Genomic DNA, 72,089 nt, shown 5'->3' with positions numbered 1-72,089 from the left:
GGTGGTGGGTCAGGTTGAGACAGGGGTCTATAGTGTGGTGGTGGGTCAGGTTGAGACAGGGGTCTATAGTGTTGGTGGTGGGTCAGGTTGAGACAGGGGTCTATAGTGTTGGTGGTGGGTCAGGTTGAGACAGGGGTCTATAGTGTGGTGGTGGGTCAGGTTGAGACAGGGTCTATAGTGTGGTGGTGGGTCAGGTTGAGACAGGGGTCTATAGTGTGGTGGTGGGTCAGGTTGAGACAGGGGTCTATAGTGTTGGTGGTGGGTCAGGTTGAGACAGGGGTCTATAGTGTGGTGGTGGGTCAGGTTGAGACAGGGGTCTATAGTGTGGTGGTGGGTCAGGTTGAGACAGGGGTCTATAGTGTGGTGGTGGGTCAGGTTGAGACAGGGGTCTATAGTGTTGGTGGTGGGTCAGGTTGAGACAGGGGTCTATAGTGTGGTGGTGGGTCAGGTTGAGACAGGGGTCTATAGTGTTGGTGGTGGGTCAGGTTGAGACAGGGGTCTATAGTGTGGTGGTGGGTCAGGTTGAGACAGGGGTCTAAGTGTGGTGGTGGGTCAGGTTGAGACAGGGGTCTATAGTGTGGTGGTGGGTCAGGTTGAGACAGGGGTCTATAGTGTTGGTGGTGGGTCAGGTTGAGACAGGGGTCTATAGTGTTGGTGGTGGGTCAGGTTGAGACAGGGTCTATAGTGTGGTGGTGGGTCAGGTTGAGACAGGGGTCTATAGTGTTGGTGGTGGGTCAGGTTGAGACAGGGTCTATAGTGTGGTGGTGGGTCAGGTTGAGACAGGGGTCTATAGTGTGGTGGTGGGTCAGGTTGAGACAGGGGTCTATAGTGTTGGTGGTGGGTCAGGTTGAGACAGGGGTCTATAGTGTGGTGGTGGGTCAGGTTGAGACAGGGGTCTATAGTGTGGTGGTGGGTCAGGTTGAGACAGGGGTCTATAGTGTGGTGGTGGGTCAGGTTGAGACAGGGGTCTATAGTGTTGGTGGTGGGTCAGGTTGAGACAGGGTCTATAGTGTGGTGGTGGGTCAGGTTGAGACAGGGGTCTATAGTGTGGTGGTGGGTCAGGTTGAGACAGGGGTCTATAGTGTTGGTGGTGGGTCAGGTTGAGACAGGGGTCTATAGTGTGGTGGTGGGTCAGGTTGAGACAGGGGTCTATAGTGTTGGTGGTGGGTCAGGTTGAGACAGGGGTCTATAGTGTGGTGGTGGGTCAGGTTGAGACAGGGGTCTATAGTGTTGGTGGTGGGTCAGGTTGAGACAGGGGTCTATAGTGTGGTGGTGGGTCAGGTTGAGACAGGGGTCTATAGTGTTGGTGGTGGGTCAGGTTGAGACAGGGGTCTATAGTGTGGTGGTGGGTCAGGTTGAGACAGGGGTCTATAGTGTGGTGGTGGGTCAGGTTGAGACAGGGGTCTATAGTGTTGGTGGTGGGTCAGGTTGAGACAGGGGTCTATAGTGTTGGTGGTGGGTCAGGTTGAGACAGGGGTCTATAGTGTGGTGGTGGGTCAGGTTGAGACAGGGTCTATAGTGTGGTGGTGGGTCAGGTTGAGACAGGGGTCTATAGTGTTGGTGGTGGGTCAGGTTGAGACAGGGGTCTATAGTGTTGGTGGTGGGTCAGGTTGAGACAGGGGTCTATAGTGTTGGTGGTGGGTCAGGTTGAGACAGGGGTCTATAGTGTTGGTGGTGGGTCAGGTTGAGACAGGGGTCTATAGTGTTGGTGGTGGGTCAGGTTGAGACAGGGGTCTATAGTGTGGTGGTGGGTCAGGTTGAGACAGGGGTCTATAGTGTTGGTGGTGGGTCAGGTTGAGACAGGGGTCTATAGTGTTGGTGGTGGGTCAGGTTGAGACAGGGGTCTATAGTGTGGTGGTGGGTCAGGTTGAGACAGGGGTCTATAGTGTTGGTGGTGGGTCAGGTTGAGACAGGGGTCTATAGTGTGGTGGTGGGTCAGGTTGAGACAGGGGTCTATAGTGTTGGTGGTGGGTCAGGTTGAGACAGGGTCTATAGTGTTGGTGGTGGGTCAGGTTGAGACAGGGGTCTATAGTGTTGGTGGTGGGTCAGGTTGAGACAGGGTCTATAGTGTGGTGGTGGGTCAGGTTGAGACAGGGGTCTATAGTGTTGGTGGTGGGTCAGGTTGAGACAGGGGTCTATAGTGTGGTGGTGGGTCAGGTTGAGACAGGGTCTATAGTGTGGTGGTGGGTCAGGTTGAGACAGGGGTCTATAGTGTGGTGGTGGGTCAGGTTGAGACAGGGGTCTATAGTGTTGGTGGTGGGTCAGGTTGAGACAGGGGTCTATAGTGTGGTGGTGGGTCAGGTTGAGACAGGGGTCTATAGTGTGGTGGTGGGTCAGGTTGAGACAGGGGTCTATAGTGTTGGTGGTGGGTCAGGTTGAGACAGGGGTCTATAGTGTGGTGGTGGGTCAGGTTGAGACAGGGGTCTATAGTGTGGTGGTGGGTCAGGTTGAGACAGGGGTCTATAGTGTGGTGGTGGGTCAGGTTGAGACAGGGGTCTATAGTGTTGGTGGTGGGTCAGGTTGAGACAGGGGTCTATAGTGTGGTGGTGGGTCAGGTTGAGACAGGGGTCTATAGTGTTGGTGGTGGGTCAGGTTGAGACAGGGGTCTATAGTGTTGGTGGTGGGTCAGGTTGAGACAGGGGTCTATAGTGTTGGTGGTGGGTCAGGTTGAGACAGGGGTCTATAGTGTGGTGGTGGGTCAGGTTGAGACAGGGGTCTATAGTGTTGGTGGTGGGTCAGGTTGAGACAGGGGTCTATAGTGTGGTGGTGGGTCAGGTTGAGACAGGGGTCTATAGTGTGGTGGTGGGTCAGGTTGAGACAGGGGTCTATAGTGTTGGTGGTGGGTCAGGTTGAGACAGGGGTCTATAGTGTTGGTGGTGGGTCAGGTTGAGACAGGGGTCTATAGTGTGGTGGTGGGTCAGGTTGAGACAGGGGTCTATAGTGTGGTGGTGGGTCAGGTTGAGACAGGGGTCTATAGTGTGGTGGTGGGTCAGGTTGAGACAGGGGTCTATAGTGTGGTGGTGGGTCAGGTTGAGACAGGGGTCTATAGTGTGGTGGTGGGTCAGGTTGAGACAGGGGTCTATAGTGTTGGTGGTGGGTCAGGTTGAGACAGGGGTCTATAGTGTTGGTGGTGGGTCAGGTTGAGACAGGGGTCTATAGTGTTGGTGGTGGGTCAGGTTGAGACAGGGGTCTATAGTGTGGTGGTGGGTCAGGTTGAGACAGGGGTCTATAGTGTGGTGGTGGGTCAGGTTGAGACAGGGGTCTATAGTGTGGTGGTGGGTCAGGTTGAGACAGGGGTCTATAGTGTTGGTGGTGGGTCAGGTTGAGACAGGGGTCTATAGTGTTGGTGGTGGGTCAGGTTGAGACAGGGGTCTATAGTGTGGTGGTGGGTCAGGTTGAGACAGGGGTCTATAGTGTTGGTGGTGGGTCAGGTTGAGACAGGGGTCTATAGTGTTGGTGGTGGGTCAGGTTGAGACAGGGGTCTATAGTGTTGGTGGTGGGTCAGGTTGAGACAGGGGTCTATAGTGTGGTGGTGGGTCAGGTTGAGACAGGGGTCTATAGTGTTGGTGGTGGGTCAGGTTGAGACAGGGGTCTATAGTGTGGTGGTGGGTCAGGTTGAGACAGGGGTCTATAGTGTGGTGGTGGGTCAGGTTGAGACAGGGGTCTATAGTGTTGGTGGTGGGTCAGGTTGAGACAGGGGTCTATAGTGTTGGTGGTGGGTCAGGTTGAGACAGGGGTCTATAGTGTGGTGGTGGGTCAGGTTGAGACAGGGGTCTATAGTGTGGTGGTGGGTCAGGTTGAGACAGGGGTCTATAGTGTGGTGGTGGGTCAGGGTTGAGACAGGGGTCTATAGTGTTGGTGGTGGGTCAGGTTGAGACAGGGGTCTATAGTGTTGGTGGTGGGTCAGGTTGAGACAGGGGTCTATAGTGTGGTGGTGGGTCAGGTTGAGACAGGGGTCTATAGTGTGGTGGTGGGTCAGGTTGAGACAGGGGTCTATAGTGTTGGTGGTGGGTCAGGTTGAGACAGGGGTCTATAGTGTTGGTGGTGGGTCAGGTTGAGACAGGGGTCTATAGTGTGGTGGTGGGTCAGGTTGAGACAGGGGTCTATAGTGTTGGTGGTGGGTCAGGTTGAGACAGGGGTCTATAGTGTTGGTGGTGGGTCAGGTTGAGACAGGGGTCTATAGTGTTGGTGGTGGGTCAGGTTGAGACAGGGGTCTATAGTGTTGGTGGTGGGTCAGGTTGAGACAGGGGTCTATAGTGTGGTGGTGGGTCAGGTTGAGACAGGGGTCTATAGTGGTGGTGGGTCAGGTTGAGACAGGGGTCTATAGTGTGGTGGTGGGTCAGGTTGAGACAGGGGTCTATAGTGTTGGTGGTGGGTCAGGTTGAGACAGGGGTCTATAGTGTTGGTGGTGGGTCAGGTTGAGACAGGGGTCTATAGTGTGGTGGTGGGTCAGGTTGAGACAGGGGTCTATAGTGTGGTGGTGGGTCAGGTTGAGACAGGGGTCTATAGTGTTGGTGGTGGGTCAGGTTGAGACAGGGGTCTATAGTGTTGGTGGTGGGTCAGGTTGAGACAGGGGTCTATAGTGTGGTGGTGGGTCAGGTTGAGACAGGGGTCTATAGTGTGGTGGTGGGTCAGGTTGAGACAGGGGTCTATAGTGTTGGTGGTGGGTCAGGTTGAGACAGGGGTCTATAGTGTTGGTGGTGGGTCAGGTTGAGACAGGGGTCTATAGTGTGGTGGTGGGTCAGGTTGAGACAGGGGTCTATAGTGTTGGTGGTGGGTCAGGTTGAGACAGGGGTCTATAGTGTGGTGGTGGGTCAGGTTGAGACAGGGGTCTATAGTGTGGTGGTGGGTCAGGTTGAGACAGGGGTCTATAGTGTTGGTGGTGGGTCAGGTTGAGACAGGGGTCTATAGTGTGGTGGTGGGTCAGGTTGAGACAGGGGTCTATAGTGTGGTGGTGGGTCAGGTTGAGACAGGGGTCTATAGTGTTGGTGGTGGGTCAGGTTGAGACAGGGGTCTATAGTGTTGGTGGTGGGTCAGGTTGAGACAGGGGTCTATAGTGTTGGTGGTGGGTCAGGTTGAGACAGGGGTCTATAGTGTTGGTGGTGGGTCAGGTTGAGACAGGGGTCTATAGTGTGGTGGTGGGTCAGGTTGAGACAGGGGTCTATAGTGTTGGTGGTGGGTCAGGTTGAGACAGGGGTCTATAGTGTTGGTGGTGGGTCAGGTTGAGACAGGGGTCTATAGTGTTGGTGGTGGGTCAGGTTGAGACAGGGGTCTATAGTGTTGGTGGTGGGTCAGGTTGAGACAGGGGTCTATAGTGTGGTGGTGGGTCAGGTTGAGACAGGGGTCTATAGTGTGGTGGTGGGTCAGGTTGAGACAGGGGTCTATAGTGTTGGTGGTGGGTCAGGTTGAGACAGGGGTCTATAGTGTGGTGGTGGGTCAGGTTGAGACAGGGGTCTATAGTGTTGGTGGTGGGTCAGGTTGAGACAGGGGTCTATAGTGTTGGTGGTGGGTCAGGTTGAGACAGGGGTCTATAGTGTGGTGGTGGGTCAGGTTGAGACAGGGGTCTATAGTGTTGGTGGTGGGTCAGGTTGAGACAGGGGTCTATAGTGTTGGTGGTGGGTCAGGTTGAGACAGGGGTCTATAGTGTTGGTGGTGGGTCAGGTTGAGACAGGGGTCTATAGTGTGGTGGTGGGTCAGGTTGAGACAGGGGTCTATAGTGTTGGTGGTGGGTCAGGTTGAGACAGGGGTCTATAGTGTTGGTGGTGGGTCAGGTTGAGACAGGGGTCTATAGTGTGGTGGTGGGTCAGGTTGAGACAGGGGTCTATAGTGTTGGTGGTGGGTCAGGTTGAGACAGGGGTCTATAGTGTGGTGGTGGGTCAGGTTGAGACAGGGGTCTATAGTGTGGTGGTGGGTCAGGTTGAGACAGGGGTCTATAGTGTGGTGGTGGGTCAGGTTGAGACAGGGGTCTATAGTGTTGGTGGTGGGTCAGGTTGAGACAGGGGTCTATAGTGTTGGTGGTGGGTCAGGTTGAGACAGGGGTCTATAGTGTTGGTGGTGGGTCAGGTTGAGACAGGGGTCTATAGTGTTGGTGGTGGGTCAGGTTGAGACAGGGGTCTATAGTGTTGGTGGTGGGTCAGGTTGAGACAGGGGTCTATAGTGTGGTGGTGGGTCAGGTTGAGACAGGGGTCTATAGTGTTGGTGGTGGGTCAGGTTGAGACAGGGGTCTATAGTGTTGGTGGTGGGTCAGGTTGAGACAGGGGTCTATAGTGTTGGTGGTGGGTCAGGTTGAGACAGGGGTCTATAGTGTTGGTGGTGGGTCAGGTTGAGACAGGGGTCTATAGTGTTGGTGGTGGGTCAGGTTGAGACAGGGGTCTATAGTGTTGGTGGTGGGTCAGGTTGAGACAGGGGTCTATAGTGTTGGTGGTGGGTCAGGTTGAGACAGGGGTCTATAGTGTTGGTGGTGGGTCAGGTTGAGACAGGGGTCTATAGTGTGGTGGTGGGTCAGGTTGAGACAGGGGTCTATAGTGTTGGTGGTGGGTCAGGTTGAGACAGGGGTCTATAGTGTTGGTGGTGGGTCAGGTTGAGACAGGGGTCTATAGTGTGGTGGTGGGTCAGGTTGAGACAGGGGTCTATAGTGTGTGGTGGGTCAGGTTGAGACAGGGGTCTATAGTGTTGGTGGTGGGTCAGGTTGAGACAGGGGTCTATAGTGTTGGTGGTGGGTCAGGTTGAGACAGGGGTCTATAGTGTGGTGGTGGGTCAGGTTGAGACAGGGGTCTATAGTGTTGGTGGTGGGTCAGGTTGAGACAGGGGTCTATAGTGTTGGTGGTGGGTCAGGTTGAGACAGGGGTCTATAGTGTGGTGGTGGGTCAGGTTGAGACAGGGGTCTATAGTGTGGTGGTGGGTCAGGTTGAGACAGGGGTCTATAGTGTTGGTGGTGGGTCAGGTTGAGACAGGGGTCTATAGTGTTGGTGGTGGGTCAGGTTGAGACAGGGGTCTATAGTGTTGGTGGTGGGTCAGGTTGAGACAGGGGTCTATAGTGTTGGTGGTGGGTCAGGTTGAGACAGGGGTCTATAGTGTTGGTGGTGGGTCAGGTTGAGACAGGGGTCTATAGTGTTGGTGGTGGGTCAGGTTGAGACAGGGGTCTATAGTGTTGGTGGTGGGTCAGGTTGAGACAGGGGTCTATAGTGTTGGTGGTGGGTCAGGTTGAGACAGGGGTCTATAGTGTTGGTGGTGGGTCAGGTTGAGACAGGGGTCTATAGTGTGGTGGTGGGTCAGGTTGAGACAGGGGTCTATAGTGTGGTGGTGGGTCAGGTTGAGACAGGGGTCTATAGTGTGGTGGTGGGTCAGGTTGAGACAGGGGTCTATAGTGTGGTGGTGGGTCAGGTTGAGACAGGGGTCTATAGTGTGGTGGTGGGTCAGGTTGAGACAGGGGTCTATAGTGTTGGTGGTGGGTCAGGTTGAGACAGGGGTCTATAGTGTGGTGGTGGGTCAGGTTGAGACAGGGGTCTATAGTGTGGTGGTGGGTCAGGTTGAGACAGGGGTCTATAGTGTTGGTGGTGGGTCAGGTTGAGACAGGGGTCTATAGTGTGGTGGTGGGTCAGGTTGAGACAGGGGTCTATAGTGTGGTGGTGGGTCAGGTTGAGACAGGGGTCTATAGTGTTGGTGGTGGGTCAGGTTGAGACAGGGGTCTATAGTGTGGTGGTGGGTCAGGTTGAGACAGGGGTCTATAGTGTTGGTGGTGGGTCAGGTTGAGACAGGGGTCTATAGTGTTGGTGGTGGGTCAGGTTGAGACAGGGGTCTATAGTGTTGGTGGTGGGTCAGGTTGAGACAGGGGTCTATAGTGTTGGTGGTGGGTCAGGTTGAGACAGGGGTCTATAGTGTGGTGGTGGGTCAGGTTGAGACAGGGGTCTATAGTGTTGGTGGTGGGTCAGGTTGAGACAGGGGTCTATAGTGTTGGTGGTGGGTCAGGTTGAGACAGGGGTCTATAGTGTTGGTGGTGGGTCAGGTTGAGACAGGGGTCTATAGTGTGGTGGTGGGTCAGGTTGAGACAGGGGTCTATAGTGTGGTGGTGGGTCAGGTTGAGACAGGGGTCTATAGTGTGGTGGTGGGTCAGGTTGAGACAGGGGTCTATAGTGTTGGTGGTGGGTCAGGTTGAGACAGGGGTCTATAGTGTTGGTGGTGGGTCAGGCTTGAGACAGGGGTCTATAGTGTGGTGGTGGGTCAGGTTGAGACAGGGGTCTATACTGTGGTGGTGGGTCAGGTTGAGACAGGGGTCTATAGTGTTGGTGGTGGGTCAGGTTGAGACAGGGGTCTATAGTGTTGGTGGTGGGTCAGGTTGAGACAGGGGTCTATAGTGTTGGTGGTGGGTCAGGTTGAGACAGGGGTCTATAGTGTTGGTGGTGGGTCAGGTTGAGACAGGGGTCTATAGTGTGGTGGTGGGTCAGGTTGAGACAGGGGTCTATAGTGTTGGTGGTGGGTCAGGTTGAGACAGGGGTCTATAGTGTGGTGGTGGGTCAGGTTGAGACAGGGGTCTATAGTGTGGTGGTGGGTCAGGTTGAGACCGGGGTCTATAGTGTGGTGGTGGGTCAGGTTGAGACAGGGGTCTATAGTGTTGGTGGTGGGTCAGGTTGAGACAGGGGTCTATAGTGTTGGTGGTGGGTCAGGTTGAGACAGGGGTCTATAGTGTGGTGGTGGGTCAGTGAGACAGGGGTCTATAGTGTTGGTGGTGGGTCAGGTTGAGACAGGGGTCTATAGTGTGGTGGTGGGTCAGGTTGAGACAGGGGTCTATAGTGTTGGTGGTAGGTCAGGTTGAGACAGGGGTCTATAGTGTTGCTGGTGGGTCAGGTTGAGACAGGGGTCTATAGTGTTGGTGGTGGGTCAGGTTGAGACAGGGGTCTATACTGTGGTGGTGGGTCAGGTTGAGACAGGGGTCTATAGTGTGGTGGTGGGTCAGGTTGAGACAGGGGTCTATAGTGTGGTGGTGGGTCAGGTTGAGACAGGGGTCTATAGTGTTGGTGGTGGGTCAGGTTGAGACAGGGGTCTATAGTGTTGGTGGTGGGTCAGGTTGAGACAGGGGTCTATAGTGTGGTGGTGGGTCAGGTTGAGACAGGGGTCTATAGTGTGGTGGTGGGTCAGGTTAAGACAGGGGTCTATAGTGTGGTGGTGGGTCAGGTTGAGACAGGGGTCTATAGTGTTGGTGGTAGGTCAGGTTGAGACAGGGGTCTATAGTGTTGGTGGTGGGTCAGGTTGAGACAGGGGTCTATAGTGTTGGTGGTGGGTCAGGTTGAGACAGGGGTCTATACTGTGGTGGTGGGTCAGGTTGAGACAGGGGTCTATAGTGTGGTGGTGGGCCAGGTTGAGACAGGGGTCTATAGTGTTGGTGGTGGGTAAGGTTGAGACAGGGGTCTATAGTGTTGGTGGTGGGTCAGGTTGAGACAGGGGTCTATAGAGTTGGTGGAGGGTCAGGTTGAGACAGGGGTCTATAGTGTGGTGGTGGGTCAGGTTGAGACAGGGGTCTATAGTGTTGGTGGTGGGTCAGGTTAAGACAGGGGTCTATAGTGTGGTGGTGGGTCAGGTTGAGACAGGGGTCTATAGTGTTGGTGGTGGGTCAGGTTGAGACAGGGGTCTATATTGTGGTGGTGGGTCAGACAGGGGTCTATAGTGTTGGTGGTGGGTCAGGTTGAGACAGGGGTCTATACTGTTGGTGGTGGGTCAGGTTGAGACAGGGGTCTATATTGTGGTGGTGGGTCAGACAGGGGTCTATAGTGTGGTTGTGGGTCAGGTTAAGACAGGGGTCTATAGTGTGGTTGTGGGTCAGGTTAAGACATGGGTCTATAGTGTTGGTGGTGGGTCAGGTTGAGACAGGGGTCTATAGTGTTGCTGGTGGGTCAGTTTGAGACAGGGGTCTATAGTGTGGTGGTGGGTCGGGTTTAGACAGGGGTCTATAGTGTGGTGGTGGGTCAGGTTGAGACAGGGGTCTATAGTGTTGTGATGGGTCAGGTTGAGACAGGGGTCTATAGTGTGGTGGTGGGTCAGGTTGAGACAAGGGTCTATAGTGTGGTGGTGGGTCAGGTTGAGACAGGGGTCTATAGTGTTGGTGGTGGGTCAGGTTCAGACAGGGGTCTATAGTGTGTTGGTGGGTCAGGTTGAGACAGGGTTCTATAGTGTGGTGGTGGGTCAGGTTGAGACCGGGGTCTATAGTGTGGTAGTGGGTCAGGTTGAGACAGGGGTCTATAGTGTTGGTGGTGGGTCAGGTTGAGACAGGGGTCTATAGTGTTGCTGGTGGGTCAGGTTGAGACAGGGGTCTATAGTGTGGTGGTGGGTCAGGTTGAGACAGGGGTGTATAGTGTGGTGGTGGGTCAGGTTGAGAGAGGGGTCTATAGTGTGGTGGTGGGTCAGGTTGAGACAGGGGTCTATAGTGTTGGTGGTGGGTCAGGTTGAGACAGGGGTCTATAGTGTGGTGGTGGGTCAGGTTGAGACAGGGGTCTATAGTGTGGTGGTGATTCAGGTTGAGACAGGGGTCTATAGTGTGGTGGTGGGTCAGGTTGAGACAGGGGTCTATAGTGTTGGTGGTGGGTCAGGTTGAGACAGGGGTCTATAGTGTGGTTGTGGTTCAGGTTGAGACAGGGGTCTATAGTGTTGGTGGTGGGTCAGGTTGAAACAGGGGTCTATAGTGTGGTGGTGGGTCAGGTTGAGACAGAGGTTTATAGTGTGGTGGTGGGTCAGGTTAAAACATGGGTCTATAGTGTTGCTGGTGGGTCAGGTTGAGACAGGGGTCTATAGTGTTGGTGGTGGGTCAGGTTGAGACAGGGGTCTATAGTGTGGTGGTGGGTCAGGTTGAGACAGGGGTCTATAGTGTGGTGGTGGGTCAGGTTGAGACAGGGGTCTATAGTGTGGTGGTGGGTCAGGTTGAGACAGGGGTCTATAGTGTGGTGGTGGGTCAGGTTGAGACTGGGGTCTATAGTGTGGTGGTGGGTCAGGTTAAGACAGGGTCTATAGTGTGGTGGTGGGTCAGGTTGATACAGGGCTCTATAGTGTTGGTGGTGGGTCAGGTTGAGACAGGGGTCTATAGTGTTGGTGGTGGGTCCGGTTGAGACAGGGGTCTATAGTGTTGGTGGTGGGTCAGATTGAGACAGGGGTCTATACTGTTGGTGGTGGGTCAGGTTGAGACAGGGGTCTATAGTGTGTTGGTGGGTCAGGTTGAGACAGGGGTCTATAGTGTTGGTGGTGGGTCCGGTTGAGACAGGGGTCTATAGTGTGTTGGGTCAGGTTGAGACAGGGGTCTATAGTGTTGGTGGTGGGTCAGGTTGAGACAGGGGTCTATAGTGTTGTTGGTGGGTCAGGTTGAGACAGGGGTCTATAGTGTGGTGGTGGGTCAGGTTGAGACCGGGGTCTATAGTGTGGTGGTGGGTCAGGTTGAGACAGGGGTCTATAGTGTTGGTGGTGGGTCAGGTTGAGACAGGGGTCTATAGTGTTGCTGGTGGGTCAGGTTGAGACAGGGGTCTATAGTGTGGTGGTGGGTCAGGTTGAGACAGGGTTCTATAGTGTTGGTGGTGGGTCAGGTTGAGACAGGGGTCTATAGTGTGGTGGTGGGTCAGGTTGAGACAGGGGTCTATAGTGTTGGTGGTGGGTCAGGTTGAGACAGGGGTCTATAGTGTTGCTGGTGGGTCAGGTTGATACAGGGGTCTATAGTGTGGTGGTGGGTCAGGTTGAGAGAGGGGTCTATAGTGTGGTGGTGGGTCAGGTTGAGACAGGGGTCTATAGTGTGGTGGTGGGTCAGGTTGAGACAGGGGTCTATAGTGTTGGTGGTGGGTCAGGTTGAGACAGGGGTCTATAGTGTTGGTGGTGGGTCAGGTTGATACAGGGGTCTATAGTGTGGTGGTGGGTCAGGTTGAGACAGGGGTCTATAGTGTTGGTGGTGGGTCAGGTTGAGACAGGGGTCTATAGTGTGGTGGTGGGTCAGGTTGAGACAGGGGTCTATAGTGTTGGTGGTGGGTCAGGTTGAGACAGGGGTCTATAGTGTTGGTGGTGGGTCAGGTTGAGACAGGGGTCTATAGTGTGGTGGTGGGTCAGGTTGAGACAGGGGTCTATAGTGTGGTGGTGGGTCAGGTTGAGACAGGGGTCTATAGTGTTGGTGGTGGGTCAGGTTGTGACAGGGGTCTATAGTGTTGGTGGTGGGTCAGGTTGAGACAGGGGTCTATAGTGTGGTGGTGGTTCAGGTTTAGACAGGGGTCTATAGAGTTGGTGGAGGGTCAGGTTGAGACAGGGGTCTATAGTGTGGTGGTGGGTCAGGTTGAGACAGGGGTCTATAGTGTTGGTGGTGGGTCAGGTTGAGACAGGGGTCTATAGTGTGGTGGTGGGTCAGGTTGAGACAGGGGTCTATAGTGTGGTGGTGGGTCAGGTTGAGACAGGGGTCTATAGTGTGGTGGTGGGTCAGGTTGAGACAGGGGTCTATAGTGTTGGTGGTGGGTCAGGTTGAGACAGGGGTCTATAGTGTTGGTGGTGGGTCAGGTTGAGACAGGGGTCTATAGTGTGGTGGTGGGTCAGGTTGAGACAGGGGTATATAGTGTTGGTGGTGGTTCAGGTTGAAACAGGGGTCTATAGTGTGGTGGTGGGTCAGGTTGAGACAGGGGTCTATAGTGTTGGTGGTGGGTCAGGTTGAGACAGGGGTCTATAGTGTGGTGGTGGGTCAGGTTGAGACAGGGGTCTATAGTGTGGTGGTGGGTCAGGTTAAGACATGGGTCTATAGTGTTGCTGGTGGGTGAGGTTGAGACAGGGGTCTATAGTGTTGGTGGTGGGTCAGGTTGAGACAGGGGTCTATAGTGTGGTTGTGGGTCAGGTTGAGACAGGGGTCTATAGTGTGGTGGTGGGTCAGGTTGAGACAGGGGTCTATAGTGTGGTGGTGGGTCAGGTTGAGACAGGGGTCTATAGTGTGGTGGTGGGTCAGGTTGAGATAGGGGTATATAGTGTTGGTGGTGGGTCAGGTTGAGACAGGCGTCTATAGTGTTGGTGGTGGGTCAGGTTGAGACAGGGGTATATAGTGTTGGTGGTGGGTCAGGTTGAGACAGGGGTCTATATTGTGGTGGTGGGTCAGACAGGGTTCTATAGTGTTGGTGGTGGGTCAGGTTGAGACAGGGGTCTATAGTGTTGGTGGTGGGTCAGGTTGAGACAGGGGTCTATAGTGTGGTGGTGGGTCAGGTTGAGACAGGGGTCTATAGTGTGGTGGTGGGTCAGGTTAAGACAGGGGTCTATAGTGTGGTGGTGGGTCAGGTTGATACAGGGCTCTATAGTGTTGGTGGTGGGTCAGGTTGAGACAGGGGTCTATAGTGTTGGTGGTGGGTCAGGTTGAGACAGGGGTCTATAGTGTGGTGGTGGGTCAGGTTGAGACAGGGGTCTATAGTGTTGGTGGTGGGTCAGGTTGAGACAGGGGTCTATAGTGTTGGTGGTGGGTCAGGTTGAGACAGGGGTATATAGAGTTGGTGGTGGGTCAGGTTGAGACAGGGGTCTATAGTGTTGGTGGTGGGTCAGGTTGAGACAGGGGTCTATAGTGTTGGTGGTGGGTCAGGTTGAGACAGGGGTCTATAGTGTTGGTGGTGGGTCAGGTTGAGACAGGGGTCTATAGTGTTGGTGGTGGGTCAGGTTGAGACAGGGGTCTATAGTGTGGTGGTGGGTCAGGTTGAGACAGGGGTCTATAGTGTTGGTGGTGGGTCAGGTTGAGACAGGGGTCTATAGTGTTGGTGGTGGGTCAGGTTGAGACAGGGGTCTATAGTGTCGTGGTGGGTCAGGTTGAGACAGGGGTCTATAGTGTTGGTGGTGGGTCAGGTTGAGACAGGGTTCTATAGTGTTGGTGGTGGGTCAGGTTGAGACAGGGGTCTATAGTGTGGTGGTGGGTCAGGTTGAGACATAGGTCTATAGTGTGGTGGTGGGTCAGACAGGGGTCTATAGTGTGGTGGTGGGTCAGGTTGAGACAGGGGTCTATAGTGTGGTGGTGGGTCAGGTTGAGACAGGGGTCTATAATGTTGGTGGTGGGTCAGGTTGAGACAGGGGTCTATAGTGTTGGTGGTGGGTCAGGTTGAGACAGGGGTCTATAGTGTGGTTGTGAGTCAGGTTGAGACAGGGGTCTATAGTGTGGTGGTGGGTCAGGTTGAGACAGGGGTCTATAGTGTTGGTGGTGGGTCAGGTTGAGACAGGGGTCTATAGTGTTGGTGGTGGGTCAGGTTGAGACAGGGGTCTATAGTGTGGTGGTGGGTCAGGTTGAGACAGGGGTCTATAGTGTGGTGGTGGGTCAGGTTGAGACAGGGGTCTATAGTGTGGTGGTGGTTCAGGTTGAGACAGGGGTCTATAGTGTGGTGGTGGGTCAGGTTGAGACAGGGGTCTATAGTGTGGTGGTGGGTCAGGTTGAGACAGGTGTCTATAGTGTTGGTGGTGGGTCAGGTTGAGACAGGGGTCTATAGTGTTGGTGGTGGGTCAGGTTGAGACAGGGGTCTATAGTGTGGTGGCGGGTCGATAAAGTTTGATTTGATTTGATTTAAAGTATTTTTACTTGAGTAATTTATACCACAACTATTTGGGATACAAACTTGGTCTGTTATCTACTTTTGTTTCAGATGAAAGTGGACAGAGGACCACATGGAGGGAGTGCAGAGTATCCTAAAGAGTTGAATAATAAAATAATCTTGATGGATTACAGACCTTCTCCACTTCTCAGACATTTTCAGAATGATAAATCGCAAAGGCCATGTTTTTCCCTCCCTCTCTCCATCCATCCCTCCCTCTCTCTCTCTCTCTCTCTCTCTCTCTCTCTCTCTCTCTCTCTCCCCCTCTCTCTCTATTTCCTCCTCCCTCCGTCATGGTTAGGAGCCTTGGCTTTCTATTGTGAGAGATTACAGGAGCATAGCAGAACCGTGGCCCGTCAAGGGACTTTTATTCATATTTATAATGCATATATAACAAAACAATCTCAGCAGCTGCTACTCCCCCTTCTCCTGTTTAGTGTGTGTGTGTGTGTGTGTGTGTGTGTGTGTGTGTGTGTGTGTGTGTGTGTGTGTGTGTGTGTGTGTGTGTGTGTGTGTGTGTGTGTGTGTGTGTGTGTGTGTGTGTGTGTGTGGAATCTTCTACCCCAGCTCCATCCTCAGCCCCAGCTCCATCCTCAGCCCCAGCTCCATCCCCTGCCCCAGCTCCATCCTCTGTCCCAGCTCCATCCCCTGCCCCAGCTCCATCCTCTACCCCAGCTCCATCCTCTGCCCCAGCTCCATCCCCTACCCCAGCTCCATCCTCAGCTCCATCCTCAGCCCCAGCTCCATCCCCTGTCCCAGCTCCATCCCCTGCCCCAGCTCCATCCCCTGCCCCAGCTCCATCCCCTTCCCCAGCTCCATCCTCTACACCAGCTCCATCCTTAGCCCCAGCTCCATCCTCTGCACCAGCTCCATCCTCAGCCCCAGCTCCATCCTCAGCCCCAGCTCCATCCTCAGCCCCAGCTCCATCCTCCACCCCAGCTCCATCCTCAGCCCCAGCTCCATCCTCTACCCCAGCTCCATCCTCAGCCCCAGCTCCATCCTCAGCCCCAGCTCCATCCTCACCCCCAGCTCCATCCTCTGTCCCAGCTCCATCCTCTGTCCCAGCTCCATCCTCTGTCCCAGCTCCATCCTCATCCCCAGCTCCATCCCCTGCCCCAGCTCCATCCCCTGCCCCAGCTCCATCCTCAGCCCCAGCTCGATCCTCAGCCCCAGCTCCATCCTCAGCCCCAGCTCCATCCCCTGCCCCAGCTCCATCCTCAGCTCCATCCTCTTCCCCAGCTCCATCCTCTGCCCCAGCTCCATCCTCTGCCCCAGCTCCATCCTCAGCTCCATCCTCAGCCCCAGCTCCATCCTCAGCCCCAGCTCCATCCTCTGTCCCAGCTCCATCCTCTGTCCCAGCTCCATCCTCTTCCCCAGCTCCATCCCCTGCCCCAGCTCATCCCCTGCCCCAGCTCCATCCTCAACCCCAGCTCCATCCTCATCCCCAGCTCCATCCTCTGCCCCAGCTCCATCCTCAGCCCCAGCTCCATCCCCTGCCCCAGCTCCATCCTCTGCCACAGCTCCATCCTCAGCCACAGCTCCATCCTCAGCCACAGCTCCATCCTCAGCCCCAGCTCCATCCTCAGCCCCAGCTCCATCCTCAGCCCCAGCTCCATCCTCTACCCCAGCTCCATCCTCATCCCCAGCTCCATCCTCTACCCCAGCTCCATCCCCTGCCCCAGCTCCATCCTCAGCCCCAGCTCCATCCTCAGCCCCAGCTCCATCCTCAGCCCCAGCGCCATCCTCAGCACCCACCAACACAGCTGCAGTGGAGAAGCCCACCTGTATCCACCTACATCCTTACCAGAACGTTCTGTTCCTACTCCAAGGTTAAACAGGACAGGGACCAGGAGGGGGGGGTTACACAGGGAACCTGTCTGGAGGCGGTGAGTCAAGGCCGCCTGTGAGCCCCTTCTTTCACGTACACATACACATACACACACACATACACATACACACACACACACACACACACACACACACACACACAAACACACACACACAGCACTGGAGAGAACAAAACAGAGGGAGACTAATCCTTCAACCATAATAGATAACGAAGTCCTCATAAACAGAAGAATGAGAGACCAAGAAAGAGAAAGACAGTGAGAGAGGGGAGAAAGAGCGAAAGAGAGAAAAAGAGAGAGAGAGAGAGAGAGAGAGAGAGAGAGAGAGAGAGAGAGAGAGGGAAAGAGAGAGAGGGAAAGAGAGAGAGAGAGAGAGAGAGAGAGAGAATGAGAGAGAGAATGATAGATAGGGAGAGAGAGAGAGAGAATGAGAGAGAGAGGGAGAGAGAGAATGAGAGGGAGAGAGAGAGAGAGAGAGAGAGAGAGAGAGAGAGAGAATGAGAGAGAGAGGGAGAGAGAGAATGAGAGAGAGAGGGAGAGAGAGAAAGAGAGAATGAGAGAGAGAGGGAGAGGGAGAGAGAGAAAGAGATCAAAACACCAGCGTTGCACCACAGAGGCCCTGATCGTGATAACACATACAGGACAGACCCAGTCATCTTATCTCATTAATACTCAATTACAAGCAGCTACGCCGATGGGGACTACTGAGAGGGAGGGAGAGAGAAAGAGAGAGGTGGGCTCTTTAGCTCATAGACATTAATAAACAGAGAGGTAATGCTCTAATGTTTTGTCAGCGCTGGTACCAGTGGAGAGTCCTTGTAAGGACTCTGTGTCTCTTTACTTCCACATTGTATTGTTTACTGATGTTCTTTCTCATCATATCAAAGACAGCGTTTGTCTTTACTCACAGTTCAGTGGGTTGTATCCAACACAATCTCCAAAGAACATTTAGACATTTGCCTTAACTTCAGGCAACAGGATTATGGAGTGTCTTGCCGTTTCAATTATGGCGTTAGTTGGAATGAATATCTAGTTGTAATTCTATATGTTCTGTTCTATGTTTTCTATTCTCCCTTATCTTCTCTCCCATGTTGATGTGAACTACTGCTGGTAACTAGTGGTTAAATTCACCACAGTCATTCCTCAGACACACGCTGTGTTCGTCTAATTCCCCATCCACAACAACAAAAGACGTCAGGGGCCTTTAGGGGCCTGCAGGGATACAGGCCAGACAAGAGACTGATGACAAACACTGGTATAATTAAGGCCATTGTTTCCCCTGTGGCTGGGCCTGCTTCATCCCTCTCTCCTCCCGTCTGTTTTCATCCCTCTCTCTTGTGCGCACAGTTTTCTCTCATTCTCTGGATATGATACTGTGGATCATGACGAGAGAGAGAGAGAGAGAGAGAGAGAGAGAGAGAGAGAGAGAGAGAGAGAGAGAGAGAGAGAGGAATAAATGAAAAGAGAGAGAGAGGAATAAATGAAAAGAGAGAGAGAGGAATAAATGAAGAGAGAGAGAGGAAGAGAGACAGAGAGGAATAAATTAAAAGAGAGAGAGGAAGAGAGACAGAGAGGAATAAAAGAGAAAGAGAGGAAGAGGGAGATAGAAAGCAAAAGAGTGAGAGATAGAAAGAAAGAGAGAGGAATATATATGTATATATATATATATAGAGAGAGAGAGAGGAAAATAGAGATAGAGAGAGAGAGGAAAAGAGCGATAGAGAGAAAGAGAGAGGAAAAGTGTGATAGAGAGAGAAAGAGAGAGAGTCCGAGAGAGAGAGAATCAGAGAGAGAGAAAGCGCCTTCTTTCTTTCTCTCGCTCTGTCTCTCTCTCTTTTCCTCTCTCTCTATCTCTTTTTCCTCTCTCTCTCTCTCTCTCTCTCCCTCTCTCTCTCTCTCTCTCTCTTTCTCTCTCTATGAGCTCATCTGAAGTGCATCAATGTATTAAGACTATTTATTGTTCCCCTTTCTTCCCCTCTTCACCGCTCAACTAATTGTCTGTTTAATTGTTTTTCACACAATAATGGAGCCTGTCCCTTGGCCGCAGAGCTCAGCTAAGACCTCTCTCTCGCTCTTGCTGCTTCTCTCTTAACCGCTGTCAATCCCCCGTCAAGTATTTAGACAGATTAAGGATTAGTCCGAATAAATAAAAAACATTTTATCATTTTAATTCTCTGAAAACATGGTTTATTGAAAAGGTGAATTTTTCAAATTATGAGCTAATTATAATAATCAGATTAGAAATGTATGCCTAATTTTTTTCTTATCAGCTGCAAAAATACATTTCTACTCCTGCTAATTGTAGTGGATTGCAGAAAAAAATCCTGCAATATTCCTGTATTGTGTGTGTGTGTGTGTGTGTGTGTGTGTGTGTGTGTGTGTGTGTGTGTGTGTGTGTGTGTGTGTGTGTGTGTGTGTGTGTGTGTGTGTGTGTGTGTTTCTGACAGGTATAGTGTTAGAGGTGGTTGTTAGTTGGTGATCTAGCTGTGAATACATGGATATGTCCTCAGGCTAGCTGTACGATCCCATCCCGGCTCCACACAGACAGAGAGCCTGAACACGGGGGAGCTTGTTCACAATGATCTGAGGGATAGAGAGACAAAATAGAAAGAGTGGGATGGAGGGAGAGAGAATAAAAACAGAGAAAGTCCTCTTGTCCTCCCTCATACATGAGAAGCCCTGTGAGCAAGGTGTAAGAACCCTCCTCAAATAAACTCTCCATCAAAATATATCTCTTCCTCCTCCTCCTTCTACTCTTCTTCCTCTGCAGGCAGATAGGCTTATCCATCCTCTACAGTCCTACCACTCACTTCTCCAAAAAACAAGTCTGCTTCCCAAATGGCACCATATTCACTGTATAGTGCATTACTGTTGACCAGGGCCCATAGGTAGTGCGTGTAGGAGATAAAACAACAGGAATTCAATAGTGTATGCTTGCCACTCTGACCGACACAAGAGCACACAGATGCTCTCCTGACATAAACACTACACCACCAATCAGTTAATCCTAAACAACATTCTGTAAAAATGCATCAATGACATCATCCCCACAGTGACCATACAATTTGTAAGTCGCTCTGGATAAGAGTGTCTGCTAAATGACGTAAATGTAAACGTATATAGCCTAAACATTTACTCTGTACCAGAATCCCCTATATATAGCCTAATGTCACGTCCTGACCAGTAAGGGGTCATTTTGTTATTATAGTATGGTCAAGACGTGGCAGGGGTGTGTTTGATTTATGTGTCTTGGGTTTTGGGTAGTGTTCTATGTTGTCTATTTCTATGTTTGAATGTCTATTTAGTCTATTTCTATGTTCAGGTTTGGTTTAGCCTTCAATTGGAAGCAGCTGTTCTTTGTTGCTTCTAATTGGAGGCCATATTTAACTAGGTTTTTTTGTCACTGTGTTTGTGGGTAGTTGTTCTGTGTATAGCTGTGTAGCCTTACAGGACTGTTTTTGTCGTTGGTTGTTATTTTTGTTAAGTGTTCACGTTTATTAAAATAAAAGAAGAAGATGAGCACTGCACCCGCTGCGCCTTGGTCCACTTTTTAAGACGCACCTGACACCTAAACATTGACTCTGTACCAGAATCCCCTATATATAGCCTAAACATTGACTCTGTACCAGAATCCCCTATATATAGCCTAAACATTGACTCTGTACCAGAATCCCCTATATATAGCCTAAACATTGACTCTGTACCAGAATCCCCTTATATAGCCAAAATTACTCTGTACCAGAATCCCCTATATATAGCCTAAACATTGACTCTGTACCAGAATCCCCTATATATAGCCTAAACATTGACTCTGTACCAGAATCCCCTATATATAGCCTAAACATTGACTCTGTACCAGAATCCCCTATATATAGCCTAAACATTGACTCTGTACCAGAATCCCCTATATATAGCCTAAACTTGACTCTGTACCAGAATCCCCTATATATAGCCTAAACATTGACTCTGTACCAGAATCCCCTATATATAGCCTAAACATTGACTCTGTACCAGAATCCCCTATATATAGCCTAAACATTGACTCTGTACCAGAATCCCCTGTATATAGCCTCGCTGCTGTTATTTTATTGTTGCTCCTTAATTATTTGTTATATTTCTTTATTTTTTTCTGTAAAACTGCACTGTTGGTTAAGGGCTTGTAAGTAAGCATTTCACCGTAAGGTGAAACACCTGGTGTATTCGTTGCGCATGTGCAAATAACATTTGATTTGATTTGAACATATTACATTGTTTCATATCTCCAGCTCCTCCACCAGCAATCACCAGAACAGAAACAACACACTGTAACATATTACATTGATGTTCCATATCTCCAGATCCTTCACTACCAATCACCAGACCAGAAGCAACACACTGTAACATATTACATTGTTTCATATCTCCAGCTCCTCCACCACCAATCACCAGACCAGAAACAACACACTGTAACATATTACATTGTTTCATATCTCCAGCTCCTTCACTACCAAACAATATGTCCACTATGTCTATTCAAACACATTCTATAGCCTTACAAGGAAGACCATTCTGTTTTTGTGTTTGCTACAACTACTGTGTTGCAATCTAGCTTAGTAATTTTCCTTTGCTGTTACCACTGTCTTGAGAGACACATTTCAAGATGAATAAGAAGTATTGGGAAAGGGTCTAGAGTACAAAGAGTTGTCACAAAGAAGTGCCTCAATTTGTACCATTTTGAAATTATCTGAGCGCGAATAGCCTTGGCCCCCGGCTATCTATGTCTAAGGATAGCACAGAGCAGCCTCCACAGCACAGCCTCTTTCGATCTCTGTTTCCGCAGTCTCCGCTCTCCGCACAGCACAGTGTAGAAAAAGGCAGGTATAACCCTGGTAAATGAATAGTTTTATCTATAACACATCCTCTCAGAGTAGGATATGTAACCACGGAATAATTGCAATAGTTTAGCAATGGCTGGAGTTCTGTTTTTGAAGCTCAAGGAGTTCCTGTCGTGTGTCGTGTAACCAGCTTGTGTCAGAATTTAGAATTCCCAGTCGGAATAGTAATTGGTTACTGTCACGTTCTTGAAAATGAGCGGACCAAGGCGCAGCGTGAGTATAGTTCCACATATTTTTAATCTCCGTGAAACAAACAAAACAATAAAGAACAAACGAAACGTGAAGTCATGACATGACTTGAACACAGGCAACTAAACACAAACAATATCCCACAAACACAGGTGGGAAAAATGACTACTTAAATATGATCCCCAATTAAAGGCAATGATTACCAACTGCCTCAAATTGGGAACCATAACGAAACACCAACATATAAATGTTAAACTAGAACACCCCCTAGTCACGCCCTGACCTACTACACCATAGAGAAACAAGGGCTCTCTATGGTCAGGGCGTGACAGTTCCTTTGGTTCTGTGGGGGTCTCCAGAGCCGAAATCTGGCAATTTCCCATTTTATTCCATGTTTCAATGAGTAACCTGGAATCTGGCACACAAATGGCCTTGGAGAACCCCTAAACTGCTTTGAACGGTGTTAATGAAACATGTACAGTAATGTGGAACAATATGGAAATGCTCTTTCTCTCTCTCACATACACTCACTCGCACACACTCACACTCATACAGTGAGGGAAAAAGTATTTGATCCCCTGCTGATTTTGTAGGTTTGTCCACTGACAAAGAAATGATCAGTCTGTAATTTTAATGGTAGGTTTATTTGAACAGTGAGAAACAGAATAACAACAAAAAAATCCAGAAAAACGCATGTCAAAAATGTTTTGCATTTTAATGAGGGAAATAAGTATTTGACCCCCTCTCAATCAGAAAGATTTCTGGTTCCCAGGTGTCTTTTATACAGGTAATGAGCTGAGATTAGGAGCACACTCTTAAAGGGAGTGCTCCTAATCTCAGTTTGTTACCTGTATAAAAGACACCTGTCCACAGAAGCAATCAATCAATCAGATTCCAAACTCTCCACCATGGCCAAGGCCAACGAGCTCTCCAAGGATGTCAGGGACAAGATTGTAGACCTTCACAAGGCTGGAATGGGCTACAAGACCATCGCCAAGCAGCTTGGTGAGAAGGTGACAACAGTTGGTGCGATTATTCGCAAATGGAAGAAACACAAAAGAACTGTCAATCTCCCTCGGCCTGGGGCTCCATGCAAGATCTCACCTCGTGGAGTTGCAATGATCATGAGAACGGTGAGGAATCAGCCCAGAACTACACGGGAGGATCTTGTCAATGATCTCAATGCAGCTGGGACCATAGTCACCAAGAAAACAATTGGTAACACAGGACTGAAATCCTGCAGTGCCCGCAAGGTCCCCCTGCTCAAGAAAGAACATATACATGCCCGTCTGAAGTTGGCCAATGAACATCTGAATGATTCAGAGGACAACTGGGTGAAAGTGTTGTGGTCAGATGAGACCAAAATGGAGCTCTTTGGCATCAACTCAACTCGCCGTGTTTGGAGGAGGAGGAATGCTGCCTATGACCCCAAGAACACCATCCCCACTGTCAAACATGGAGGTGGAAACATTATGCTTTGGGGGTGTTTTTCTGCTAAGGGGACAGGGAAACTTCACCGCATCAAAGGGACGATGGACGAGGCCATGTACCGTCAAATCTTGGGTGAGAACCTCCTTCCCTCAGCCAGGGCATTGAAAATGTGTCGTGGATGGGTATTCCAGCATGACAATGACCCAAAACACACGGCCAAGGCAACAAAGGAGTGGCTCAAGAAGAAGCACATTAAGGTCCTGGAGTGGCCTAGCCAGTCTCCAGACCTTTATCCCATAGAAAATCTGTGGACGGAGCTGAAGGTTCGAGTTGCCAAACGTCAGCCTCGAAACCTTAATGACTTGGAGAAGATCTGCAAAGAGGAGTGGGACAAAATCCCTCCTGAGATGTGTGCAAACCTGGTGGCCAACTACAAGAAACGTCTGACCTCTGTGATTGCCAACAAGGGTTTTGCCACCAAGTATTAAGTCATGTTTTGCAGAGGGGTCAAATACTTAATTCCCTCATTAAAATGCAAATAAATGTATAACATTTTTGACATGTGTTTTTCTGGATTTTTTTGTTGTTATTCTGTCTCTCACTGTTCAAATAAACCTACCATTGAAATTATAGACTAATAATTTCTTTGTCAGTGGGCAAACGTACAAAATCAGCAGGGGATCAAATACTTTTCTCACTCACTGTACATACACCATCCACTCCACCCCCCCAACCCCCCTCCACACACACCTTCCACCACACCTCTCCCCCCCACACACACCCATGCATTCATTCTTTTCAACCCTCTGACAAGAAAACAAATTATGATTTATGTTCAATCTGAATACCCCATTAGTGTATAGAAGCCTTCCGTCTCTGCTAGGAAGCATTATGCTGTAGACTAGAAACCTCACCATGTTGTTTCCTGGTCCAGCTCTACACTAGTTCTCTTCTCAGGGGGACCAGCACCAGTTGTTACTGTTCAACTGCTCTATTCCTGCCAGCCTGCCTGCCAGCCTGTCTGCCCTGCTACAAACCCACACAGAGGCATATGGTGGCTTGATGTTGTTAGCTCGTAAAACGATTTCAACAACTACCACATTTGGATGGAGCTAACAGAGTAACCAAATCAAATCAAATAAGTATGGTCAATTGAATACAGCTGATACCAGTTGTGATGCTTGTTGTGTTTGCCAGCTGTGCTGTGGTTACAACATCTGGATAAAGCAACACTGAAGTAAACTGAAGGCTGTGTGTGTGTGTGCACGCGTGTGTGTGTGTGTGCACGTACATGTGTGCGTTAGAGTAATTGTGAATAGTAAACAGTGAATAAAGCGGCCATAATGACTGTGGGATGATTAGACAAGGAAGAGAAAGGTCACTGGGGGTTGATCCATCTGTCTCATTAGCTGATTTATTTCTGGCTACCTTTACCCTTCATTACTCTCTCTCTCTCTCTCTCTCTCCCCCTCTCTCTCTATCTCTCTCTCTCTCTCTCTCTCCAGGTTTTTTCTCATTCTCTCTATTTCTCCCCTCTGCCCTCAAGGTTCTTGTGCGTTAAAGAATCATTGCAATGGACTTTGCTTGGCCTGTTTGGACGTGAGAGAGTGAGAGAGAGTGAGAGAGAGAGAGAGAGAGAGAGAGAGTGAGAGAGAGAGAGAGAGAGAGAGAGAGAGGAGGGCAGAATTGTAATTCACCTCAGTGCCAAGAGAGGTCATGCGTGTACTGTTGTTTCATTTAACTTTATAAGACAGTCAATTAATATCTAATTATTACCAGTTATTGCAGCATAATGAACATGTAGGAGGAGAGGAGAGAATTTGACCTCCAAGTTAAGTGATCCTTCAGCATGGTGTCTCTTCAACAAGCCAGAGTAGGGTGTGTCAGTATAGAGCAACCTGTACAATGCTATATTGAGAGAGGTGGAGAGAGTGATTTATGCTTCATGTAGAAACTCTCTGAGTATCTTTTCTGCATCCTAAATTTGACAAAGCCCAAAAGTAGTAGACTATAAAGGTACCATTTGGGAAGCAACCCTTGCAGTCCTGGAGTAAGGATAGGTATATGGAGGGAATGACTTGTCCACGGAGTAAGGATAGGGATATGGAGGGATAGACTTGTCCATGGAGTAAAGATAGGGATATGGAGGGAATGACTTGTCCACGGAGTAAGGATAGGGATATGGAGGGATAGACTTGTCCATGGAGTAAGGATAGGGATATGGAGGGAATGACTTGTCCATGGAGTAAGGATAGGGATATGGAGGTCCACGGAGTAAGGATGGGGATACGGAGGGAATGACTTGTCCACGGAGTAAGGATAGGGATATGGAGGTAATGACTTGTCCACGGAGTAAGGATAGGGATACGGAGGGAATGACTTGTCAATGGAGTAAGGATAGGGATATGGAGGTAATGACTTGTCCACAGAGTAAGGATAGGGATATGGAGGGAATGACTTGTCAATGGAGTAAGGATAGGGATATGGAGGGAATGACTTGTCCATGGAGTAAGGATAGGGATATGGAGGGAATGACTTGTCCATGGAGTAACGATAGGGATATGGAGGGAATGACTTGTCAATGGAGTAAGGATAGGGATATGGGGGGAATGACTTGTCAATGGAGTAAGGATATTATGTAAGGATGTTATGGTCTGAAAGGTAATGAGTGAAACTTAATGGATGTTCTCCATTCACATCAAGACAGGAAATGAACTGTAATGCTCTGAGCTGTCTGTGTGACAGACCTCCATCTCAGAGATTAACACTGAGAAGGGGGACAGGGAGAGGGAGAGGGAGAGAGACATGTAGAGGGATGGATGGGGGGAGTAGAGCATTGTAGAGAGAGGGGGTGGAGAGAGAGAGTGGAGAGAGAGATATGAGAGAGATATGAGTGAGCAAAATGAAGAGGGAGAGACAGGGCAGGAGAAGGAGAGAGAGAAGAAATAGAGAGACAGAGGGTTAAAATGATGCACAGAACAGTGCCAAGTGAGGAAACTGAGTATAACAGAGGAGAGGAAATGAGAGGACTATTTAAAGAGGCAAATATATTGGGAGACATGGACTTGCATTACCTGAGTGACTGATGTGAATAGGATGCACTCTTCTGTCTTCTCTCAGGACATTAGGTAGAACTGAGCTGTCTGGGGAGAGAGATGAGATCTGAAGTAGGTGCTAAGAAGAATGAAGAAGAGAGAGAGAGAGAACATTAGGTGGAGAACATTACGGTTGTGAAAGATGAAGAGTGTACTAGTCAGCAATGTTGCTCAAGATGCACTTCGAAATCCAACGTCCAGGTACCTAGGACGTTGGGAGATGCCTTCAAAACCGGCCACTAGGGGCAACAGTGAGTGCTATTGCCATCATGTAGGCTTCTGCTTTGCTAGAGCGTTGTGGATGGTGGATGGTTTGGGATAGTTAAAAAAAAAAGAATCCTATACTAAAATGAAAAGGAATAATCTACCCAAAACCACTAATTACTATGGTTTACACTGTTAAATATCTCTAATATGTGAGAACAACATTTTTCGTGAACAAATGTTTCATTTCGTCGTTATAATGAGATTGGGAGCAACATGTGCAAGTCGTTGTGGAAATCTGTTGCAGCTAAAGTGGACTACAAAACCCACAATGCAGTGCTCTCAGTCTGGTAGTTACACACAATAATACCAAAGTCAATATCAGCATGTGACGTCGCTAACTCGCTGTAAAATTGCAGAAACAAACTGTGCTATCAATTTATCAATTAACTGAAATATGGAATTGTTTTGAAATGGTCATACTATGGATCATTTAGCTATTTGATTTGAATTTTAAGACCCTTTAGGTATGAAAAATAAATCCCCCAAAAATATTTGATAAAATATTGAATTTGGCCTTTACTACTATAGCCCATAAAAACGCATTGAATAACACATTTATAAATGGCTAAAAAGACAGTCTAAAGGTAAATCATAAGGAATAAGGTTTTGAAGTGTCTGTCCATATCTATGAGATACAAGAAAGCTCAGAATATATGTATATTTTTACACATATTTTACCACTTATTTGGGGTAGGCACAAAACTACCTCCATTCTCCCGGAATCGGTTACCTCCATTCTCCCGGTATCGGTTACCTTCATTCTCCCGGTATCGGTTACCTCCATTCTCCCGGTATCGGTTACCTCCATTCTCCCGGTATCGGTTACCTCCATTCTCCCGGTATCGGTTACCTTCACTCTCCCGGTATCAGCTACCTCCATTCTCCCGGTATCGGTTACCTCCATTCTCCCGGTATCGGTTACCTCCCTTCTCCCGGTATCGGTTACCTCCATTCTCCCGGTATCGGCTACCTCCATTCTCCCGGTATCGGCTACCTTCATTCTCCCGGTATCGGTTACCTCCATTCTCCCGGTATCGGTTACCTCCATTCTCCCGGTATCGGCTACCTTCATTCTCCCGGTATCGGTTACCTCCATTCTCCCGGTATCGGTTACCTCCATTCTCCCGGTATCGGCTATCTCCATTCTCCCGGTATCGGTTACCTTCATTCTCCCGGTATCGGCTACCTTCATTCTCCCGGTATCGGTTACCGCCATTCTCCCGGTATCGGCTACCTCCATTCTCCCGGTATCGGTTACCTCCATTCTCCCGGTATCGGCTACCTCCATTCTCCCGGTATCGGTTACCTTCATTCTCCCGGTATCGGCTACCTTCATTCTCCCGGTATCGGTTACCGCCATTCTCCCGGTATCGGCTACCTTCATTCTCCCGGTATCGGTTACCTTCATTCTCCCGGTATCGGTTACCTCCATTCTCCCGGTATCGGTTACCTCCATTCTCCCGGTATCGGTTACCTCCATTCTCCCGGTATCGGTTACCTCCATTCTCCCGGTATCGGTTACCTCCATTCTCCCGGTATCGGTTACCTCCATTCTCCCGGTATCGGTTACCTCCATTCTCCCGGTATCGGTTACCTCCATTCTCCCGGTATCGTTTACCTCCATTCTCCCGGTATCGGCTACCTTCATTCTCCCGGTATCGGTTACCTCCATTCTCCCGGTATCGGCTACCTTCATTCTCCCGGTATCGGTTACCTCCATTCTCCCGGTATCGGTTACCTCCATTCTCCCGGTATCGGTTACCTCCATTCTCCCGGTATCGGTTACCTTCATACGAGTCCTGTGATTTGTGGGGGTCGTAGACCAAACAGAGAACACAATCAGGTACGTGTGGGGTGACATTAGTGGGTACGAGAGAATCTCCCCTTTCCACTGTGGGGTGACATTAGTGGGTACGTGAGAATCTCCCCTTTCCACTGTGGGGTGACATTAGTGGGTACGTGAGAATCTCCCCTTTCCACTGTGGGGTGACATTAGTGGGTACGTGAGAATCTCCCCTTTCCACTGTGGGGTCACATTAGTGGGTACGTGAGAATCTCCCCTTTCCACTGTGGGGTCACATTAGTGGGTACGTGAGAATCTCCCCTTTCCACTGTGGGGTGACATTAGTGGGTACGTGAGAATCTCCCCTTTCCACTGTGGGGTCACATTAGTGGGTACGTGAGAATCTCCCCTTTCCACTGTGGGGTCACATTAGTTCCACGCTACAGACGTTTTCGTGAGATGACCGATTATCAGGATGTGTCCTGGTTTGACATGAGACAAACCTTCCACAGCAGATGCAGAAGGCGGCCATCGGCGGATTGAGCTGGTTTGAGATGCAGAAGGCGGCCATCGGCGGATTGAGATGGTTTGAGGTGCAGAAGGCGGCCATCGGCGGATTGAGGTGGATTGAGGTGCAGAAGGCGGCCATCGGCGGATTGAGGTGGTTTGAGATGCAGAAGGCGGCCATCGGCGGATTGAGGTGGTTTGAGGTGCAGAAGGCAGCCATCGGCGGATTGAGGTGGTTTGAGGTGCAGAAGGCGGCCATCGGCGGATTGAGGTGGTTTGAGGTGCAGAAGGCGGCCATCGGAGGATTGAGGTGGTTTGAGGTGCAGAAGGCAGCCATCGGCGGATTGAGATGGTTTGAGGTGCAGAAGGCGGCCATCGGCAGATGCGGTGGATTGAGATGCAGCTCATGCAAAACAGATATCTCTATCTTCAACTGACGGATTTTGAAGGGGATTTCCTTATTATGTTACTTAGATTGACGCACCGGGGCGTCAATGGACTCTAGGGGGTTTTAATCATTCGGAATTAATGCCTAAACTTAAAATCAGCCGTGAGATGCCGGCGACAGCAGTGGAGTAACCCGGGGTGCAGCTGCAGCAGGAGGAGCAACACAGGGTGCAGCTGCAGCAGCAGGAGTAACACAGGGTGCAGCTGCAGCAGGAGGAGCAATGCGGGGTGCAGCTGCAGCAGGAGGAGCAACACGGGGTGCAGCAGCAGCAGTAGGAGCAATGTGGGGTGCAGCAGCAGCAGGAGGAGCAACCCAGGCTGCAGCTGCAGCAGGAGGAGCAACGCGGGGTGCAGCAGCAGCAGGAGGAGCAACCCAGGCTGTTTAAAACAACTCGGAATTTGACATTTGGAGCAACATCTAAATTTGATGTTTGGAAAAAATAAGTAGTCAATCTGGGAGATCTTGTTCATTATTTTAACAAGTCAGTTAAGTCAGTTAGTTATGAACAAATTCTTATTTACGATGACATTCTACCCCGGCGATACTTGGCTAATTGTGAGCCACCCTATAGGATTCCCCCAATCACAGCTGGTTGTGATTCAGTCTGGATTCAAACCAGGGACTGTAGTAATGCCTCTTGCACTGAGATGCAGTGTCTTAGACCACTGTGCCACTCGGGAGTCCATATTGTGGAGAGCAGAGGAGAGGCATTAGAATGTAAAGACACACACAAACACACAGATTGAGACATTAGGGTAGTGTATGAGTGTATCCAGTTGTTAGAACAGGAGGCCACTGGCTGTTTGTTCTGAGACTAAGTGCAGACTAATGAGATCATACTAAAATGACCTGTCCCTGCTCCATCCCAACAGTCAGAGAAAGACAGAACAAGAGAGAACGACAGAGACAGGCAGAGAAGGAGCGAGAGAGCAAGAGAGAGAGAGAGAGAGAGAGAGGGAGAGAGAGAGAGAGAGCGAGATAGAAGGGGGAAAGAGATAATGAAAGAGAAAAAGATAGGGTGGAGAGAATGAGAGAGGGTGCGAGAGAGAGTGAAGTTGTGAGCTCAGCCGAGAAAGAAAGAAAGAAAGAGAGAGAGAGAGAGAGAGTAAGCGAGTGAGAGAGAGAAAGAGACAGAGACAGAGCAGAGTCATTACGCATCACTCCCACATCCAGATAACTCAGAAGGAGGAGAGAAAAATGGAAAAAGGAAGAAGGGAGGAGAATGCTACTATACCACTACATCTATACACACCATTATATGCTCACCCCAGATCCCTCAACACAAGTAGAGAGAGGGAAGAGGAGGAGGGCTCCATTACACAGCAGTTGGATGAGAGGGGATCAGGGGATGAGAGGGGTAGGAGAGGGGATGAGAGGGGTAGGAGGGGAATGAGAGGGGTAGGAGAGGGAATGAGAGGGTATAAGAGGGGGTAGGAGAGGAGATGAGAGAGGAAGGGGGATGAGAGGGGTAGGAGAGGGATTGGTGGAAGGTGACATGTTAAAGAGAAGTTGAGTATATCAAGAGGAGGAGAGGAAAATAAACATGATAGGGAAGAGGAGGGAAGAGGAGGGGAGAGAGGGAGAGAGAGGGAGAGAGGGAGGAGGGGAGAGGAAAGAGGGGAGAGAGGGAGGAGGGGAGAGAGGGAGGAGGGGAGAGAGGGGAGAGAGGGAGGAGGGGAGAGGGGAGAGAGGGAGGAGGGGAGAGAGGAAGAAGGGGAAGAAGGGGAGAGAGGAAGAAGAGTGGAGAGGGAGGAGGGAAGAGAGTGAGGAGAGTGGGAGGAGGAGAGAGGGAAGAAGGAAGAGGAGGGAAGAGAGAAGAGGAGGGGAGAGTGGGAGGAGGAGGGGAGGGGAGACAGGGAGGAGGGGAGATTGTGAGGAAAAGAGAGAGGGAGGAGGGGAGAGAGGGAGGAGGAGGGGAGAGGGGAGAGGAGGGGAGAGGGGAGAGGAGGAGAGATTGGGAGGAAAAGAGAGAGGAGGGGAGAGGGGAGAGGGGAGAGGGGAGAGTGGGAGGAGGAGGGGAGACAGGGAGAGGGGAGAGGAGGGGAGATTGGGAGGAAAAGAGAGAGAAGAGGAGGGGAGAGTGGGAGGAGGAGGGGAGAGGGGAGCGGGAAGAGAGGGAGGAGGGAAGAGGGGAGAGGGGAGAGGGAAGAGGAGGGGAGAGTGGAAGGAGGAGGGGAGAGTGGGAGGAGAAGGGGAGAGGGAAGAGGAGGGGAGAGTGGGAGGAGGAGGGGAGAGAGGGAGGAGCATCTCTTTAATAAGATATTTATGCTACTTTACATCCTGAGGCCTTTGAATATCTCTGTATCTTTCCTTCCAATAAATGATACAGTATAGCAAAGAAATGCACAAAAACTATTTTTGTTCTCCGAATGATTCTGGAATATTCAGTGTTGCAGTCCTCTATTCTCCAACCTAGATCTGTCCAATGTTGTAATCATTGTCAGAACGTTCCTTCAGAAAACATTCCAGGAAGAGTCAGTAAATGTTACCAAAGCTCCAGGGGAACCGTCTTTTGAACGTTGAATTATGACAAGAGGAGAATGTTCTCCACTGACATTGTCAGAACGTTTTTGGATCGTCATGCTTGACGAGGATAAAAACATTCTGACAATATTTAGAAAACATCCTGGTAACATTTTCTATAAAGCTACCCTGTTATGCTCACAGTCAGTGTCATAATTCATTATAAAGGGTGTTATAAAGCATTATAACGAGTAGCGACCAGTGGAGGGAAGGGGGAGGGAAGGGAAGGGAGGGGGTCAGACGGCTGCAAAACTAGCCCATTGCACTGTCTGGGTGGGCATATTACAGGGCATGAGGTGGACTGGAAACACACAATGGTACTCCATGAAGAGAACTAGAATTTCAAAAAACACTTTATAGGGTCAAGACCCTACACTTTAGTGCATCACATCAACATTCAGACCTCAGATCTCACGCTCATGTGTACCAGCCTGTAGCTCCAGATTGTATGAAAAACATGGTCAAAAGGATTTAAAAGACATCTCCAGATCCCCCTCATCAATAACAGAGCCTAACGCCCCCTGAAGGCCCCATGTACTGACGAAAAGCCTAAGGTTCCCAACCAGCAAAATAAGGCAGTTTCTAACATTTTCAAAACATTACAATACATTCACAGATTTCACAACACATCGTGTGCCCTCAGGCCCCTAATCCACTACTTCCATATATCTACAGTACAAAATCAAATAAAATCTTATTAATCACATGCGCCGAATACAACAGGTGTAGACCTTAAGTGAAATGCTTACTTTCGAGCACGCAACCAACAATGCAGTATATATTTTTTTTTAATAAATACGAATAAGAAATAAAGTAACAAGTAATTAAAGAGCAGTAGTAAAATGACAATAGTGAGGCTATATATACAGGGGGTACTGGTACAGAGTCAATGTGTGGGGGTACCGTTTAGTTGAGGTAATATGTACATGTAGATAGAGTTATTAAAGTGACTATGCACAGATGATAACAACAGAGAGTAGCTGTGGTGTAAAAGAGGGAGGGGTGGGGCAATGTAAATAGGGTGGGTAGCCATTTGATTGGATGTTCAGGAGTCTTATGGCTTGGGGATAGAAGCTGTTTAGAAGCCTCTTGGACCTAGACTTGGCGGTCCGGTACCGCTTGCAGTGCGGTAGCAGAAAGAACAGTCAATGACAAGGGTGGCTGGAGTCTTTGACAATTTTTAGGGCCTTCCTCTGACACTGCCTGGTATAGAGGACCTGGATGGCAGGAAGCTTGGCCCCAGTGATGTACTGGGCCGTATGCACTACCCTCTGAGTGCCTTGCGGTCGGAGGCCAAGGAATTGCCATACCAGGCAGTGATGCAACCAGTCAGGATGCTCTCGATGGTGCAGCTGTAGAACCTTTTGAGGATCTGAGGACCCATGCCAAATCTTTTCAGTCTCCTGGGGGGAATAGGTTTTGTCGTGCCCTCTTCACGACTGTCTTGGTGTGCTTGGACCATGTTAGTTTGTTGGTGATGTGGACACCAAGGAAATAGAAGCTCTCAACTTGCTTCACTACACTTGCCAGTTGGACAGTGCATGCTCGCCGTACAAGTCCTGGTAATCCGTTTCATGCCTGCGGCCTTGAGAATGTTGACCTGTTTAACCTGTTATGGCTAGGGGGCAGTATTTTCACGGCTGGATAAAAAACGTACCCGATTTAATCTGGTTACTACTCCTGCCCAGTAACTAGAATATGCATATAATTATTGGCTTTGGATAGAAAACACCCTAAAGTTTCTAAAACTGTTTGAATGGTGTCTGTGAGTATAACAGAACTCATATGGCAGGCAAAAACCTGAGAACATTTCATGCAGGAAGTGGCCTGTCTGACAAGGTGTCGTTCTTCTTGTCTCTGTTTATTGAAGAGTGAGGATCTTAGCTGTCCCGTGACACTTCCTACGGCTGCCATAGGTTCTCAGAAGGCGGCAAAAAGCAGAATCGTGGCTTTGCAGGCTCTGGCTGAAACAAAGTAGCGCGTTTGGGTAGTGGCTGGTTACAGTACTGTGAGACTCAGGCTCGTGCCTGCGTCGACCGAAAGGTTTGTTTTCATTCCTCTGTTTAGCTAAATGGACATTCCCGGTTGGAATATTATCGCTTTTTTACGAGAAAAATGGCATAAAAATGGATTTTAAACAGCGGTTGACATGCTTCGAAGTACGGTAATGGAATATTTAGATTTTTTTTGTCACGAATTGCGCCATGCGCGCGACCCTTCTTTACCATTCGGATAGTGTCTGGGACGCCTGAACAAAACGCCGCTATTCGGATATAACGATGGATTATTTTGGACCAAACCAACATTTGTTATTGAAGTAGCAGTCCTGGGAGTGCATTCTGACGAAGACAACAAAAGGTAATCAAACTTTTATAATAGTAAATCTGATATTGGTGAGTGCTAAACTTGCCGGGTGTCTAAATAGCTAGCCCATGATGCCTGGGCTATGTACTTAGAATATTGCAAAATGTGCTTTCACCAAAAAGCTATTTTAAAATCGGACATATCGAGTGAATAGAGGAGTTATGTATCTATAATTCTTAAAATAATTGTTATGCTTTTTGTGAACGTTTATCGTGAGTAATTTAGTAAATTGTTAGCAAATTCCCCGGAAGTTTGCGGGTTCTGAACGTCACATGCTAATGTAAAAAGCTGTTTTTTGATATAAATATGAACTTGATTGAACAAAACATGCATGTATTGTATAACATAATGTCCTAGGTGTGTCATCTGATGAAGATCATCAAAGGTTAGTGCTGCATTTAGCTGTCTTCTGGGTTTTTGTGACATTATATGCTAGCTTGAAAAATGGGTGTCTGATTATTTCTGGCTTGGTACTCTGCTGACATAATCTAATGTTTTGCTTTCGCTGTAAAGCCTTTTTGAAATCGGACAGTGTGGTTAGTTAACCTGTTAGGGCTAGGGGGCAGTATTGAAACGGCTGGATAAAAAACATACCCGATTTAATCTGGTTACCACTCCTACCCAGTAACTAGAATATGCATATACTTATTACATATGGATAGAAAACACCCTAAATTTTCTAAAACTGTTTGAATGGTGTCTGTGAGTATAACAGAACTCAAATGGCAGGTCAAAACCTGAGAGATTCCTTTACAGGAAGTGGCCTGTCTGACCATTTCTTGAACTTGTTTTCCATCTCTATCATTTACTAAGGATCTCTGCTCTAACGTGACACTTCCCACGTCGTCCATAGGCGCTCAGAGCCCGGGAAAAAACAGAATGTCGTCATTCCAGCCCCAGGCTGAAACACATTATCGCCTTTCTCAAGTGGCCGATCAAGGGACACTGGCTTATGCGCGTGACCCCGACCGCCCCCGCCTTTGGGATTTTTTTCCTCTGTTTGCCGAAAAGGAGATTCCCTGTCGGAATATTATCGCTTTTCTACGAGAAAAATGTCGTAAAAATTGATTTTAAACAGCGGTTGACATGCTTCGAAAGTACGGTAATGGAATACTTAGAATTTTATTGTCACGAATTGCGCCATTCGCGCGACACTTCTTTACTATTTCGGATAGTGTCTGGAACGCACGAACAAAACGCCGCTATTCGGATATAACGATGGATTATTTTGGACCAAACCAACATTTGTTATTGAAGTAGCAGTCCTGGGTGTGTATTCTGACGAAGACAACAAAAGGTAATCAAACTTTTATAATAGTAAATATGATTATGGTGAGTGCTAAACTTGCCGGGTGTCTAAATAGCGAGCCCGTGATGCCTGGGCTATGTACTTAGAATATTGCAAAATGTGCTTTCACCAAAAGCTATTTTAAAATCGGACATATCGAGTGCATAGAGGAGGTCTGTATCTATAATTCTTAAAATAATTGTTATGCTTTTTGTGAACGTTTATCGTGAGTAATTTAGTAAAATGTTAGCGAATTCCCCGGAAGTTTGCGGGGGTATGCTAGTTCTGAACGTCACATGCTAATGTAAAAAGCTGGTTTTTGATATAAATATGAACTTGATTGAACAAAACATGCATGTATTGTATAACATAATGTCCTAGGGTTGTCATCTGATGAAGATCATCAAAGGTGAGTGCTGCATTTAGCTGTCTTCTGGGTTTTGGTGACATTATATGCTGGCTTGAAAAATGGGTGTCTGATTATTTCTGGCTTGGTACTCTGCTGACATAATCTAATGTTTTGCTTTCGTTGTAAAGCCTTTTTGAAATCGGACAGTGTGGTTAGATTAACGAGAGTCTTGTCTTTAAATGGCTGTAAAATAGTCATATGTTTGAGAAATTGAAGTAATAGGATTTTTAAGGTTTTGAAAATCGCGCCACAGGATAGCAGTGGCTGTTACGTAGGTGGGACGAATTCGTCCCGCCTAGCCTAGAGAGGATAAAGGAGAGTCTTATCTTTAAAATGCTGTGAAATAGTCATATGTTTGAAAAATTGAAGTTTTTGTATTTTTGAGGAATTTGTAATTCGCGCCACGCCTATCATTGGATATTGGAGCAGGTGTTCCGCTAGCGGAACGTCTAGATGTAAGAGGTTAAAGGTCTTACTCACATCGGCTGCGGAGGGCGTGATCACACAGTCTTCCAGAACAGCTGGTGCTCTCATGTATGTTTCAGTATTATTTGCCTCGAAGCGAGCATAGAAGTAGTTTAGCTCATCTGGTAGGCTCGTGTCACTGGGCAGCTCTCGGCTGTGCTTCCTTTTGAAGTCTGTAATGGTTTGCAAGTCCTTCCACATCCAACGAGCATCAGAGCCAGTGTAGTACGATTCGATCTTAGTCCTCTATAGATGCTTTGCCTGTTTGATGGTTCGTCGGAGGGCATAGCAGGGTTTCTTATAAGCTTCCGGGTTAGGGTACTGCTCCTTGAAAGCAGCAGCTCTAGCCTTTAGCTCAGTGCGGCTGTTGCCTGTAATCCATGGCTTCTGGTTGGGGTATGTACGTATGGCACTGTGGGGACGATGTCATCGATACACTTATTGATGAAGCCAATGACTGATGTGGTGTACTCCTCAATGCCATTGGAGGAATCCCGGAACATATTACAGTCTGTGCTAGAAAAACAGTCCTGTAGCTTAGCATCTGCTTCATCTGACCACTTTTTTATTGATCGAGTCACTGGTGCTTCCTGCTTTTATTTTTGCTTGTAAGCAGGAATCAGGAGGATCGAATTATGGTCAGATTTTCCAAATGGCGTGAGAGCTTTGTTTGCATCTCTGTGTGTGGAGTAAAGGTGGTCCAGAGTTGTTTTTTCCCTCTGGTTAGACATTTAACATGCTGATGTAAATTTGGTAAGATAGATTTAAGTTTCCCTGCATTAAAGTTGCCTGCTACGTTTTTTGTATTTTTATTTTACCTTTATTTAACTCAGCAAGTTAGATAAGAATTTTTTATTTTATTTTCAATGATGGCCTAGTAACAATGGGTTAACTGCCTTGTTCAGGGTCAGAACAACAGATGTTTACCTTGTCAGCTCAGGGATTCAATCTTGCAACCTTTCGGTTAGTAGTCCAACGCTCTAACCACTAGGCTACCGGCCACCCTGTACTTGGAGCGCCACCTCTGGGTGAGAATTTTCCTGTTTGCTTATGTCGGAATACAGCTCATTCAGTGCGGTCTTAGTGCCAGCATCAGTCTGTGGTGGTATGTAACGAAAAATGCAGATGAAAACTCTCTTAAGTAGATTGTGTGGTCTACGGGGTATCATGATATACTCTATCTCAGGCGAGCAAAACCTTGAGACTTCCTTAGATATCGTGCACCAGCTGTTGTTGACAAAAATACATAGTCCGCCGCCCCTTGTCTTACCAGACGCAGCTGTTCTATCCTGCTGATACATCGTATAACCAGCCAGCTGTATGTTGATAATGTTGTCGTTCAACCACGACTCCCTGAAGCATAAGATATTACAGTTTTGAATGTCACGTTGGTAGTTTAATCTTCCGCGTAGGTCATCGATTTTATTTCCAAAGATTGCATGTTTGCTAGCAGAATGGAAGGAAGTGAGGGTTTATTCGTTCGCCCATGAATTTTCAGAAGGCAGCCCGCCCTCAGGCCCCTTTTTTCTCCGCCTTCTCTTCACGCAAATGACGGGGATCTGGGCCTGTTCCCGGGAACGCAGTATATCATTCACGTCGGGTTCGTCGGACTTGTTAAAGGAAAAAAAGGATTCTGCCAGTCTGTGGTGAGTAATCGCATTTCTGTTATTTTCGGGTCATAAGAGACAGTAGCTGCAACATTATGTACAAAATAAGTAAAAAAATAACTTACAAACAACGCAAAGAAATGAACAAAAAACACAATTGGTTAGGAATACATAAAACTTCAGCCTTGTTCTCCTGAGCCGTCTTTCTAGTCCGTCACCCCTTGTCTTACCAGACGCCGCTCTTCTTTCCACAATTAATGTGTATGTGTGTCAGTAGTGCGTAGTTCATGTGTACGTGTGTGTATAGTATGTATGTTATCGTGTGTGTGTGTGTGTATGCATGTGTCTGTGCCTATTTTTGTGTTGCTTCACAGTCCCCGCTGTTCTATAAGGTGTATTTGTATCTGTTTTTTAAACCAAATTTTATTGCTTGCATAAGTTACTTGATTTGGAATAGAGTTCCATGTAGTCATGGCTCTATGTAGTACTGTGCTCCTCCCACAGTCTGTCTGGACTGAAGAGACCTCTGGTGGCCTGTCTTGTGGTGTACGAATGGGTGTCTGAGCTGTGTGCTAGTCATGTAAACAGACAGCTAGGTGCATTCAGCATGTCAATACCTCTCACAAATACAAATAGTGATGAAGTCAATCTCTCCTCTACTTTGAGCCAGGAGAGATTGACATGCATGTTATTTATGTTTGCTCTCTGTGTACCTCCAATGTCCACATAATTTATTACAGGATTCAGTTGAGCTTTAGGGTTTAGTGAATGATCTGTCCCAAATACAGTGCTTTCAGTTTTAAAAATATTTAGGACTAACTTAATCCTTGAAACTATCTGCAGCTCTTTGTTAAATGTTGCAGTCATTCCACTCGCTGTAGTAGCTGACGTGTATAGTGTTGAGTCATCCGCATACATAGACACACTGGCTTTGCTCTAGACAGCTAGACAGCTGCCCTGGGGTATTCCTGATTCTACCTGGATTATGTTGTAGAGGCTTCCATTAAAGAACACCCTCTGTGTTCTGTTAGACAGGTAACTCTTCATCCACAGTAGCAGGGGGTGTAAAGCCATAACACATATGTTTTTCCAGCAGCAGACTATGATCGATAATGTCAAAAGCTGCACTGAAGTCTAACAAAACAGCCACCACAATCTTTTTATCGTCAAATTTTCTCAGCCAATCATCAGTCATTTGTGTAAGTGCTGTGCTTGTTGAATGTCTTTCCCTATAAGTGCGCTGAAAGTCTGTTGTTAATTTGCTTACTGTAAAATATCATTGCAGCTGGTCAAACACACATTTTTTCCAAAACTTTACTAGGGATTGGTAACAGACTGATTGGTTGGCTATTTGAGTCAGTAAAGGGGGCTTTACTGTTCTTAGGTAGAGGAATGACTTTTGTTTCCCTTCATGCCTGAGGGCACACGTTTTCTAGTAGGCTTAAATTGAAAATCATTTTTTCACCTCTTCCAGACTCACTTTACAGAATTCGAAATGAGGATTATTGTATTTCATAATTTGGTCAGATATACTTGGATGTGTACAGTAGTGTCAGCATTTGTTGCTGGCATGTCATGCCTAAATGTGCTAAACTTGCCAATGAAACAATCATTAAAGTAGTTGGCAATAACAGTCAGTTTTGTAATGAATGAGCCATCTGATTCAATGAATGATGGAGCTGAGTTTGCCCTTTTCTCCCAAACGTCATTGAAGGTGCTCCAAAGCTTTTTACTGTCATTCTTTATGTCATTTAACTTTGTTTCATAGTGTGGTTTCTTCTTCTTTTTATTCGGGTTAGACACATGATTACTCCATTTGCAGTACGTTTGCCAATCGGTTGTGCAGCCAAACCTATTTGCCATTCCTTTTTCCTCATTCCTCCCAACCATACAATTTTTCAATTCCTCATCAATCCACGGGGATTTAACAGTTTTTACAGTAATTTTCTTAATGGGTGCGTGCTTATTAGTAACTGGGATAAGCAATTTCATAAATGTGTCAAGTGCAATGTCTGATATCTCCTCATTACACACCACGGACCAACAAATATTCTTGAGAGCTCTCCAGTCTCTGGGTGAAAAACAGCAGGAGTTTTTGTGAGTGGTCCTGCTGAGAACAATGACACTGGATCGCGCGTGCACGAGATGACTCCATGTTTTTCTTTCAGTGTTTGAATGAATACAATGTCGCCCGGTTGGAATATTATCGCTATTTTACGAGAAAAATTGCATAAAAATAGATTTTAAACAGTGTTTGACATGCTTCGAAGTACGGTAATGGAATATTTTGAAAATCTTTGTCACGAAATGAGCCCGCACGTCACCCTTCGGATAGTGACTTGAACGCACGAACAAAACGGAGCTATTTGGATGTAACTATGGATTATTTCGAACAAAAACAACATTTGTTGTTGAAGTAGAAGTCCTGGGAGTGCATTCTGACGAAGAACAGCAAAGGTAATCCAATTTTTCTAATAGTAAATCTGACTTTGGTGAGGGCCAAACTTGGTGGGTGTCAAATTAGCTAGCCATGATGGCCGGGCTATGTACTCAGAATATTGCAAAATGTGCTTTCACTGAAAAGCTAATTTAAAATCTGACACCGCGATTGCTAAAGGAGTTCTGTATCTATAATTCTTAAAATAATTGTTATGTTTTTTTGTCAACGTTTATCGTGAGTAATTTAGTAAATTCACCGGAAGTTTGCGGTGGGTATGCTAGTTCTGAACATCACATGCTAATGTAAAAAGCTGTTTTTTGATATAAATATGAACTTGATTGAACAAAACAGGCATGTATTGTATAACATAATGTCCTAGGAGTGTCATCTGATGAAGATCATCAAAGGTTAGTGCTGCATTTAGCTGTGGTTTGGGTTTTTGTGACATATATGCTTGCTTTGAAAATGGCTCTGTGAATATTTTTTGCTGGGTACTCTCCTGACATAATCTAATGTTTTGCTTTCGCTGTAAAGCCTTTTTGAAATCGGACAATGTGGTTAGATAAAGGAGAGTCTTGTCTTTAAAATGGTGTAAAATAGTCATATGTTTGAGAAATTGAAATGTTTTTTTTTTTTAGGTATTTGTATTTCGCGCCACGCTATACCATTGGATATTGGTGAGGCGTTCCACTAGCGGAACGTCTGTCCCTAAGTTAAGCATGTCCCAGTTTAGGTCACCTAGCAGCACGAGCTCTGAAGATAGATGGGGGCAATCAGTTTACATATGGTGTCCAGAGCACAGCTGGGGGCAGAGGGTGGTCTATAGCAGGCGGCAACAGTGAGAGACTTGTTTTTAGAGAGATGGATTTTTAAAAGTAGAAGTTCAAATTTTTTGGGTAAAGACCTGGATAGTAGGACAGAACTCTGCAGGTTATCTCTGCAGTAGATTGCAACACCGCCCCCTTTGGACGTTCTATCTTGTCTGAAAATGTTGTAGTTAGGGATGAAGATTTCAGAGTTTTTGGTAGACTTCCTAAGCCAGGATTCAGACACGGCTAGGACATCCGGGTTGGCAGAGTGTGCTAAAGCAGTGAATAAAACAAACTTAGGGAGAAGGCTTCTAATGTTAACATGCATGAAACCAAGGCTATTACGGTTACAGAAGTCATCAAAAGAGAGCGCCTGGGGAATAGGAGTGGAGCTAGGCAGTGCAGGGCCTGGATTCACCTCTACATCACCAGAAGAACAGAGGAGGAGTAGGATAAGGGTACTGCTAAAAGCTATGAGAATTGGTCGTCTATGATGTCCAGAATAGAGAGTAAAAGGAGCAGGTTTCTGGGGGCGATAAAATAGCTTCAAGGTATAATGTACAGACAAAGGTATGGTAGGATGTGAATACAGTGGAGGTAAACCTAGGCATTTAGTGATGATGAGAGATATTGTCTCTAGAAACATCATTGAAACCAGAAGATGGCATAGCATGTGTGGGTAGTGGAACTGAAAGGTTGGATAAGGTATAATGAGCAGGGCTAGAGGCTCTACAGTGAAATAAGCCAATAAACACTAACCAGAACAGCAATGGACAAGGCATATTGACATTAAGGAGAGGCATGTTTAGCCGAGTGATCATAAGGGTCCCGTGAGATTCAGACAGCTAGCCTGGCCATAGTTAGCAGCTAGCTGGCGGAAGATGGAGGGAGGTCTGTTTTTAGCCACCAACTGCGTTTCCATCGGTAGATTAGTGGGGTTCCGTGTGGTAAGGGGGACCAGTCCAATTGCCAAAATAGTTATAGTTATAGTGGCCCAAGAAAATTGTCCGGTAGACCTATTCAGATAGCAGCCGATAAGACAGCTAACGATTAGCGGGCCACTGATGGGCGTTCAGGTTACGTCGCAACGGAGGGGCCAGTTGGATAACTCCCTCGGGCAGATAACGTCGGTGGTCCAGTCGTGAAGGCCCGATGGGGCTCCGCATCGGCAGTAAAATGGGTTCGGATAGGTGATTGTAGCCTAGGAGTGGCTGATGGATCTCTTCAGCTGGCTAGCTCCGGAATAATTGATGTTAGCTCCGGGACCGACGTTTGCCAATAGTCACTCAGGTAGCAGCTAGCTAGCTGCAAGATCCAGGTGTAAATTTCCAGAGCCTGCGGTAGAAATCCGGGGATATGGAGAGAAAATAGGTCCGGTATGCTCTGGTCTGAGTCGCGCTGTACAAAACTGGCGATAGCTTTTCGAGCTAAGGGATAGCTGATGACCGCCAACCGTGGCTAGCTGAACTCCAACATTAGCCAGTGAACTGGCCAACCTCTGGGTAACCGCTGGCTAGCTTCTGTTGTGGATTTCAGATTTGAGGTAAATAATACTTTTTTTTTTTAATTGGTGAGGTGGGTTGCAGGAGAGTGTTTTGAGGTTGAGTTTTTAGAAAAAAGTATATAAAAAGATATGCGAAGAAAAGATGTAAATATATATATACATGGGACACGACAAGACGAAAGGACAAAGACGTCTGACTGCTACGCCATCTTGGATCAGATGATGCATAATAGTGATACATAATAGTAATACATAATAGTGATACATAATAGTGATACATAATAGTGATACATAATAGTGATGCATAATAGTGATGCATAATAGTGATGCATAATAGTGATACATAATAGTGATACATAATAGTCATACAGAATAGTGATGCATAATAGTGATGCATAATAGTGATGCATAATAGTGATACTCAGTCCGCGGTGGTGGGTTTGGGTGTGGGAGCTGAACTACGCAACAAGCCAGACCCCCACTGCGGAAGACAACACACAGCCATTCATATGTTGTTCTTTTTCTTTTCATCTGTATTGTATAGTAAAGTATGCTTTGTCATGCCAATGAAGAAACATTAAATGTAGTTGATAAAGTAAGAGAGAGGGGAGAGTTGGGTAGAGAAAAAGAGAGAGAGGAGAGTTGGGTAGAGAAAAAAAGAGAGAGGGGAGAGTTGGGTAGAGAAAAGGAGAGAGAAAGAGAGTTGGGTAGAGAAAAGGAGAGAGAGGAGAGTTGGGAAGAGAAAAGGAGAGAGAGAGAGTGGGGTAGAGAAAAGGAGAGAGAGGAGAGTTGGGTAGAGAAAATGAGAGAGAGGAGAGTTGGGTAGAGAAAAGGAGAGAGAGAGAGTTGGGTAGAGAAAATGAGAGAGGAGAGTTGGGTAGAGAAAAGGAGAGAGAGAAGAGTTTGGTAGAGAAAAGGAGAGAGAGAGAGTTGGGTAGAGAAAAAGAGAGAGAGGGAAGAGTTGGGTAGAGAAAAGGAGAGAGAGAGAGTTGAGTAGAGAAAATGAGAGAGAGGGAGTTGGGTAGAGAAAAAGGAGAGAGAGAGAGTTGGGTAGAGACAAGGAGAGAGAGGAGAGTTGGGTACATTTACATTTACGTCAATTAGCAGACGCTCTTATCAAGAGCGACTTACAAATTGTAAGTAGAGAAAAAGGTGAGAGAGAGAGTTGGGTAGAGAAAAGGAGAGAGAGGAGAGTTGAGTAGAGAAAGGGAGAGAGAGGGGAGAGTTGGGTAGAGAAAATGAGAGAGAGGGGAGAGTTGGGTAGAGAAAATGAGAGAGAGGGGAGAGTTGGGTAGAGAAAAGGAGAGAGAGGGGAGAATTGGGTAGAGAAAAGGAGAGAGAGGGGAGAGTTGGGTAGAGAAAAAGAGAGAGAGGAGAGAGTTTGGTAGAGAAAAGGAGAGAGAGGGGAGAGTTGGGTAGAGAAAAGGAGAGAGAGAGAGTTGGGTAGAGAAAAGGAGAGAGAGGGGAGAGTTGGGTAGAGAAAGGGAGAGAGAGGAGAGTTGGGTAGAGAAAAGGAGAGAGAGGGGAGAGTTGGGTAGAGAAAAGGAGAGAGAGAGAGAGAGTTGGGTAGAGAAAATGAGAGAGAGGGGAGAGTTGGGTAGAGAAAAGGAGACAACGACGATATGGGCTTAGTGTTTTCTTAGTTCATCTAGAAGAAATTTGCATCCTGACAGAATGTTGCACCTGTTTCACGCATTCCACCTGTATCGGCAACATTCTAGACTCCTAGCTGTTGCTGTAAGTGATTAGTATAATAAGACCGTCCTACTGCAGGTAATGTAGAGATGTGATCACAGACAATATGGAGACTTTCTCTCTGTCCAGAATATCTCCTGACCTGTGACCTCATTTTACTGTAGCCATGGCAACACGCTGTGTTATCAGGTAACTAAAGTTAATTGGAGGATTATCATGCAGTGGCAGTGCTTACAGTACAGACTTGAACTGTTATGTTATGTTAGATATTTAGCTAGCTTTTACCAGGTATTATAAAAGAGAAATGTAGTAATTTAGGTGATAATCCAATTAGTGTATATGTTGAACAATATATTCCTAATAATGTAAACATCTGTCGGATTATACAGATGTATTTTATGTATTTGCATTGTTCTCAGAAAACAATGACTGTTTGCCTTGTGCTTATTTACTGGCTAGGGCTGCAGAGTGAGAGAGTGGTATTATATCCTGGCTGGGGCTGCAGAGTGAGAGAGTAGTATTATATCCTGGCTAGGGCTGCAGAGTGAGAGAGTGGTATTATATCCTGGCTAGGGCTGTAGAGTGAGAGAGTGGTATTATATCCTGGCTAGGGCTGCAGAGTGAGAGAGTGGTATTATATCCTGGCTAGGGCTGCAGAGTGAGAGAGTGGTATTATATCCTGGCTAGGGCTGTAGAGTGAGAGAGTGGTATTTTTTCCTGGCTAGGGCTGCAGAGTGAGAGAGTGGTATTTTTTCCTGGCTAGGGCTGCAGAGTGAGAGAGTGGTATTTTTTCCTGGCTAGGGCTGCAGAGTGAGAGAGTGGTATTTTTCCCTGGCAAGGGTTGCAGAGTGAGAGAGTGGTAGCTAGGTGAGAAGTTGAAAGCGGTATCACACTGTTCTGCTGAGAGAAGTGCTTTTCAGAGCTGAGTGTGTGAGACCCTTGATTGTTTCATGCTGACCCCCCTCCCCCCGAGTGTTTCAGCAGACATGTGTGGGAGAACTAGATAGCAGTGTTGAGGGAGGGGTCCGTGTTTGATCCAGGGAGGGGGTACATTAAAACCACAGGAGGCTGCTGAGGGGAGGACAGCTCATAATAATGTCTGGGATGGAATCAAACACATTGAACCATGTGTTGAATGTGTTCCATTCCATTCATTCCCTTCCAGCCATTACTACTCCCCAATTAAGGTGCCACCGGCCGCCTGTGGTTAAAAAAACATTCCTTCTCTGACTCAGCCAAGCCAACAAGAAACTTCAGGAGAGTAATGCCACTGTTTTCAACTTCTCAATAGACTGCTGTGAACATCCTGTGTGACCTTCTGTTTGAAACCATGTCTTACACACCCCGAAATAAAAACCCATTCTGTTTTTTTTCTGCCTTTCGTTCCCTAACTTTCTGGTACTTTTCAAAGCACTTAGTGAAATTACATATTTTTAAAGGTTGAAATAGATTGGTTGGCGCTAGGCAAAGGCGTCACAGCGACAGTGTTCTGATCCTGCTTCTATACCGGAAACATGCGAAAAGGAGAGAGAACCCTGATTATTGGACTTAACACAATAAAAGAGAGAGATATCTGCCAATAAAGCCCTTAAATTGAAAATGTAATTGAGAGAGAGAGAGTTAACCCTGATAACTGGGCTTAACAACACAATGAGAGAGATAGATAACCCAGATTACTGGATTTAACAACACAATGAGAGAGATAGATAACCCTGATTACTGGACTTAACAACACAATGAGAGAGAGATAACCCAGATTACTGGATTTAACAACACAATGAGGGAGAGAGAGATACCCTGATTACTGGACTTAACAACACAATGAGAGAGAGAGATAACCCAGATTACTGGATTTAACAACACAATGAGGGAGAGAGATAACCCTGATTACTGGACTTAACAACACAATGAGAGAGAGAGATAACCCTGATTACTGGACTTAACAACACAATGAGAGAGAGAGATAACCCTGATTACTGGACTTAACAACACAATGAGAGAGGGAGATAACCCAGATTACTGGATTTAACAACACAATGAGGGAGAGAGAGATATAACCCTGATTACTGGAATTAACAACACAATGAGAGAGAGAGATAACCCTGATTACTGGACTTAACACAATGAGAGAGAGAGATAACCCTGATTACTGGACTTAACAACACAATGAGAGAGAAAGAGAGAGAGAGAGAGAGAGAGAGAGAGACAGAGACAGAGAGAGAGCGAGAAAGAGAGAGAGATAACCCTGATTACTGGACTGAACAACATAATGAAAGAGAGCGAGAGAGATAACCCTGATTACTGGACTTAACAACACGATGAGAGAGAGAGTGTCACAGGATCCAACGAAAGTGGCGCCCCTCCTCGGTCGGGCGGCGCTCGGCGGTCGTCGTCGCCGGCCTATTAGCTGCCACCGATCGTTGTTTCTGTGTCTTTTAGTTTTGTCTGTCTGTTCCGCACCAGGTTTGGGTCTGTCATTAGTGGGGGCTTATTTAATGTGTGTTTTCAGTTGGGATTTTGTGCGGGATTGTTTATTGTCCACTCAGGACGGTGGGAGGTATTTTGTGTACGTTGTGTTTTCCAACAGTTTTGTCAAAGGATTTACCGGGCTGCGCTCCTTGCCTTTTGTGCCGTGGAATATATTTTTTTTTGTGTTTTATGGGAAAGTGTTTCTCCCAGGCAAACTTTGTGTAGCGCCCTGTGCTTTTCGGCCTTTGTGTGTGTCAGTTCATTAAAAGACACTCACCTCCAGCACCTCTGTCTCCTGCATCTGATTCCGCCTCTACACCAATCCAAATCAGTCGTGACAGAATCCCGCACCGAACACTTATGGAGTCAGCAGGAGCAGAAGCGCCATCCATGGCTGAGCAGGTCTCCCAACATGCCGGCCTCCTCCACCGCCTAGGCTCGGCCATGGATCAGGTGTTGGCCCGGTTGGAGAGATGGGAGAGAGGTGCCTCCCCAGCCGGACCAGCTCCGGTCCCTCACCCTGCGCCACTACCCACATCCACTGAAGCGGGTGCCAGTGGGATCCGGATTTCACCTCCCAGGGAGTTCGATGGGACGGCCGCTGGGTGCAAGGGGTTCCTCCTCCAACTAGAACTGTACCTGGCGACCGTCCGCCCCCCTCCCTCCGACGAAGAGAGGGTGAGCGTCCTCGTCTCGTGTCTCACGGGTCGAGCCCTGGAATGGGCCAATGCGGTCTGGGATGGTCCAGACTCGGCCCGGGGTGACTACCCTGAGTTCACCCGCCGCTTCCGGGCGGTTTTCGATCAACCCCCGGAGGGCAGGGCGGCGGGTGAGCTACTATTCCATTTGAGACAGGAGACGAGGACCGCTCAGGATTTCGCTTTGGAATTCTGGACTCTCGCCGATGGATCGGGGTGGAACGAGCGGGCCCTGATAGACCACTATAGGTGCAGCCTTCGCGAGGACGTCCGCCGGGAGCTGGCATGTAGGGACAACACCTCCACTCTGGACCAACTGGTGGATTTGTCCATTAGATTGGACAACCTGCTGGCTGCCCGGGGACGTTCCAGTCGGGGCCTGTTCGTTCTGCCTCCCAGTCCTCCCGCTCCACAGCCCATGGAGATAGGGGGGGCTGCATCGAGGAGGACCGGAGGGGGGGGTCTCTCCTGCACCCGATGTGGGCGCAGAGGACACACTGTGGACCGGTGCTGGAGAGGTCCCTCCGGGAGTTTGGAGGGCAGGCAGAGCACTGCTTCGACCCCCCAGGTGAGTCCGCACCAGCCACACCCAGAGCCCCCTGTCGACCACTTGTACACCTCCGTTTGTTTTCCTAATTTTTCCCCTCACTTCCAGTATAAGGCGCTAGTCGATTCAGGTGCAGCTGGGAGTTTTATGGACCATGGGTTAGCTAAGAGGTTAGGGATTCCCCGGGTTCAGCTGGACCACCCCTTCCCCGTGCACGCCCTAGATAGTGGACCGCTAGGGTCAGGCCAAGTAGGGGAGGTCACCGTGCCACTGGTTATGCAGACGTGGGGGGGTCATGTGGAGCGTATCAGCCTGTTCATCATTGACTCCCCAGCGTTTCCAGTGGTACTGGGAATCCCCTGGCTAGCCACACACAACCCCCAGATTTCGTGGGGGCAGAGGGCTCTAACGGAGTGGTCGAGGGAGTGCTCAGGTAGGTGCATAGGAGTTTCCATCGGTGCGACTACGGTGGAGAGTCCAGACCAAGTCTCCACCGTACACATTCCCTCAGAGTATGCTGATTTGGCTATCACTTTCAGTAAGATGACGGCGACTCTATTACCCCCCCATCGATGAGGGGATTGTGCAATAAACCTCCAGGCTGACGCGGTTCTTCCTAGGAGTCACGTGTATCCTCTGTCTCAGGAGGAGACAGTGGCTATGGATACATACGTCACTGAGTCCTTGAGACAGGGATACATTCGGCTCTCTAAATCCCCCGTCTCCTCGAGCTTCTTTTTTGTGAAGAAGAAGGAGGGAGGTCTGCGCCCGTGCATTGACTATAGAGGTCTAAATGCTATCACAGTGGGTTTCAGTTACCCGCTACCTCTCATTGCTACGGCAGTGGAGTCATTTCACGGGGCGCGCTTCTTCACGAAATTGGATCTCAGGAGTGCGTATAACCTGGTGCGTATCCGAGATGGAGACGAGTGGAAAACCGCATTTAGTACCACATCGGGACATTATGAGTACCTCGTCATGCCGTATGGGTTAAAGAATGCTCCCGCTGTCTTCCAATCCTTTGTGGACGAGGTCCTTAGGGACATGCTCGGGCAGGGTGTGGTGATGTACATCGATGACATCCTGATCTGCTCCGCCACACGCGCCGAGCATGTGTCCCTGGTGCGTAAAGTGCTTGGGCGGCTGCTGGAGCATAACCTATACGTCAAGGCTGAGAAATGTGAGTTCTTCAAAAGAGCCGTCTCATTTCTAGGATATCGCATTTCCACCTCGGGGGTGGAGGTGGAGTGTGACCACGTGACGGCTATGTGTAATTGGCCAACCCCAGCCACTGTGAAGGAGGTGCAGCGGTTCTTGGGGTTCGCTAATTATTATCGGAGGTTTATCCGGGGTTTTGGCCAGGTGGCAGCTCCCTTTTCCTCATTGAGGAAGGGGGGGCCGGTGCGGCTACGATGGTCAGCAGAGGCGGACAGAGCCTTCCATCTTCTGAAGGTTCTGTTTACCAATGCACCTGTCCTGGCGCATCCGGACCCCTCTTTGCCATTCATAGTGGAGGTGGACGCGTCCGAGGCTGGGGTAGGAGCTGTGCTATCGCAGCGCTCGGGCGTTCCTCCTAAGCTCCGCCCATGTGCGTTCTAATTCTAAGAAGCTGAGCCCGGCGGAGCGCAACTATGATGTGGGGGACCGGGAGCTGTTAGCCGTGGTCAGGGCTATGACGGTGTGGAGACATTGGCTTGAGGGGGCACGTCACCCTTTTCTCATCTGGACCGACCACCGTAACCTGGAGTACATTCGGGCAGCGAGGAGGCTTAATCCCCGTCAGGCGAGGTGGGCCATGTTTTTTACGAGGTTTAACTTCACTCTCTCGTACATTCCAGGTTCCCGGAACCGGAAGGCTGACGCACTGTCGCGTCTCTACGACACCGAGGAGCGGACCATTGATCCTACTCCCATACTCCCCGCCTCCTGTCTGGTGGCACCGGTGGTATGGGAGGTGGATGCGGACATCGAGCAGGAGGGTCGGTCAGAACCCACTCCACCGCAGTGTCCCGTGGGCCTGAAATACGTTCCGCTTGGTGTTCGCGATTGCCTGATCCGATGGTCCCATACTCTACCCTCCTCGGGTCATCCTGGGGTGGAACGGACAGTGCGGGGCCTGAAGGGAAGGTACTGGTGGCCCACCTTGGCTGAGGATGTTCGGCGTTATGTCTCTTCCTGTTCAGTGTGCGCTCAGTGTAAGGCTCCTAGGCACCTACCTCGAGGGAAATTACAGCCCCTCCCCGTTCCACAGCGGCCCTGGACTCACCTCTCGGTGGATTTCCTTACGGATCTCCCGCCGTCTCAGGGGAACACGGCGATCCTGGTCGTTGTGGACAGGTTCTCTAAGTCCTGCCGTCTGCTCCCTTTGCCCGGTCTTCCTACGGCCCTGCAGACCGCGGAGGCCCTGTTCACCCACGTCTTCCGGCACTATGGGGTGCCCGAGGACATCGTATCTGATCGGGGTCCCCAGTTTACGTCCAGGGTGTGGAAATCGTTTATGGAGAGGCTGGGGGTCTCGGTCAGCCTGACCTCAGGGTTCCACCCCGAGAGTAATGGGCAGGTAGAGCGCATTAACCAGGATGTGGGCAGGTTCCTGTGGTCGTATTGCCAGGACCGGCCAGGGGAGTGGGCGCAGTTCGTGCCATGGGCCGAGATGGCCCAGAACTCTCAGCGCCACTCCTCCACTAACCTGTCACCCTTCCAGGTGGTGCTGGGGTATCAGCCGGTCCTGGTGCCCTGGCAACAGAGCCAGACAGAGGCTCCTGTGGTGGAGGCATGGGTCAAGCGCTCTCAGGAGACCTGGAACGCGGTCCAGGAATGTTTAAGGAGGGCTAGCGAACGACACAAGGAGAGCGCTGACCGCCACCGCAGTGACGCCCCCGTGTTTAACCCGGGGGATAGAGTCTGGCTCTCGACCCGGAACCTGCCTCTCCGCCTGCCCTGCCGAAAGCTGGGTCCGCGGTTTGTGGGGCCGTTTAAAGTCCTGAGGAGGATAAACGAGGTGTGTTACAGGTTACAACTTCCTTCGTATTACCGCATTAACCTGTTAGGGCTAGGGGGCAGTATTAACACGGCTGGATAAAAAACGTACCCGATTTAATCTGGTTACTACTCCTGCCCAGTAACTAGAATATGCATATAATTATTGGCTTTGGATAGAAAACACTCCAAAGTTTCTAAAACTGTTTGAATGGTGTCTGTGAGTATAACAGAACTCAAATGGCAGTTCAAGACCTGAGAGATTCCTTTACAGGAAGTGGCCTGTCTGACCATTTATTGTCTTTCTTTGACATCTCATTCAATTACAAAGGATCTCTGCGGTAACGTGACACTTCCCACGGCTCCAATAGGCTCTCAGAGCCCGGGAAAAACCTGAATGTCGTCATTTCAGCCCCAGGCTGAAACACATTATCGCCTTTCTCAAGTGGCCGATCAAGGGACTGTGGGCTTAGGCGCGTGCACTTGCCGCCCCCGTCTTTGTGTTTTTTCCTCTGTTTGCTGAAAAGGAGATTCCCGGTCGGAATATTATCGCTTTTTTACGAGATAAATTGCATAAAAATTGATTTTAAACAGCGGTTGACATGCTTCGAAGTACGGTAATGGAATATTTAGCATTTTTTTGTCACGAATTGCGCCATGCGCACGACCCTGATTTACCATTTCGGATAGTGTCTGGGACGCACGAACAAAACGCCGCTATTCGGATATAACGATGGATTATTTTGGACCAAACCAACATTTGTTATTGAAGTAGCAGTCCTGGGAGTGCATTCTGATGAAGACAACAAAAGGTAATCAAACTTTTATAATAGTAAATCTGATTTTGATGAGTGCTAAACTTGCCGGGTGTCTAAATAGCTAGCCCGTGATGGCTGGGCTATGTACTTAGAATATTGCAAAATGTGCTTTCACCAAAAAGCTATTTTAAAATCGGACATATCGAGTGCATAGAGGAGTTCTGTATCTATAATTCTTAAAATAATTGTTATGCTTTTTGTGAACGTTTATCGTGAGTAATTTAGTAAATTGTTAGTAAATTCCCCGGAAGTTTGCGGGGGGTATGCTAGTTCTGAACGTCACATGCTAATGTAAAAAGCTGGTTTTTGATATAAATATGAACTTGATTGAACAAAACATGCATGTATTGTATAACATAATGTCCTAGGGTTGTCATCTGATGAAGATCATCAAAGGTTAGTGCTGCATTTAGCTGTCTTCTGGGTTTTTGTGACATTATATGCTAGCTTGAAAAATGGGTGTCTGATTATTTCTGGCTTGGTACTCTGCTGACATAATCTAATGTTTTGCTTTCGTTGTAAAGCCTTTTTGAAATCGGACAGTGTGGTTAGATTAACGAGAGTCTTGTCTTTAAATAGCTGTAAAATAGTCATATGTTTGAGAAATTGAAGTAATAGGATTTTTAAGGTATTTGAAAATCGCGCCACTGGATTACACTGGCTGTTACGTAGGTGGGACGATTACGTCCCGCCTAGCCCATAGAGGTTAACCCCTCGTTTCATGTGTCTCTCCTCAGGCCGGTGGTAGCTGGTCCGCTGCAGGACAGTGGGGTGCTGGAGGCCCCCCCGCTCCCCTGGACATCGGGGGGATCCCGGCGTACACAGTCCGAGTCATCCTGGACTCCCGACGTCGGGTAGGGGGCCTGCAGTACCTCGTGGACTGGGAGGGGTACGGTCCGGAGGAGAGGTGCTGGGTTCCGGCGGCGGACGTTCTGGACCCCTCTATGCTGCTGGATTTCCACCGTCGCCGACCGGATCGGCCGTCCCCGAGGCCGCGCGTCAGGGGAGGGGTACTGTCACAGCATCCAACGAAAGTTTTGTCAAAGGATTTACCGGGCTGCGCTCCTTGCCTTTTGTGCCGTGGAATATATATTTTTTTGTGTTTTATGGGAAAGTGTTTCTCCCAGGCAAACTTTGTGTAGCGCCCTGTGCTTTTCGGCCTTTGTGTGTGTCAGTTCATTAAAAGACACTCACCTCCAGCACCTCTGTCTCCTGCATCTGATTCCGCCTCTACACCAGTCCAAATCAGTCGTGACAGAGAGATATAACCCTGATGATTGGATTTAACAACACAATGAGGGAGAGAGAGATAACCCTGATTACTGGACTTAACAACACAATGAGGGAGAGAGATATAACCCTGATTTCTGGACTGAACAACACAATGAGGGAGAGAGATATAACCCTGATGACTGGATTTAACACAATGAGGGAGAGAGAGATAACCCTGATTACTGGACTTAACAACACGATGAGAGAGAGAGAGAGAGAGAGAGAGAGAGAGAGAGAGAGAGAGAGAGAGAGAGAGAGAGAGAGAGAACACTGATTACTGGACTTAACAACACAATGAGAGAGAGAGATATATCCCTGATTAATGGACTTAACAACACAATGAGAGAGAGAGATATAACCCTGATTACTGGAATTAACAACACAATGAGAGAGAGAGATATAACCCTGATTACTGGAATTAACAACACAATGAGAGAGAGAGATACAACCCTGATTATTGGAATTAACAACACAATGAGAGAGAGAGAGATATAACCCTGATTACTGGACTAAACAACACAATGAGAGAGATAGATTTAACCCTGATTACTGGAATTAACAATACAATGAGAGAGATAGATTTAACCCTGATTACTGGACTTAACAATACAATGAGAGAGAGAGAGAGAGAGAGAGAGAGAGAGAGAGAGAGAGAGAGAGAGAGAGAGAACACTGATTACTGGACTTAACAACACAATGAGAGAGAGAGATATATCCCTGATTAATGGACTTAACAACACAATGAGAGAGAGAGATATAACCCTGATTACTGGAATTAACAACACAATGAGAGAGAGATATAACCCTGATTACTGGACTTAACAACACAATGAGAGAGAGATATAACCCTGATTACTGGAATTAACAACACAATGAGAGAGAGAGATATAACCCTGATTACTGGAATTAACAACACAATGAGAGAGAGAGATACAACCCTGATTATTGGAATTAACAACACAATGAGAGAGAGATATAACCCTGATTACTGGACTTAACAACACAATGAGAGAGAGAGAGAGAGAGAGAGAGAGAGAGAGAGAGAACACTGATTACTGGACTTAACAACACAATGAGAGAGAGAGAGAGAGAGAGAGAGAGAGAGAGAGAGAGAGAGAGAGAGAGAGAGAGACACACAGAGAGAGAACCCTGATTACTGGATTTAACAACTCAATGAAAGAGAGATTGAGATAACCCTGATTACTGGAATTAACAACACAATGAGAGAGAGAGATAACTCTGATTACTGGACTTAACAACACAATGAGAGAGAGAGAGAGAGAGAGAGAGAGAGAGAGAGAGAGAATAACCCTGATTACTGGACTTAACAACACAATGAGATAGAGAGAAACTCTGATTACTGTACTTTACAACACAATGAGAGAGAGAGATAACCCTGATTACTGGACTTAACAACATGATCAGAGAGAGAGATAACCCTGATGACTGGATTTAACTACATGATGAGAGAGAGAGAGAGAGAGAGAGAGAGAGAGAGATAACCCTGATTACTGGACTTAACAACATGATGAGAGAGAGAGAGAGAGAGAGAGAGAGAGAGAGAGAGAGAGAGAGATAACCCTGATTACTGGACTTAACAACATGATGAGAGAGAGATATAACCCTGACGACTGGATTTAACTACATGATGAGAGAGAGAGAAATAACCCTGATTACTGGACTTAACTACATGATGAGAGAGAGAGATAACCCTGATTACTGGATTTAACTACATGATGAGAGAGAGAGATAACCCTGATTACTGGATTTAACTACACGATGAGAAAGATAGTCCTGATTACTGGATTTAACAACACAATGAGAGAGAGAGGGAAAGAGAGAGAATCCTGATTACTGGATTTAACAACACAATGAGAGAGAGAACAATAAAGCTGATTACTGTGTGTACCATGAGGCCAATGGTGACTATAAAACAGTTACAGAGTTGAATGGCTGTGATAGAAGAAAACTGAGGATGGATCAACAACATTGTGGTTAATCCACAATACTAACATAATTGACAGAGAAAAGAAGGAAGCCTGTACAGAATAAAAATATCCCAAAATGTGCATCCTGTTTGCAACAAGGCACTAAAGTAATACAGCAAAACATGTGGCAAGCAATTCCCTTTTTTTGTATGGGGCATGTGTTTCACGTGTGTGTGTGTGTGTGTGTGTGTGTGTGTGTGTGTGTGTGTGTGTGTGTGTGTGTGTGTGTGTGTGTGTGTGTGTGTGTGTGTGTGTGTGTGTGTGTGTGTGTGTGTGTGTGTGTGTGTGTGTGTGTATAGTCAGTATAAAAATCAAAAATCAAATCAAAGGGTCACATCAGATAGTCCATGTAGACATTCTATTAGCTATTTAACAGTCTAATAGCTTGGGGACAGAAGCTGTTCAGGAGCCTGTTGGTGTCAGACTTGTTGCTCTGGTACGGCTTGCCGTGCGGAAGCAGATAGAACTGTCCATGGCTGGAGTCTTTGATCCCATCCACCCAAGCGCCATGCGATCTAGGATGGTGTAGTTGCCATACCAAGCAGTGATGCAGCCAGTCAAGATGCTCTCAATGGTGCAGCTGTTTGTGTGTGTGTGTGTGTGTGTGTGTGTGTGTGTGTGTGTGTGTGTGTGTGTGTGTGTGTGTGTGTGTGTGTGTGTGTGTGTGTGTGTGTGTGTGTGTGTGTGTGTGTGTGTGTGTGTGTGTGTGTGTGTGTGTGTGTGTGTGTGTGTGTGTGTGTGTGTGTGTGTGTGTGTGTGTGTGTGTGTGTGTGTGTGTGTGTGTGTGTGTGCGTGCGTGGGTGAACGCACACACACCCTCACTCAGTGTTTTGTTCTGAGGTGAGATGGACAGATAGGGGAGCTGTTGATGAAATAACAGGACAAAAAAGAGAAGAGCTCCACCAACAAATGGACAAAATGCCACCAGTCTAACAAAACACAGCTCTGTGTGTTCGCCTGGCTGGAGGAGATGGAGAAGAAGAAATGAAATTGGACTTTCTTTTCTGTTTGGAGAAAGGTGGGTGAGCAATTTCCAGGAGAAACATCCTGTATCTGATGACTCAGGCAGGGCTTTGCTTGTACTTTGCATTCTTTCTCCTCCACATCTCCTTTTACCACCTGAGTCTACACCTTTAAAATGAACATAACCTTTTACCACTGAGTCTATACCTTTAAAATGAACATAACCTTTTACCACTGAGTCTACATCTTTAAAATGAACATAACCTTTTACCACTGAGTCTACAACTTTAAAATGAACATAACCTTTTACCACTGAGTCTACACCTTTAAAATGAACATAACCTTTTACCACTGAGTCTACACCTTTAAAATGAAGATAACCTGCCTGTCTGTCTGTATTTACCTGTCTATCGTTCTCTCTCTTCCTCTCTCTGTCTGTCTGTATTTCCCTATCGTTATGTCTCTTCCTCTCTCTGTCTGTCTGTATTTACCTATCGTTATGTCTCTTCCTCTCTCTGTCTGTCTGTATTTACCTGTCTATCATTCTGTCTCTTCCTCTCTCTGTCTGTCTGTATTTACCTGTCTATCGTTCTGTCTCTTCCTCTCTCTGTCTGTCTGTATTTACCTGTCTATCATTCTGTCTCTTCCTCTCTCTGTCTGTCTGTATTTACCTGTCTATCGTTCTGTCTCTTCCTCTCTCTTTTTGTCTGTATTTACCTGTCTATCATTCTGTCTCTTCCTCTCTCTGTCTGTCTGTCTCTCTCATCTCTCTTCCAATCCACCTGTCTCTCTGTGTCTATCTTTCTAGTTTTCCCTCGTTCCCTCAGTCTAACCCCTTTAATGTATCCCTCTCCCTCTCTTCCACCATTTCTTCCCCTCTCTCTACCCCTCTCCTTCCTCTCCTCCTCCCTCTCGCGTCCCTACGCCCCCCTCTCTCCACCCCTCTCTCTCTCCCTTTCTCTTCCTCCTCTCCTCTCCTTCATTATAGCTTGGTCTTGGCTGTGTCTGCTTTCTTCCCTTCTGCGGTGCTCAATTACTCTGTCTTCCCGGGCCAAGCGCTGGTGTCAAGCTACCCTAATGACTTTCTGATTATCTGTCTTTAACTGATGAATGAGATGGAAATGCACCACCTCGGCCAAACAGGGGACTGGCGCTGTGACAACAGGGTATGGGAGGGAGAAAAGGAGGTTGGAAGGAAGGAAGGAAGGAAGGAAGGAAGGAAGGAAGGAAGGAAGGAAGGAAGGAAGGAAGGAAGGAAGGAAGGAAGGAAGGAAGGAAGGAAGGAAGGAAGGAAGGAAAGAAGGAAAGAAGGAAAGAAGGAAGGAAGGAGTTAAGGGAGGGAGATAATATGCAGAAGGAAAGGTATGTTGTTATATCTCGTATAGAGGAGCCTCAGTATAGGATCTATCCCAATGACAGACACTAAGCGAGGAGCGAGACTTTAACCTCTAACTTACATGCAGTATGCACAGGTCCAGTCAAAAGTCTGGACACACCTACTCATTCACGGGTTTATATTTATTTTTACTATTTTCTAAGTTGTAGGACAATAGTGAAGACATCAAAACTATGAAATAACACATGGAATCATGTAACAACCAAAAAAGTGTTAAACAAATGTATTATGTTTTTCAAAGTAGCCAACCTTTGCCTTGATGACAGACTTGCACACTCTTGGTATAATCTCAACCAGCTTAATGAAGAATGATTTTCCAATAGTCTTGAAAGAGTTCCCACATATGCTGAGCACTTGTTGGCTGCTTTTCCTTCAATCTGTGGTCCAACTCATCCCAAACCATCTCAATTGGGTTTAAGTTGGGTGATTGTGGAGGCCAGGTCATCTGTTGCAGCACTCCATTACTCTCCTTCTTGGTCAAATAGCCCTTACACAGGCTGGAGGTGTGTTTTGGGTACTTGTCCTGTTGAAAAACAAATGATAGTCCCACTAAGCACAAACCAAATGGGATGGCATATCACTGCAGAATGCTGTGGTAGCCATGCTGGTTAAGTGTGGCTTGAATTTCTGAATAAATCACAGACAGTGTCACCAGAAAAGCACCCCCACACCATCACAACTCCTCCTCCATGCTTCACCATGGGAACCACACATGCGGAGATCATCCATTCACTTACTCTGCATCTCACAAAGACACAGTGGTTGGAACCAAAAATCAAAAATTTGGACTCATCAGACCAAAGGACAGATTTCCACCAGTCTAATGTCCACTGCTCGTGTTTCTTGGCCCAAGCAAGTCTCTTCTTATTATTGGTGTCCTTTAGTAGTGGTTTCTTTGCAACAATTCGACCATGAAGGCCTGATTCACACAGTCTCCTCTGAAGAGTTAAGGTTGAGATGTGTCTGTTACTTGAACTCTGTGAAGCATTTATTTGGGCTGCAATCTGAGGTGCAGTTAACTCAAATGAACTTATCCTCTGCAGCAGAGGTAATTCTGGGTCTTCCTTTCCTGTGGAGGTTCTCATGAGAGCCAGTTTCATCATAGCGCTTGATGGTTTTTGCGTCTGCACTTGAAGAAACTTTCAAAGTTCGAATTTTCTGGATTGACTGACCTTCATGTCTTAAAGTAATGATGGACTGTCGATTCTCTTGGCTTTATTTAGCTGTTCTTGCCATAATATGGACTTGGTCTTTTACCAAATAGGGCTATCTTCTGTTTACCACCGCTACCTTGTCACAACCCAACTGATTGGCTCAAACACATTAAGAATGAAACAAATACCGTAAATTAACTTTTAAGGCACACCTGTTAATTGAAATATATTCCAGGTGACTAGCTCATGAAGCTGGTTGAGAGAATGCCAAGAGTGTGCAAAGCTGTCATCAAGCCAAAGGGTGGCTACTTTGAAAATATATGAAATATAAAATATATTTTGATTTGTTTAACACTTTCTTGGTTACTATATGATTCCTTATGTGTTATTTCATAGTTTTGATGTCTTCATCATTATTCTACAATGTAGAAAATAGTAGGTGTGTCCAAACTTTTGACTGGTACTGTATATATAGATTCTAGAGGACGTGTTTTGTGTACAGAGACGTACACTACATGACCAAAAGTATTTGAACACCTGCTCGTCGAACATCTCATTCCAAAATCATGGGCATTAATATGGAGTTGGTCCCCCCTTTTCTGCTACAACAGTCTCCATTCTTCTGGGAATGCTTTCCACTAGATGTTGGAACATTGCTGTGAGGACTTGCTTCCATTCAACCACAAGAGCATTAGTGAGATCGGGCACTGATGTTGGGCGATTAGGCCTGGCTCACAGTCGGCGTTCCAATTCATCCCAAAGGTGTTCGATGGGGTTGAGATTAGGGCTCTGTGCAGGCCAGTCAAGTTCTTTCTCTCGAAAAAACATTTCTGTATGGACCTCGCTTTGTGCACAGGAGCATTGTCATGCTGTAGCAGGAAAGGGCCACACAGTTGGAAGTACAGAATCGTCTAGAATGTCATTGTATACTGTAGTGTTCACATTTCTCTTCACTGGAACTAAGAGGCCTATCCCGAACCATGAAAAACAGCCCCAGACCATTATTCCTCCTCCACCAAACTTTACATTTGGCACTATGCATTCAGGCAGGTAGCGTTCTCCTGGCATCCACTAAACCCAGATTCGTCCATCAAACTGCCAGATGGTGAAGTGTGATACATCACTCTGGAGAACATGTTTCCACTGCTCCAGAGTCAAATGGCTGCAAGCTTTACACCACTCCAGCCGACGTTAGGCATTGCACATGGTGATCTTAGGCTTATGTGAAGCTGCTCGACCAAGGAAACCCATTTCATGAAGCTCTCGACGAACAGTTCTTGTGCTGACGTTGCTTCCAGAGGAAGTTCGGAACTTGGTAGTGAGTGTCTGTGAGCCGTCGCCCAATGCATAACAACATCTCCATCAAGGACATGATGATCGCAGCGTCTTTATCTCAATTCCTAGAATTACCACCACCATCACTACCACCACCACGACCACCACCACCACGACCACAATCACAACCACCATCATCACCACCACCACTACCATAATCATATTGACCACCACCATCACTACCACCACCATCATCACCACCATCACTACCACCATCATCACCACCACCACCACCACCACGACCACAATCATTACCACCATCATCACCACCACCACTACCATAATCATAATGACCACCACCATCACTACCACCACCATCATCACCACCACCACTACCACCATCATCCCCACCACCACCACCACTGCCACCATCATCACCACCACCACCATCATAACCACCACCACTATCCTCATCCCCACCACCACCACCACCATCACCACCACCACCACCACCACTACCATAATCATCATCACTACCACCACCACCACCACCACCACTACCACCATCATCACCATCCCCACCACCATCCCCACCACTACCACCACCACCACCATCATCACCACTCCCAACCACCACCATCATCACCACTACCACCACCACCACTAACACGATCATCACCACCATCCCCACCACCACCATCATCACCACAATCCCCACCACTACCACTACCACCACTACCACCACCACCACCACTACCACCATCACCACAACCACCACCACCACTACCACCACCACCACCACCACCACCATCATCACCAACACCACCACCATCCCCACCACCACCACTACCACCATCCCCACCACCACCACCCCACTACCACCACCACCACTGCTACCACCATCCCCACCACCACCACCACTACCACCACCCCCCCACCACCACCACTACCACCATCTCCACCACCACCACTACTACCACCATTACAGCATCCCCACCACCATTATTAGCACCACTAACTCCAGCCCCACCACCACCACCACCACTACCACCACCGCCACAATCATTACCACCACTACCACCCCCACCACCACCACCATCATCACTACCACCATCATCACCACCATCCCAACCACCACCATCACCACCACCACCATAATCACCACCACCACCATCATCACCACCACCACCACCACCACCACTACCACCACCACCACCACCACTACCACCATCATCACCACCATCATCACCACTACCACCACCACCACCACCACTAACACCATCATCACCACCATCCCCACCACCACCATCATCACCACCATCCCCACCACTACCACCACCACCACTACCACCACCACCACCACTACCACCATCATCACCACGACTACCATCACTACCATAATTATCATCACCAACATCACCACTACCACCACCACCACTACCACCATCCCCACCACCACCACTACCACCATCCCCACCACCACCACCATCATCACCACCAACACCACCACCATCCCCACCACCACCACCATCCACACCACCACCACCACCACCACTACCACCATCCCCACCACCACCACCACTACCACCATCCCCACCACCACCACCACTACCATCATCACTACCACCACTACTACCACCATTACCAGCATCCCCACCACCATCAGTAGCACCACTACCACCACCAGCATCCCCACCACCACCACCACCATCATTACCACCACCAGCACCACTTCCACCACCACCACCACCAGCATCCCCACCACTACCACCACTACCACCACCATCATTACCATCACTATTACCACCACCACCACCACTACCACCACCAGAATCCCCACCACCACTACCACCACCACTACCACCATCCCCACCACCAACACCACTACCACCATCCACACCACCACCACCACCACTACCATCATCACTACCACCACTACTACCACCATTACCAGCATCCCCACCATCATCAGTAGCACCACTACCACCACCAGCATCCCCACCACCACCATCATTACCACCACCACCACCACTTCCACCACCACCACCACCACCAGCATCCCCACCACTACCACCACTACCACCACTACCACCACCATCATTACCACCACTATTACCACCACCACCACCACTACCACCACCAGAATCCCCACCACCACTACCACCACCACAATTACCACCACCACCACCACTACCACCACCACCACCACCACCATCATTACCACCACCACCACCACCATCATTACCACCACTATTACCACCACCACCAGCAGCATCCCCACCACCACCACCACTACCACCACCACTACCATCACCACCACCACCAGCATCCCCACCACCATCAGTAGCACCACTACCACCACCAGCATCCCCACCACCACCACCACCATCATTACCACCACCACCACCACTTCCACCACCACCACCAGCATCCCCACCACTACCACCACTACCACCACCATCATTACCATCACTATTACCACCACCAGCACCACTACCACCACCAGAATCCCCACCACCACTCCCACCACCACTACCACCATCCCCACCACCACCACCACTACCACCATCCCCACCACCACCACCACTACCATCATCACTACCACCACTACTACCACCATTACCAGCATCCCCACCACCATCAGTAGCACCACTACCACCACCAGCATCCCCACCACCACCACCACCACCATCATTACCACCACCACCACCACTTCCACCACCACCACCACCACCAGCATCCCCACCACTACCACCACTACCACCACCATCATTACCACCACTATTACCACCACCACCACCACTACCACCACCAGAATCCCCACCACCACTACCACCACCACCATTACCACCACCACCACCACTACCACCACCACCACCACCACCATCATTACCACCACCACCACTACCACCACCACCACCACCACCACCATCATTACCACCACTATTACCACCACCACCAGCAGCATCCCCACCACCACCACCACTACCACCACCACTACCATCACCACCACCACCAGCATCCCCACCACCACCACCACCACCAGTACCACCACCAGCATCCCCACCACCACCACTACCACCATCATCACCACCAATGTAGTAGAACAGAGCTGGAGGGGATGGCTGACGTTTTACATGCTCCTAAGCCATTATGCTATTTTGTTAGGTTTTTTTGCATTGTTTGAAACTTATTTTTTTACTTATTTTGTACATAATGTTGCTGCTCATAATGTTGTATGACTGAAAATAACTTCAGGACATCAAAACAACGATTACTCACCTCAAACTGGAAGACAATTTTTACTTTAACGAGTCCGACTCGAAGGAAATGCTACTTTCTATGGAACGGGCCCAAATCCCCGTCATTTATTTGCATGAAGAAAAGACGGAGAAAAAGGGGCGGAGGTCGGGCTGCCTTCTGAGAATTCATAGGCGAGTGAGTAAACCCCCACTGCCATCCGTTCTATTGGCCAATGTGCAATCATTGGAAAATAAAATAGATGACCTACGATCAAGATTATATTACCAACGGAACATTAAAAACTGTAATATCTTATATTTCACCGAGTTGTGGCTGAATGACAACACGGATAATATAGAACACGGTAAATATTTTCATGTAGGGCTTGCCTGAGGTAGAGTACCTTATGATAAGCTGAAGACCACACTATCCACCAAGAGAGTTGTCATCTATATTATTTGTAGCTTTCTATTTACCACCACAAACTGATGCTGGCACTAAGACTTCACTCAACCAGCTGTATAAGGCCATAAGCGAAGAAGAAAATACTCATCCAGAAGCGGCGCTCCTAGTGCACGGGGACTTTAATGCAGTCAAACTTAAATCCGTTTTACCTCATTTCTATCAGCATGTCACATGTGCAACCAGAGAAAAAAAACCTCAAGACCACCTTTACTCCACACACACAAAGCTCTCCCCCGCCTTCCATTTGGTAAATCTGGACATAATTCTAATCTCCTGATTCCTGCTTACAAGCAAAAACTTAAGCAGGAGGTACACATGACTCGCTCAATACGGAACTGGTCAGATGACGCGGATGCTATGCGACAGGACTGTTTTGCTAGCACAGACTGGAAAATCTCCACGATTCATCAAATGGCATTGAGGAATATACCATCTCAGTCATCGGCTTCATCAATAAGTGCATCGACGACGGCGTCGTCCCCACAGTGACCGTATGTACATATCCCAACCAGAAGCCATTGTTTACAAGCAACATCCGCATCGAGCTAAGGGCTAGAGCTGCTGCTTTCAAGGAGCGGGACACTAATCTGGACGCTTATAAGAAATCCCGCTATGCCCTCTGACGAACCATCAACAAGCAAGCATCAATACAGGATTAAGATTGAATCTTACTACACCGGCTCCGACGCAGGGCTTGAAAACTATTACGGATTATAAAGGGAAAACCAGCATCGAGTGTCCCAGTGACACGAGCCTACCAGACGAGCTAAATACCTTTTATGCTCGCTTCGAGGTAAGCAACACTGAAGCATATATGAGAGCACCAGCTGTTCTGGACGGCTGTGTGATAACGCTCTCGGTGGCCGATGAGAGCAAGACCTTTAAACAGGTCAACATTCACAAAGCCGGTGGGCCAGATGGATTACAAGAACATGTACTCAAAGCATGCGCAGACCAACTGGCAAGTGTCTTCACTGACATTTTCAACCTCTCCCTGTCTGAGTCTGTATTACCTACATGTTTCAAGCAGACCATCATAATCCCTGTGCCCAAAGAAGCGAAGGTAACCTGCCTAAATGATTACTGCCCCGTAGCACTCATGTCGGTAACCATGAAGTTTGAAAGGCTCGTCATGGCTCACATCAACAACATCCTCCCGGATAAACTAGACCCACTCCAATTTGCATACCGCCCCAACATATTCACAGATGGCGCAATGTCAACCGCACTCTACACTGCCCTTTCCCACCTGGACAAAAGGACCGCATATGTGAGAATGCTGTTCATTGACTACAGCTCAGCATTCAACACCATAGTGCCCACAAAGCTCATCACTTCCCAGGACCCTGGGACTAAACACCTCCCTCTGCAACTGGATCCTGGACTTCCTGACGGGCTGCTCCCCAGGTGGTAAGTGTTGGCAACAACCCATCTGCTATGCTGATCCTCAACACTGGGGCCCCTCAAGGGGGGTGCTTAGTCCCCTCTTTACATCCTGTTCACCCACGACTGCGTGGCCAAACACAACTCCAACACCATCATTAAGTTTGCTGACAACACAATAGTTGGTAGGCCTGATCACCGACAATGATGAGACAGCCTATAGGGAGGAGGTCAGAGACTGCCAGGACAACAACCTCTCCCTCAATATGAGCAAGACAAAGGAGCTGATTGTGGACTATAGGAAAAGGTAGGCCAAACAGGCCCCATTAAAATCGACAGGGCTGTCGTGGAGCGGGTCGAGAGTTTCAAGTTCCTTGGTGTCCACATCACCAACGAACTATCATGTTCCAAACACACCAAGACAGTCGTGAAGAGGGCACGACAACACCTTTTCCCCCTCAGGAGACTGAAAAGATTTGGCATGGGTCCCCAGATCCTCAAATTGTTCTACAGTTGCACCATCGAGAGCATCCTGACCAGTTGCATCACTGCCTGGTATGGTAACTGCTCTGCATCTGACCATAAGGCACTACAGAAGGTAGTGCGTACGGCCCAGTACATAACTGGGGTCAAGCTTCCTGCCACCCAGGACCTATATGCTAGGCGGTGTTTTCTCTGCTACCGCACGGCAAGCGGTAACGGAGCGTAAAGTCTAAGACCAAAAGGCTCCTTATCAACTTCTACCCCCAAGCCATAAGACTGCTGAACAATTCATCAGATGACCACCAGACTATTTACATTGACCCATTGGTTTTTAAGCTGCTGCTACTCACTGTGTATTATCTATGCATAGTCACTTCACCCCTACCTACATGTACAAATTACCTCAACTAACCTGTACCTCCACACACTGACTCGATACCAGTGCGCCCTGTATATAGCCTCGTTATTGTTATTTTGTGTTACTTTTCATTATTTTTAACTTTAGTTTATTTGGTAAATATTTTCTTAACTCTTCTTAAACTGCACTGTTGGTAAAGGGCTTGTAAGTAAGCATTTCACTGTAAGGTCTACACCTGTTGTATTCGGCGCATGTTACAAATAAAGTTGGATTTGATTTAACCATCATCACCATTACCACCACCCCGGCAGCCTGCTCTACCTGCATCATCACCACCACCACCACCACCACTACCACCACCAACACCCCGGCAGCCTGCTCTACCTGCATCATCACCACCACCACCACCCCGGCAGCCTGCTCTACCTGCATCATCACCACCACCACCACCATCATCACAACCACCACCACCACCACCCTGGCAGCCTGCTCTACCTGCATCATCACCACCACCACCACCCCGGCAGCCTGCTCTACCTGCATCATCACCACCACCACCACCCCGGCAGCCTGCTCTACCTGCATCATCACCACCACCACCCCGGCAGCCTGCTCTACCTGCATCATCACCACCACCACCACCATCATCACCACCACCACCACCCTGGCAGCCTGCTCTACCTGCATCATCACCACCACCACCACCCCGACAGCCTGCTCTACCTGCATCATCACCACCACCACCACCCCGGCAGCCTGCTCTACCTGCATCATCACCACCACCACCACCCCGGCAGCCTGCTCTACCTGCATCATCACCACCACCACCCCGGCAGCCTGCTCTACCTGCATCATCACCACCACCACCACCATCATCACCACCACCACCACCCCGGCAGCCTGCTCTACCTGCATCATCACCACCACCACCACCATCATCACCACCACCACCACCCTGGCAGCCTGCTCTACCTGCATCATCACCACCACCACCACCCCGACAGCCTGCTCTACCTGCATCATCACCACCACCACCACCACCACCATCATCACCACCACCACCACCACCCCGGCAGCCTGCTCTACCTGCATCATCATCACCACCACCACCACCACCATCATCACCACCACCACCCCGACAGCCTGCTCTACCTGCATCATCACCACCACCACCACCACCATCATCACCACCACCACCACCACCCCGGCAGCCTGCTCTACCTGCATCATCACCACCACCACCACCATCACCACCACCACCCCGGCAGCCTGATCTACCTGCACCATCACCACCACCACCACCACCCTGGCTGCCTGCTCTACCTGCATCATCACCACCACCACCACCACCCCGACAGCCTGCTCTACCTGCATCATCACCACCACCACCACCACCACCACCACCATCACCACCACCACCACCCCGGCAGCCTGCTCTACCTGCATCATCACCACCACCACCCCGGCAGCCTGATCTACCTGCACCATCACCACCACCACCACCACCCTGGCTGCCTGCTCTACCTGCATCATCACCACCACCACCACCACCCCGACAGCCTGCTCTACCTGCATCATCACCACCACCACCACCACCACCACCATCACCACCACCACCACCACCCCGGCAGCCTGCTCTACCTGCACCATCACCACCACCACCACCACCATCACCACCACCACCACCCCGGCAGCCTGCTCTACCTGCATCATCACCACCACCACCCAGGCAGCCTGCTCTACCTGCATCATCACCATTACCACCACCACCCCGACAGCCTGCTCTACCTGCATCATCACCACCACCACCACCCTGGAAGCCTGCTCTACCTGCATCATCACCACCACCACCACCCCGGCAGCCTGCTCTACCTGCACCATCACCACCACCACCACCACCATCACCACCACCACCACCCCGGCAGCCTGCTCTACCTGCATCATCACCACCACCACCCAGGCAGCCTGCTCTACCTGCATCATCACCATTACCACCACCACCCCGACAGCCTGCTCTACCTGCATCATCACCACCACCACCACCCTGGAAGCCTGCTCTACCTGCATCATCACCACCACCACCACCCCGGCAGCCTGCTCTACCTGCACCATCACCACCACCACCACCCCGGCAGCCTGCTCTACCTGCATCATCACCACCACCACCACCCCGGCAGCCTGCTCTACCTGCATCATCACCACCACCACCCCGGCAGCCTGCTCTACCTGCATCATCACCACCACCACCACCCCGGCAGCCTGCTCTACCTGCATCATCACCACCACCACCACCCCGGCAGCCTGCTCTACCTGCATCATCACCACCACCACCACCCCGGCAGCCTGCTTTACCTGCATCATCACCACCACCACCACCATCATCACCACCACCACCCCGGCAGCCTGCTCTACCTGCATCATCACCACCACCACCACCATCATCACCACCACCACCCCGGCAGCCTGCTCTACCTGCATCATCACCACCACCACCACCCCGGCAGCCTGCTCTACCTGCATCATCACCACCACCACCATCATCACCACCACCACCACCCCGGCAGCCTGCTCTACCTGCATCACCAACACCACCACCATCCCAGCAGCCTGCTCTACCTGCATCATCACCACCACCACCACCCCGGCAGCCTGCTCTACCTGCATCATCACCACCACCACCCCGGCAGCCTGCTCTACCTGCATCATCACCACCACCACCACCACCACCATCACCACCACCACCACCCCGGCAGCCTGCTCTACCTGCATCAGATAAGGTGATTGTAGATGCTTGACTTTGACCTTCTAAAACACTCCTATTGATTTCTCCTTCTCTTCCAGATCAGAGTTGATGTCTGTTAGGCCTTTAATGCATTCTGGGTGAAAAATGAGTCAGACGTTAAAAGGATACGTAAAGTGTGTGTATGTGTTGGGGGGATTAGCTGTGCTTGTGTGTGTGTTAAGCACTGAGATGCCACCCAATAGCTCCAAGACACCTAAAAAATCTTAATTTTATCACTATTTTGTTGCTGAGCAAATTCTAACTTCTAGTATATTCTAAAGTTTGTAATTTCTACATTGAATATTCAGATTTGATTTGCCCTACAGATAAAGTCCATTAGTTACAATCCACGTAATAATTCTAATTAATTTTTGCCGCAGGATTTTATTCCTGCTGTAGGAAACTGGCTCAAATCAAATGCTACAACTGTAGGACCAGGATACGCATGACATTCTCTATCACAGCCTCTCTATAGTTGTGTCTCTCTCTCTTTATCACTATCTCTCTATAGTAGTCTCTCTTTATCACTGCCTCTCTATTGTTCTCCCTCTCTCTCTTTATCACTATCTCTCTATAGAAGTCTCTCTCTCTTGATCACTGCCTCTCTATTGTTGTCTCTCTCTCTTTATCACTATCTCTCTATAGAAGTCTCTCTCTCTTGATCACTGCCTCTTTATAGTTGTCTCTCTTTATCACTGCCTCTCTATATTTGTCTCTCTCTTTATCACTGCCTCTCTATAGTTGTGTGTCTCTCTTTTTCACTGTATCTCTATAGTTGTCTCTCTCTCTTTATCTCTACAGTTGTGTCTCTCTTTTTCGCTGCATCTCTATAGTTGTGTCTCTCTCTCTTTGTCACTACCTTTCTATAGTTGTCACAGTTGTCAGCCCTCCTGTTTGCTCTGTTGTTTTTGAAATGTATTTCCAATGTGTCAAGTAATTTTTTTGTTTTGTCATGATTTTGTTTGGTGTAATTGTGTTGCTGTCCTGGGGCTCTGTGGGGTGTGTTTGTGTTTGTGAACAGAGCCCCAGGACCAGCTTGCTTATGGGACTCATCTCCAGGTTAATCTCTCTGTAGGTAATGGCTTTGTTATGGAAGGTTTGGGAATCGCTTCATTTTTGATGGTTGTAAAATTGAACGGTTAATTTCTTGATTTAGATAAGTAGCTGGTATCTGCCTATTTCTGCTCTGCATGCATTATTTGGTGTTTTACGTTGTACACAGAGGATTGTTTTGCAGAATTCTCCATGCAGAGTCTCAATTTGGTGTTTGTCAACTTTCTTTCTGTGTTAATCTCCTTTTTCTGTATCTCTCTCGCTACACCTCTTTCTATCTCCCTTACCTTCGCTCTATCACCACCTCTTTCTATCTCCCTTACCTTCGCTCTATCACCACCTCTTTCTATCTCCCTTACCTTCGCTCTATCACCACCTCTTTCTATCTCCCTTACCTTCGCTCTATCACCACCTCTTTCTATCTCCCTTACCTTCGCTCTATCACCACCTCTTTCTATCTCCCTTACCTTCGCTCTATCACCACCTCTTTCCATCTCCCTTACCTTCGCTCTATCACCACCTCTTTCCATCTCCCTTACCTTCGCTCTATCACCACCTCTTTCCATCTCCCTTACCTTCGCTCTATCGCCACCTCTTTCTCTATCACCCTCTTTTTCTGTTTCTCTCTCCACCCCTTCTCATTCTATATCAACCCCTCTTTCTCTCTTTTTGACCTCCCTTTCTCTCATTTATACCCTTTCTCTTCCTCTATTATTCATCCCCCTTTTAGAATGTCTTTTATGCTACTCAATTACCCCTCCTTTTCTTCATCCCTCCATCGGGCCAGTGTGGACACAGTAATGACATTCTGATTATCACTCTGTAAATGAGAATTGAAATGAGTGTGTGAAGCCGTGCCAAGGAAGATTAGAATAGAGCAGTGAGAGGCCTTTCAATACGAAATGGAGGGAGGGAGGGAGGGAGGAAGGGAGGGTCTCTAGCTATGGAGATGACAAGACTTTGGAAAAAGGCTAAATATTTGACGCCACTCTGCGGATTAAATGAAATTACACTTTAGGATTTAATTGACCCCTGTTGAAGTTTTGGATTAGAGCGGCGACAATACAGGGAAGAGTCCTTTATGTCCTCAAACAATTATACTGCTATAAAAGAGCTCTGTTGAAATATGTTCTATTTCCCTCAAAGACGGCATGAATTACAGTTATCCTCTTATGTGACCGTGGATGTCGATTTGCTCTGTGCAAAAAAAATTGAATCTTCTGGTTAACAATCGTGTGTGTGTGTGTGTGTGTGTGTGTGTGTGTGTGTGTGTGTGTGTGTGTGTGTGTGTGTGTGTGTGTGTGTGTGTGTGTGTGTGTGTGTGTGTGTGTGTGTGTGTGTGTGTGGGGGGGCATGTGAGCATGTGTGCGTGTGTTTCATGCATGCATTTTCGCATGTGTCTGTGCGTGTGTGTCTGTGTAGCAGATGCTGCCTGCTTCCTGAAAAGCCTTCTATAGCCATCTCTGCTGCCTGAATCCATCCGTTTGCATTGGTAAGAGAGGAGCCTGTTAAGAGAAGGAGACAGCCCACCTGTTGACACATATCCAAAAAAGAAGACAAAGTTGACTCTGCCAATCTGTAAATGAAAAATCCCTCAAGCTTCATATCCAATCTATGGCTTCCAAAACAAGAAGAAAAATCTTAAATGAAAAATAAATGTTGATTTAAGTCAGTCACAGTGAAGAAAAACGTGGATTAATTGGAATACATTTGTAAAGTCATAAAAAAAATAATCCTTATCTTGAATATGTTTCTTTCTAGACATACAGTATACTATTAAAACTTCAACCATGATATCTAACTACTCTGGGAGAAATTAACTTGGATGTGTAAGGACAAAAAGTAATGAACACTGCGTAAGTCCCATCGGTTTTATATTGGAGCACTACCAGCCAAACGATGGTGTACATTATGCTCACCTACAGACGTAGGATCTCACCCAGCTAACACATAACGTTCTGAGTTTGTTCAGTACTTAAGCATAACATTATCTGCAGGTTTCCTCATGGTTGAATTTAAAGTTATGTTCTCAGACCATTAAGAAAACTTTTCATAAAAAACACAAAAAAACATTAATAATAATAACAGAATGTTATTTAAAAACATTCTGTTCTCAGCATCCACAAAACTCTCTCTATCCACTATTGTGTTAACCTTAATGAGTGCTTGTTTCCTTTGAAATTGGGTCTGTTTGAATAGACTAAAATGAACAGTTTGTATGAATAAAAGAAAATATGGAATAACTTTCAGGGAACCATAGTAGAATGTTCTCAGAACCTTCCTGCAACCTAAAAATGTGCGTTCACAGAACCGGCTACATTTTCGCTTCTGTTCTCAGAACATTTAAAAAACATTTAAAGAAACTTATGGCTTCATTCCCACAACTTCCCAGGACCCAAATGCGCTAGCTGGTTACTCTGATCACCGTCTTGCAGGAGAACTTTCAGGAAGTGTAAAACTTGTAGTGTAATTGAGGGATTGAATGGTTCTGAAGTTTGTAATTTCCACTTTAATAAAATGTCAGAATTGATTTTCTCTTATGAAAAATGTATCAACCACTACAGAAATGTCTATTAATCATAATCCACATAATAATGAACATTTCCTGTTGCTGCAGGATTATTTTCCTGCTGTAGCAAACTGGCTCAAATTAAGATCCTACA

The 72,089-nt window shown here is 48.1% G+C and overlaps 1 pseudogene; it reads left to right on the top strand.

The window, feature by feature from the left end:
* Positions 1-28,556: 28,556 nt before the first annotated feature.
* Positions 28,557-62,761, top strand: LOC123743236 (basic proline-rich protein-like; annotated as a pseudogene).
* Positions 62,762-72,089: the final 9,328 nt, after the last annotated feature.

The sequence above is a fragment of the Salmo salar genome, chromosome ssa05, assembly GCF_905237065.1.
Source record: "Salmo salar chromosome ssa05, Ssal_v3.1, whole genome shotgun sequence".
Lineage (NCBI taxonomy): Eukaryota > Metazoa > Chordata > Actinopteri > Salmoniformes > Salmonidae > Salmo > Salmo salar.
Note: the sequence above shows the minus strand (reverse complement) of the source record. Positions and strands in the feature narration are given on the sequence as shown.